Consider the following 72,089-nt stretch of genomic DNA (forward strand, 5'->3'; position numbering starts at 1 on the left):
GTGTGTTAATTGGTTTTCCACACCCATTTTTCTTAATACCAGATGTCAAAGGACTTATAAAGAAAAGCGATTTATTTACTGCATGCTGGCCTCTGCTTCACCTTGGTCTGGTCCCGATGTGAAGCACCAGCTTTTTCTATTACAACAATCCTTTGGAACTAAGCCTATTGGGAACTAATAAGGATCCCAACAAGAACTAGCTCAGTCTCTTTCAACAGCAGCACCTTCATCAGGCCTTACCTCTCAATGACCCGCCACAGTTCCATGCTGTCACAATGAGGACAAATCTCTCAGCACATGAGTCCTCTCCTAGAAAGCTTGTGGGGCGGTCGGGGGAGGGGATGACAAACCCCATCCAAACAATAGTCAGATAGTGCAAAGATAACGCTGTACTACAAGACTAGAAGATTACAAAGAATTCCTTATTCTTGCTTGAATAACTTTAGGTTGTGAGTTTACCAATTCAGCTTGGCCTCAGATGCATCGTAAAATTGTTCCATCTGCCTTCCACCCTTCTTAACCCACCATACTCATTGTGTACTTTTGGGGAGGGTGTAATTTTTTTTTTTCATGGCAGTGAATGAAGTGCAGGAGAAGATGATCACAGCAAATGTACAGTTCTGGCCTCTCTCACTCCTCATTAGCTAAAGCCAGCAAATCACACGGCCACGCCTCAAATCAATGAGGCAGTTCTACGTATTCTAGAGAGAATAAAGTGCATGTTTGCTAAGCCATGCCAGCTATCAGTAATCTCTGGATATGCAGGTCCAGATGAGCTCTCCAGATGCCCTCCTTTCTTTCAGGATCTACATCCCCTCAGAAAAATTCCAGTATAAATTTCCATGTCACTAGACTACTGAGTTACAAAGAGTAAAAAACTAATTCTGGATAACTTATTTTTAAAATCTAAAACTTTTAAAAGATTATTGAATTGTTATCAGATGTAACAGGCAGACTGAAGTAGGCTGAGATTCTGACGTCAGTAGAGACGCTGAGACTTTGACCTCAGTAGAGAACTCGGGAGACTCTGATGTTACTAGCCGTGTATAAATCCCAGCCTAACACAGATCTAGGAATGCATCAAGACATGGTGCTCAGTGCCTCAGGGTTTAATCCTACACTGTCCACTACGGAAGCTGGTATGATGTTGTCAATTTGATAGGACTGAGAGACACCGATGAGATTAGTGAGACACACCTCTAGCTTTGACAATAAGGGAGTGCTCAAACATGATAAGATCAGGAACATTTTTATGTAATCAGTGGTGGATTAAAATGTTGAGTCGACTATTAGGAGACAACAGAATTGTGCACTGTTGGGGAGAACTAACTGAAGAAAGCAGGTCACTGGGCTTGTGTTTCAGGCTGTAAATCTTGATCCTGGCCCCTTCCTGCTCCTGTCTGCTTCCTGTTCCTGTCTGCTTCCTGTTCCTGTCTGCTTCCTGCTCCTGTCTGCTTCTTGTTTCTGTCTGCTTCCTGTTCCTGTCTGCTTCCTGCTCACCATAAGGTAAGAAGACTATACTACATATTCCGACCTCTGGCCCAAAGCAAAGATTTCAGGAACCTTGAACTGACTGATGCAAAATAAACTCTTCTTGTCTTGTTTTTCCAGGTATGTTGTTGTGATAGAACCCTAACACAAGGTCATTTTCCTCATAAAACTGAACACTAAAATGGAGCTAATTTGAACTGAGAGGTATTCTAGCATGAAATGTAGGCCAGATTTTTAAGTGCAATGAACATATTTGTAAAACAGCCTGTGAATCTCACAAGTCTCATTACAATACAATATTAAAAGATAGTACGTTTTATACTTGGATTAGATAAAATATATTTTATAAATTGTTTAAATTTAAGTTATAAATAAAAGATATGGCCGCATGGTAGAGTGGATGTGTAGCATACATAAAGCGCTAGGTCCAAATGCCTTCCCCTACTAATTTTTTAAATTATATTGTTTATTTTTTAATATTTTATTAATTTATTCATATTATATCTCAATTGTTAGCCCATCCCTTGTATCCTCCCATTCCTTCCTCTCTTCCGCTTTCCCCCTACTCCCCTTCCCTAAATCTGTGTAACAAATGGGACCTCATGAGGCTGAGAAGCTTCTGTAAGGCAGGAGACACTGTCAACAAAACAAAGTGATAGGCTACAGACTGGGAAAAGATCTTCACCAACCCTACATCTGACAAAGGTCTAATATCCAAAATATATAAAGAACTACTAAATTTTTTATTTCCTTTAAGAAAAGAAAGTGTCTCTGCCACTAGAAGCATTGCACACGTCGCTGCTGTGTCACGTGTGCATCAGTGGGAGGCTGAGAGGAGAGAGACTATGTCTCTGCTCAGTGTTCTGACCGATAAACCTCTGAATGATTAGTAGTTTAACAGTCCCTGAAAAAAAGCGATCCTGAGACCACCAGCAGTCTGGCGCAGGGGGCTTGGACAGGGGGCTAGCCTGAGACGACCACCACTCCACCACCACAGAGAGAAGCAGGGCTGGGGCAAGCTGGAAACTAAAAGACCCATGCTGAGGACTGAGGGTCTTGGGGGGTGGAGTAAGCCCAAGACAGGTGACCTTCGAGGAGCAGGAGGGAGCTGAGACAACCGTCAGGTACCACGCAGGCCTAGGGGGCAAATCATGCCCAAGGTGACCCCTGCCTCATCATCATAATGTACAAGCTGGGCATAGCAGTCCTAAAACCACTCCTGAGATGACAGAAGGATGTGGAGACAGTAAAAAGAAGCAAAACTGGAGAGTCCAGGTTAGTGAGGAACAGTCTGATGTGAGTAACTGGTGATACCACCTGAGACAATGATGGGGTCCTGGCCTGTGCTGCCACTGGGGCACACATCTGGTTCTGTGGTCCTGCATCAGCAGGCATCTATTACCATCAAAAGCCAGGTGGACGTTCTTAGTCTGGGGACATGTTGATGTCTGATGGCTGTCACAACTGGCCCCACACCTCAACTAGGCATTATGGGAGAGATGGCCCTAAGAGCAGGAGAGCAGGAGAGCAGGAGAGCAGGAGAGCAGGAGATTTGAGCCAGTCCCTAGCCCCACAGGATATAAGTGTGGGAGGCTTGGCCCTCTCAATCCTCCTCCCAGTTCCTCCTCTGTCATCCCTCACTACCGCTCTGGGGTCATGAGAGCAAGAGACCTAGCGTCCCTGCCCCTCACCAGCTCCAGGAGAACAGGCCTTGAATCTCACCAGGGAAACATAGTAAAATTGACCCTTGTGGCAGGAGAGTGAGCGAGCCAACTCCAAGGGCATAAGCATTGGGAGTAAAGGAGAGATAAACATGTTTTGTTTAGATCACAAGTGAGGAATGACAAAAAGCCTTGTGAGAGAGCAGGTGATGTTTATCCCCTTAGAAGTCAAACCACCATGTGGGGGAGATTGGTTATTAAGCAGCTGAAAAACATCCTTGAACAAATGCTGAGAGGAGGTATAAATGTGAGCCAAAAACAAGAGGCAGGGACCTTGGAGACTTGGCATAGTTTTGGGTGTTCATCACTCCACTTTGAGATGCTCCTAGAGTAAACTGCTTGAGGGAAAGCTTTGGGGTTCGGGCCTCTGGGCCCCAGGCTCCAGCTGAGGTTCCAGGTTCTGGTTGCTCCAGGTTCCAGCAGAAGAAATCTTGCTGACTACGCCAGGAGAATTGTTCCTCGGAACTGATATCCTTATGTTTTCATTATTGTATTCTTTAATCCTCTTTTCCTATTGTTTTGGTTAGTCGGGTTATAAGTGAGGTACTCTCGGTTAATAAGTTTGTAATAAAATATATTTGTTAAGAAAATGGAGCCTACATGGGAGAGCTGGCTCAGTAACTTGTCCACCCTATGGTGGCATGGGCTAGGGAGAGATGTTCCCCCACTCTTACCCATCAATGGCAGACAGGAGAGTTGGGTCTGAGATCATCAGAGCAGTGGGAGGGCTGTCCCTGCCTCTCACCAGCTGCAGCACTCAGGAGAGCAGGCCCTGACCTTCACCCAGGCAGCAGGGCAAAGCTGGCCCTGGTAATAGCAGTTACTGGTAAGCTGGGCCCCAGGGCACGGGAGCAGGAGAGCCAGCAGGCTGACCAGCTGAGATAGCTCTCGGGTCCAGACCAGGGCTTTGAATTGGCCCACCCCAAATCGTCTCCATCTATGGACTGCTGAAGTGCATGAAGGGACTGGTTCTACAGATCCAAAACTCAAGGGTGTTCGTGACAGAGCAAAAGGACATCCAAGAGGAGTCCCAGTGGGGTTCCAGTATCGACAGTGTAGCAGAAGTCAGAGGCCTCATACCAGACCAGTGAGTCATTGCAATGGTCATTTGCAAGCACAGAAGTGTAGACAGAAGGGTATACTTTGGGACCCACTGTGACACAAGATATAGTTTTTCTTGGGGAGGCAGAGAGGTTGTAAGAGAGGAAGGTGGATACAAGGGGGGGGGATATGAGTGGGATTGGGGTACATGCTGTGAAATTTAAAAAGAACCAATAAAAAGTATTTTTTTAAGTAAGAAAATTAAGAGTGTCTTCAGTGCTACCTGTAGAAAGTCTTCAGTGGTATATGTAGTTCACATTACATAGCGCCTGGGCTATTATGTTCATATTGGTTCTGCCCTTCCACCATGTGGGTTCTATGGAAGGCAAAAAGAGCCAAAGGACCAAGCCATGTCAATCCCAATGGGAATAATGTCCTATAGAGAGACCTAAACAGCCATAAAAAGCAAATAATAATAAGGTCAGAGCCTACCTGACATCTTCCAATAGAAACAAAGGCCAATGAAGCTCAGCTCTCTGACTACAGTAGGTAAAGCACAAAAAAGACCTGGGAAACAAGTCAGGGTCATTTTCAAGACTTGAGCTCTTGTTCTGATGAATAAAAGGGAAAGCCACTGAAAGGTTTTGAAAATTCCTCCACGGAACTCTGTCAGGTATAGACTGGAGTTAATCAAGTCTGCAGCAAGAAGCCCGAGCTTGAGGGCAAAGGCTAGTTTGCTCTTGTTTGGGGAGTATTTTGGAAGTACAGCCAATGAGAGTTGATGACAGATTAGAAGTAAACTAAGATACATAATAAAGTAAAATACACTCAAAGGATTGTGTGTGTGTGTGTGTGTGTGTGTGTGTGTGTGTGTAGCAGCCAGAAGATCAAAATAATCACTAAGTAGAAGTCAAGGAGAATGAAAGGTGTGAGATTAAAGATGTGAAGCATAAGGGGAAAAAAAACAAAATTTCAGTAATAAACATGCTAATGAGCAATGAATGAGTCTCATAAATTTAGAACTCAGAAAAAGTTGTATATTGTACATATAAACTGTAAGTATATACAAATATATAAACATATATGTATATACTAGTATATACTTACAGGTGTAAGACGATAGACTACATCATAAAATAACATTTAAAAATGGGGATTAGCTGGCATCACCAATAGATTGAGAACCAATAGACAAAAATTCAAAGATACTTTGTGGAAAAATGACAGATAGGTAGATAGATAGATAGATGACAGAAAATATTACATAGTGCATGTATCACTTTCATAGGGTAAAAAGGAAAATAATTGAGGCAGAAAATATAGTAGGTTGAAATGTTGGGTTTTTTTTTTTTTCAGGAAATTTTTACTTTCTCCTAAAACCTCTCATTTATTTGCAGTAATCAAAAATCAGTTCTGTTTAAACTACATAAATCATTCCAGATTCTTCTATATAAACGAAGGCCGGAAGTATAGTCAGACTGAAACAGAAAATGAAGAACAAGTTTGTTTTGTCTTTCTCATCAGTTAGGAATGCAGTATCATTTCTTTAACTGTTTGCCAATCACTACGCAGACCCGCCCCCTCAAAATCGCTATTGTTGCCTTTAATACTTTATTATGCTGATTGGTATTTTATGTGTTAAATTCCAAAGACCTTTGTCATCTGACTGGGTCATTATCTTTCTTAGGTAAAATCCACAAAGGCAGAACTGATTGGCTCAGCTTGAACTAAATTGTGTGGCTGAGTCCACTGGAAACAGAAATGAGAAATCAGCTGGTTAAAATATGGAGACACTTTATCCCATTGATTGGTGCATTTTCTTTGAAATTATGTTGAATTCCATAATTGTTCATAACACGAGCTTATTTTTTAATTCAAATGAGGGCCAGCAAGATGGATAAGAGAATAGAGGTGCTTGCTGCCAAGCTTGATGACCTGAGTTCAAGCCCCAAAACCCACACGGTAGAAGGAGAACCAATATCAGTAAATTGTACTCTGACCTCCACATGTACACACAATATACAATAAACAAATAGATGTTAAGAGTAAAATAAATATAAGAGCATAAGGAAAAATGAAAAAGCACTTTCAATTCTATTTCTCTCACTTCTGACTACTAATTTTATTTCCCAAGATGAGGGATAAAGAAAACTCTTAATAAAACGGGTCGCAAAGGACTTCTAGTATAAGTCCAAAAAAGACCTGCATTTGACGTTTACATTTAACACATAATATAAGCAATATTAAAAACTTAGTTCTCCCCTTTTCCTCAAGCATTCCTTCTCTTTCAGGTAACTTTCCAAAGTTGTGGCTTTCTGAAAAATGTTTCAGTTGCATAGAAATAATACCACAGGCACCATGAGCTTCACTGCATAAAATGAGTCTGACAAGCATAAAATCACAGTTAAGAGCACATTTCCATTTCTAAGGAAGTCCTGAAATGCTGAGATATATTCTGAAGTGCAAAGTGGACCTGTTGAAATCGTCTGAACTACAAGGACTCCCACTTCTTCACTGAACACCCCGTACGTACACATTCCTTGTGTGTTGTTAGACTTGGAAGTCATCACGGAGGCAATAAGACAAAATCCAAAAGCAAGACTGTTCATGCAGGCTTTTGTCAATTGCTATAGCTATCGAAGTTAGGCATTATCTCCTATATCCCAGACTGCCCTGGAACTCCCTACCCAGCCCAGAATAACCTTGACCTTCTAATCCACCTGCTCCCACTTCTCCCAGTGCTAGTATTGCAAGCTTGCACCACTCTGCCCAGTTTATACAGTGCTCAGGATTGAACCCAAGACCTCACACGTGCCCTGCAAACAGTCTACCAACTGGGCTACACCACTAGCCCATGTTTGTGTATTTAAAAATTCAAATAATCACATAGAGAAAAACAAAAGGTGCCTTAACTTGATGTTACTGAGTCATCACCTACTATCGCCAGAGCCCTAGCCCTTAGCAGAGAAAAGGGCAATTAGCGGTGTGGGCTGAAGTCCTTTGCGTGTTTTCCTAGGTTGGATTTGGCTTCTCACTCATCCTCAGGTTTTCTCTTTGATCTTCAGCTTGCCTCCCCCCGCCCCCATGCTGATGGCTTCTTGTCAGCATGCCTGACATGTTACATCCTCTTATGGCTCTGTACCAGGGCGCATAAAGACATTTTTTTAATGCAGTCCAAATGAGTTAATCTCTTAAGGTTCTCATATTTCACCCATCCTTTTTTAAAAAAGCAGACATTTTATGAGCTGGTGAAGCAATCATTCAGAAACATACATCTCCCTGAAGCCATCATCATTTTTATAATTTGTGCTCTGTAGCAAACAACTGCAGCTAGTCTTCCACGAGGACAATCCTTCAAATGCAATAGCTAACATTAAAGCCGCTTATGGCTATTTCCGATCAGGGGAGCTGTCCAGTGCATGGTGCGCTTGGTCCCTTCCATTTACGGGGATCAGCTGTCCTAATAGTTGACTCAAAAATGAGCTGGGCCCTGTAAATGCAGCAGTGAATGATGGGACTAAGCAAGCATCTGACATTTATAAGGTGTTCCTCCCCAAATGAGAATATATTAAGCACAGTGGCAAATGTGATTTTTTTTTTTTTTTTTTTTTTTTTTTTTGGTCAAAGCAGTGCATCATATTCTTCGGCGATTTTGTGGGGAAGTTTATGCACTGCCTGTTGAAAAGACCAGCCCTGGGAAGCGGGGCAGTAGCAAAGGCAACTGCTGACCATACACAAGGCCCTGGGTTCCAGACCAACATACACACACACACAAAATATTTTAAAGAAATTGACTAAAGAGGCTTCAATCCAAAACTACTTTGTAAATTTGTCTAAATTTTTATAATAAAAAGTATTATGAAAATTAAAAAAAAAGAATCTTCACAGGGGTAAAAACTCCCTAAACTGTGCCCTTGATGGGTTTCTGGTCATGTTTTTCTAGAGAAACACTGCATCACAGGAGTTATCTCATTATGGTTATGTCATGGGGGTTTTCTGATTTCTATTTTCTTTCTAAAACTGGCAATAACGATATCTATTTTTGCTAGTTTTGTTGATATTAACTGAATGTTTGTGCTGCCCCAAACTCGTCCGATGAATCCAAACCCCAATTCAACTAAGAACAATGAGGTCGTGAGTGTATAACTCCTACATGGGATTAGTGTCTCTTAAGGGACTAAGAGACCAAGATGGTCGCCATCTACCAAGTCAGAACACAGAGAGAGAACACCACCTTGTAAACCAAGGAGCAGTTCTTCACAGAATGCCCCGTCTGCCAGAGCCTTGATGCTGTACTTCCAGCCTCTAAAGCCATGTATAAAGTAGGTTTCTGTTGTGTAAGCCACCCGGATTCGGTATATTGCTACAGCAGCCTGGCCAAAAGTTATATAATGCAATCAGCAGTGTTTTGCCACGCGTAAACCCCACCATTGATTCAGTTTCCATCCTGTGGCAGCCACTTCATTTCCATGCGAAACTTCAAATGCCTGCCACGCTGCTTGGTTTGTCTGACTTCCAATTCGTTTGAAAGATGTTTTATCTTCTATTCTTTTGAGGAAGAGTTCTGAAACCTAGTCTATGGAGTTCCCTGAGGAAACCCATTGAAATTACACACCAGTCATGCATAGAAATAACTGGCTCAATAATGCATCCATAATTGGCTTCCTGGAACCATCTCTCACATAAGTGACCTTCATTCAGATGTTTATCCATGAGGGAAAAACAATCAGAGATGTTACATAAAGTGTTCCTCACAGTGCCCAATATAACAATTCATGACAGGTTCCTGCTCTGCATCTCTTTGGGTAATGCTGTCTACTTTACTGACGAATCAGTGTCCACTTCTGAACAATAACTCATTCTGGACAAAATGATGCCCTACACAGAATAACCACATGTGGCTACTGAAGACTTGAAACATATATTCGAAACTGCAAAAGGGTGCTAGTATAGGCTGCAAACATATTTTAAAACATAGGATAAAAATGTAAGGCCCCTCACAAATAATTACTGTGCTGATTGGTTGAGATAACGCATTGATATAATGAATTATTGTCTTTGTTTTGTGTGGTATTGGGATTGGAAGGCAAGGACTCATGCTTCCTTTACCACATATAGTATATTGATGAAATAAAACATATTATTAACTGTAGTTCTACTGACTTCTTTTTATTTGTAATGTGGCTCTACCCCAAAATATGAAACTTCTTTAATTGTTGTATTCTTGCAGTGGACTACACTAGACACTGTAAAGGAGGACTCAGCTTATGAACAAAAATGAGAAATAGGAAAAACACAACAGAGAAAGAATATTCAGTTAAGTGTTTAAGATTGAATTATGTCACATAAAATTTAGGCTGAAGTGCAAAAGAGAGAGATTCTATGTATTATATGTATAGGTTCAAGTATATAAGGGTGAAACACATGTGTACATGTGGTTGTGCATATATGTGTAGGCCAGAGACTGATGTCACCTGTCTGCTTCAAATGCTCTATATATTCTTTTTGAGACAGAGCCTCTCACTGGCACTAGAAGTCATTGATTTTAGCTAGACTGGGTGGCCAAAAAGCTCCAGAGATCTTCCTGTTTCCTCTTCTTCATGGGTGGAATTATAGGTGTGCCCACTTTTTATGTGGGCTGGGAGCATCAAAATTTGGGTCCACATGCTTGCTCAGTAAAAGCATTCAACTGAACCATCTCCCCACACCCAAGGAAACTTTTATTAACAAACAATTAAATGATGCTTCAAAACCGGTTCTGGGAAATCAAGCGTAAAGGCCGCACAGCTAGGTGTACAGTCTTTGCATAGTTTGAAAACAACTGCCATCATTAGGTTGCTGTCCCCACAGTGTTTGGAATCGCGGGCACAGAACACCTCCATTAGATGTATGGGCAAAGTGACAACTGCATCCATTCTGAACTGAAGCTTCAGAAGGTCTGAGCTTCTTGGAAACTTTTTGGGCTACCATGTGAAGAAGCCGGGGCTACCATGGTAGTTAACACTGGCCCTAATGGTCACACTGACTTCTTCCTTCTGATAGTGTGGCTCCCGACACTGAAAATATGACGGTGCTTTAACTACCTGTGTTATGCTTGTGGTAGACTGCACTGCCCTGGACACCATGAGAAACAATCAATCAAACAGTTAGCCAAAACAGAGAAACACAGCTTCCTTCCTGGCCAGCTGCTGACTGCAAACACACTCAAGAGCCTAGAGCTGCTTAGGTAAACCCATTTCCCATAGCTGTTCCCACAGAACTAGAACCTAATCAAGCTACAAAGTTCTGCAGTTACATAAGTCAGACATGAATCTAAAGGATAGCCCTGAGGAATTGAAAGGTGGGTAAGCAGGTAAAGTGCTTACAGTCTCGAGGACCTGAGTTTGAATCCCCACACCCACATAAAGTCTGTGATTTCAAGGAGGAAAATGAGATAGGAGGAAGCCCAAGAGCCGTATGCTGACCTATGTAATGGCAAACAAAGAGATCCTGTCTTTGAGGGTCTCTCCACTCACCACCACACTGTATTCTCTGATTTCTATGTGCATGTTATCACACACACACACACACTCACACACACACACACATGCACACACCCACACCACATCATACACACTCGCCTATATACATACTTATATATGACATACATATGAATACAGAGACAGACAGAAAAGGAGAGAGAGACAGAGACAGAGAGGGACAGAGACACATCATACAAAATGATTTACAGGTTTGTTTTTTTTTTAAACATTGAGAGGACTGCAAGAGGATTCAAGATGGCGGCGCCAATCACACACCACTTCTGATCTGCAGGACAACCAGGACTGCACAGCAACCTAAAGACCAAACTGAGGTCTACAAAACACCAGAGCTGCTGATTCCTAGGTGAGAGGGATCCACATTGTGTGGAGCACAGGTGGGTCCAACCTCTGGCCACCCAGAGAACCCACAGAAAAGTCCATAGGGACAACCCCATTAGCTGACGTCTTGAGAATGACTGTGAGACACCTGTGCAGCTTTGGGCTCTCTCTGCTCCTCTGCCACTTACCGGATCTGAGACAAAGAGCCGACAGGCAGAGCTGAGTCCTGCCACCGACCACAATCCACATTAGGTGCCATCCATCCTGTGAGCGCCTTCAGTTCAGATCGCTCTCCGCCTGCCAGCTGTTTGCCAAAAGCTTACCAACCTAGTCCTTCTGGGTCACAGAGCAGATAGGCAGAGCCCTGCCATCTCAGAAAGGCCTGTAGAGTACCTGAGTAGCTTTGGACTGTGATCTCGCTCAGCCCCTCAGCCGCTTATCAGCCCATCTGTGACACAGAGCACACAGGCAGAACTGAGTCCAAGCACCAGCTATAATCTGCATTAGCTGCCATCCTGCGAGCAGCTTCCAGCTGGGACCTCTCTCCTCCCATCTGAAGCCTACCGGCCTGAGGCAGCCAGGACACAGAAGCAGACTGACTGAGCAGACCTGCGCAGCCCACACTCCACATTAGCTGCCATTCCTTGAGCAGCTTTGGGCTCGGATCTCTCTCTGCCTACCAGGTGCTTACAGGCATAGCACATCTGGGACACAGAGCAGATAGGCAGAACCCTGTCTTCTTGAGAAGGCCTGTGGAGCACCCCAACAGCTTTGGGCTCGGATGCCCCTTAGCCTACCAGCTGCTTACCAGCCTGGCTCATCTGGAACACAGAGCAGATAAGCAGAGCTGAGTGTGGCGTGGCTCACAACTCACGTTTGTTGCCATCTCAAAAAGGTCTGTGCCGCACTGCTGCAGCTTTCTTTCAGCTTGGCTCTCTTTCAGCACCCCAGGTGCTTACTGGCCTAGCCAGTCAAGGCTACTGTCAATTTTGCAGTCCTCTTGATGTTTAAAAAAAATTTATTTTTTTGAAAATCATTTTGTGTTTGTGTCTCTGTCCCTCTCTGTATCTGTCCTTGGCAAGTAGGGCTTAAAGGTTAGATGTAACTTTGTTTTATAAATATCTTAAGCACAGTAATTCAAACTTCAATCACAACTTTAGCCTCCAATAGGGTCATTCCTCTATAGGGGTAGTGTTGACCTGCTAGAAAGCATGCTATGTTTATTTAAGTATACAGTGCTGAAGTGGGGTTGGGGGTGAACAAAATCATTTGCATGGAGAATCTATACTTTTTATAGCCCTGCTTTGAAGTTTGGGCAAAAGTGGAGGTGGGAGCTCAGAGAAGCCTATCAAAAGTTTTATTAAGTAAAAAAAATCATTGTCACTTGGCACCTTATTCTGGGAGGGCTTAACACATAGCAAAACTTAAATAATATAATTTAATCAAGCCAGAAAACTGTCCTAGTGGAAACGCCACTACTCTTCCTTCTGGACACCAAAATTATTATCCTACCAATGGTGGCTATGTCATTGTCCCTGTAGGGGACATGATGTCCCTGTAGGCTATGTAGTTCGAATCACAAATGACAGCTCTTCCAGAAAAGATCCTATGTAATCCCTGCCTTTTTAAAACTGCTACCCTCAATACAGTGTCTGATTCACAGAGCATGAATGACATTTTCAGGATCTAGCTTTTTTCCCCCTTTTCTTTCTTTTTGTTTAAATGTTATTTAATCACTTTCCAACCTGATCCCAGCCTCCTCCTGCCTCGTGTCCCTCCTCCCATTCTATCTTCTCCTTTTCAGAGAAGGAGAGGCCCCTAAAAGGCACCAACCCACTTTGGCACCTCAATTCACAACAGGACTAAGTGAGTCCACTTCCACCCTACCGTGTCAAGGCAGGCAACAGAGTCAGAGACAGTCCTAACTCCAGTTGTTAGGGGGCCTACATGATGACCATGCTGCACATCTGCTACATATGTGTATGGGGTCTAGGTCCAGCCCATGCAAGCTCTTTGGTTGGTGGATCAGTCTCTATGAGCCTCCATGGGCCCAGGTTAGTTGACTCTGTAGATCTTGTGGTACCCTTGACACTTCTGACTCCCTCAATCCTTCCTCTTACTCTTCCATAAAATTCCCAGATCATGACCTATTGTTTGGTTGTGGGTCTCTGCATCTGTTTCCAACAGCTGCTGGATGAAGCCTCTTAGGGCATTTGTATTAGGTTCCTGTCTGCAAGCATAGTAAAGTATCATTAACAGGGTCAGGGGTAGGCTCTCTCTCCCATGGCTTGGTCTCAAGTTGGGCCAGTCATTGGTTTGTTATTTCCTCAATCTCTACTCCAGATTTATCCTTACACTTCTTGTAGGTAAAACAAATTTTAGGTTAAAGACTTTATGGGTGGGTTGATGTCAACCTTTCCTCTACTGGAAGTCCCACTCAGTAGTCCCTGTAGTCCAGTGGCTACAGGAGCTAGCAAGTTTAGGGTCCATGTCACCTGATGTTAGGACTCTCAGCTAGGGCCACTCCCATAGACTCCCAGTGACCTTTCTTGTCCTAGAGATGCTCTAGGGAGGGTGAGAACAGGAGGATAAGAGCAAGGGCATAATAATTGGGATGTAATGTGAATAAATTATAATAAATAAAAAGTTTCTAAAAACTTAAACATGTTTACCTGACCTTGATCTTAAGTTGGTAAGTGGCATCTATCACAAAAAAATCATCTGTTTCATTTTGATTTTTTAATTTTATGGAGTACAGGTTTTTGGAGTAAAACCTAATGGTTCTTTGCATTTTCTCCATATACTTTGTTATGTTCCCCCTTTTCATTTCGGATTTTGTTTATTTGGATGCTGGCTTTCTGCCTTTTGGTTAGTTTAGCTAAGCATTTGTCTATCTTGTAGATTGTCTCAAAGAACAAGCTTTTGGTTTTGTTGAATATGTGTATTGTTCTCTTTGTTTCTAATTTATTAATTTTGGCTCTCGGTTTGATTGTTTCCTGCTGTCTACTTCTCTTGGGTGAGTTTACTTCTTTTTGTTCTAGAGCTTTAAGGTATGATTTTAAATTGCTAGTATGGGATCTCTCCAGTTTCTTTATAAAGGCATTTAGTATATGAACTTTCCTCTTAGCACTGTTTTCATTGTGTCCCGTAAGTTTGGGTATGTTGTGCCTTCATTTTCATTGAATTCTAGAAAAAGTCTTTAATTTCCTTATTTCCTCCATGAGTCAGTCTTCATTGAATAGAAAGTTGTTCAGTTTCCATGAGTTTGTAGGCTTCCTGTTGCTTCTGTTGTTTTAACCCATGTTGGTTTAATAAAATACAAAGTGTTATTTCAATTTTCTTGTATCTGTTGACCGATTATATGGTCAGCTGAGAAGGTGTATTCTTCGGTGTTTGAATGGGATGTTCTGTAGATATCTGTTAGACACATCTGATTCATAATATCCACTGGTTTCTGTTGTCTCTTTCACATCTAGTTAACTACACCTAGTGATCATATACTACAAACCCAAAGCAGCTATCACAAGCTATGAGAGAATGTCATAATCATAGCATATATTTCATTAACATTCTTAAACAATGATGAAAATCAAGGGATACTTGGACATAAATGTACTTAAGATAAATTTCAAATTGCAAAGCAACTAAGAGTGGACCCATAGCTGTTTCCAGGTGTGTGTATACATCAACCCACCTGTTAATCTCCCAGAGGTCAGGATACTGTTCAGTATTCCTGCTTTAGTATATGCAGGCTGACTTTGAACTACCCATAAGGATGGCCCTGAACTCTTGATCCTATCATCTCTATTTCCCAAGTGCTAGGTTACAGACAAACACCACCATACTCAGTTTAATTGGGACCTGGAGACTGAACCCAGGGATTCAAGGGCTCTCAGCTAACCACTGAACCTTGTCACTGCTTTTTCTTGAGTTCTCTAGGTCAACTATTTCTCTCGATAAACTTTTAATTAAGTCTAATTTGGTAAATAAAATAAGTGAGCCTCATAGTAAGTGGCATGTTCTTAAAAGTCTAGGACTCAGCCTGAGTGTGTAAGTATTGATCATTTAAACTTGAGCCGTCATGAGCTAGCCTGTTAAACTCTGTTCTCATTCTAAACACAAGCTCACATGCTTATCTGACACACAAATGTGATGACCTGGGTTAAACATTCAGAACCCAAAGTGGAAGGAGAGAACCAACTCCTGAACATTTTCTTCTCCCTGCCACATGCATACCATGGCACATGTGCACTTGCACAATGAGGAATGGGGGAAGGGAGGGAGAAAGACACGCTGAAATCAGACATTGTTGTATTCTTTCCATTTGCCCCCAATACTGTTGTCTCTAAGCTACAATCTTTTCATCACAATGAAACCTTCAATTTTATATCTAACTCAAAGTGCACAACAATAGTGGAATCTAAAATATGTCTGGATTTCAATTTCTGGCTTGAGAATTCCACACCCAGATGGTGTGTGTGTGTGGGTTTGTGTGTGTAGCATGGGCTATAAAAGTAAGCCTCTGGTAAAGTATTACAAAACTTCTTCTAACTTCAGACACCAAACTTGGCACTTTCATCCCTTGATTTTTACAGTAAGAACTGTGTGCATTACTAATGACTGGATTTGGTCTACAAGTGGGGGGCGGGGGCAGTATCTTGGTAGTTACCTTCGTGTCTTCATGCAGAAATGCCCACACAGGAATTATCAACAGACTAGCAAAGTTCCTGGTGTGTTCTTAAACATCTGGATGACGGATCAGCACACAGCTTACCCTTAATGTCAGCACATCCCTTTAATGCAAACGTTTGTAACCCAAACTTCTGAAGGGGGATGCTTGCCTAAGATTAAGAAAAGCCATAATTTTAAGAGTGATAGTTTCTTTGGCATTAGGGATTCTAAATGAACCACACTTGAAAAGGATTAGGCATTTAGAAAGTGGATTGACAAAACTGAAATAAGCCCACCACAGTTCAATTTGAGTGGAAATTAAAAAAAAAAAATCCTAAAACAAATAGTTAACATTTTTTCACTTATTATAAAAAGAAAAGAAGTTTAAATGCATACTTTAACCTCAAACACATTTGTTAAGCTGGCCCTGGGTTTAAGATTGGAGATCTGCTCTTCAGCCTTTATCAGCCAATTTGAATGAGTAACGTGTGATGCATTCACTCCCACATCCCGTCAAAAAGTTTAGTGAGTACTGAAGAAGCCTACCTGTTTCTTCTCTTCTTAGGGCCGTGGTTTTCCTGGGCACACGGGTACCTGGAAGAAAGTTGTTCTTCTCAGTGTGGCATTAGGGTAAGCCAAACTTGGCAGCTTCTGAGTTGTCGCCTAAAAAGATAGCTGCTATATATTTTTTACATGCTACTCCCGGCCTCTGCCTCTTACTCATTGTTATTTGCAAGGCTCACAAAATGAGCCTCACATCTTCGACATGGCAGAGAGAAAACTAGAGGTACCATTCCTGTCTGAGGACTTTATGGATCAGGCCTCCCACACCCAGACAATGCAAGAAAAAAAAAAAAAAAAAAAACCTAAAATCCTATCTGGCTGAGTCACTGTTATTTGGCGTTTTATATTAAATGTGGTGGAAATCCCAATGGTACAAGAGCAAATTTTAAGGCATTAACTAAGTGCTAAAGTAAATGCAAATGAGAAACATAGTTCCTACAGACAGTTTGCTTAAAATTGAGCAATGTAAAGAGTGCTGGTGTAGATAATGAATTTTGCCACTTAGGTTTTAGGTTTGGGGTTTTTTTTTTTTCCGTGTTGAGGTGAGAGAGAGAGGAGAAATGAGAGAGAGAGAGAGAGAGAGAGAGAGAGAGAGAGAGAGAGAGAGAGAATGAGACCATGCCTGGTGTATGTACTGTGTGGGTGCATGCACAGTGTGTGAGGTTGCACGTGTTTGCATGTGCATATTATGAAAGACAGAGGTTGACATACAGCCTCTTTCTTTGAGTGATCTCCACCTTTATTTTGTGAGCTAAGGCTCTCTGAATATGCACCTGAAGCTCATTGATTCACGTAAACCAGCTGACCAGTGCCTATCTCTGCCCATCTCGGCCCTGTGATAACACGTGTGAGCCTTTGTACCCAGCTTGTTATATCAGGTCTGGGGTCTGAACTCAGGTTCTCATGCTTGTACAGCACACACGCAGTCATCTCCCCAGCCCAGAACCTCTGTTCACATCAGCTCACTTCCCCTGGCAACAACTATCACCTTTCTCTGGGAAAACTCTTCTGCTATGTCAAGAGATCAAATTTTACCCCATTTCTGAGCCTACACAAAGAAGTAGTAGCTCTTGTAATTGACTCAGGAATCAGATCACGAGTTCAGAACCCGACTGTTGCAATGTGTGTCACTCTAACATGTCACATGATAAAGTATAATTCAGTGCTTCTTTAGAAACATCTGTTATGCTTTTTTCATTCAGCTGGCCCCACCTACCGTTGCACTGATGGTGGACACTTCATGTTCAATCCCTCATCTCCTGCGAATAGCCTTGAGGAGGTATTTCTCAAGATGTGACAGCACACAAGACATCAAGCTAGCCCACAGAATCGCATTTCTAATGTTTCCATTAATATCTCGTTAGGATAAAATAACACATTCAAACCATTATAGTGAATGGTAAGATTACAAGGACTAGAGAGGGAATGAAAAGGAAAAAATGCAACACAATTTAGTTTGCAGACATTTTGGGTTTCAGTGGCTTTTATAGACATGGAACCATAAGGCTCTGAGTCTGGGCCTGCAGGTGTCCGTCTTCCTATAGGGGAAAATAGTATTTAAAGACAAGTGAGGAGGGTTTCTTACTTAGAGTTACTATTGCTGTGATGAAATGCCATGACAAAAAGCAAGCTCGCTAGGAAAGGGTTTATTTGACTTACAGTTCCACATCACCATTCATCCTCAAAGGAAGTCACGGCAGGAACTCAAATGAGTCAAGAACCCAAATGCAGGAGCTGATGCAGAGGCCATGGAGGGGTGCTGCTTACTGGGCTGCTCCTGAGGGCTTGCTCAGCCTGCTTTCCTATGGAACTCAAGACCACCTGCCTAGGGGTGGAGCCACCCATCAACGCCTAATCAACAAAATGCTCTCCAGGCTTGCTAACAGCCTGACGTTATGGAGGCATTTTCGCAATCAAGGTTCTTCTCAGAAGACTGTCTTCTGTCAAATGACATAAAACCAGACAGGATAGATGTCCATTTATGGATGGACATGTTGAGTATATTGGTTTCTTTACTTTAAAAGAGAGACCCTATTAGAAAGAAAAAATACTACAAACAATAGTACATTAGTGAAGATGAGGGGGGTATAAAAGCAAGAACATGAAAGAACTGTCGTCATGCTAGTAGGAAGAATTGGAGATGACTTCCTACTGTCACACATATACAACAAATCTGCAGGAAAGAAAGTCGTGTCGTCTCCGGTGGGCATTGTTGAAATATTTCCATATCCCTTTTTCTTGCTTTTTTGTAACAGAAGCCAGGAAAAAATAACAACCCCCAATTACCCCTATTTTTCTCAAACTTGTTACCAATAAGGATTATAGATAAATAAAAATCTGCGGTGATCTCTTAGGAACTATCTTGCTTCCTAGGGGAAGGGAAAGATGTGGCCTCCCTCAGGCCTTTCCCACAGCCTTCATTTCTATTTTCTTTTCTGGAGGTGTCTAACTGCAGAGGAAAGTGGGACACATGCTCTTGACTACAATGACACTGAGCAGTTGGCTCTGCTGATCTTGTCCGGAGACACACACAACCCCTTACATGATTCAGATACCATTTTTGTTCATTTAGGTTTTCGTTCCTTGTACATCAAATGATCCATAGCTATTCTAAACTGAAATTCACAGGAATGCCTATTTTAGATCAAGCCTAATGATGAGATCATCTTTGTTTATAATACAGTTTTGCCCAGTTCATGGAGTCACTAGTTGGAGGGGTTTATTATCTTTGTGTAGTACACACGTGTGCCACAGTGTGGAGGTCAAAGGACAAGTTTGATATATGCTATCCACCCTGCCTGAGGCAAGGTCTCTTGTTCACTCTCCCTGCTCACAGCAGAGGAGCTGACTCATAACTCCCAGGAATTCTCCTGCGTCTGCCTCCCATCTTGCCACAGAATGATTGCATACATGTGTTACCAAGCCTGGCTTCTATGTGGGTTCCAAGAATTCAGACACATTTGAGTGGCAAGGTCTTTAGCCAGGGAGCTATCTTCCCAGCTCAAATTACTAGTTTTGAAAGGACGGTATGTACAGATAGGCATTCAAATCCCTCTGTGTCCGCCCCTTGGATTATGGAGAGCTGAAGGCCAGCCCTTTTGGGGGGGGGGGAATTGTTTTCCTCCCCCTTATATTGTCAGGGAGGGAGGGGAGGCAGTGTGGTTTCTCACTGATTTCTACAGCATTGTTCCTTACCTCAAAATGGGAGGAGATTACCACCAGCCCAGATATTCTCAATCAATTTTTATTGCTTAAACTGTTTAATGAATATAAGAGATTTTTATCAAAAACAATAAACTGGAAATCCACTCGCAAGTGCCTAACTGGTAAACAGATGAAAGTATCCCTGTTAGGAGAAAGGCACAAAGCCAGTTGCTAGAGGAAGATGCCATCTGCATTGGTCTCAGAAAACTCTTTGAACAATAAACTGAGAAACTCGATGAAAGATCTGCAGACATAACAACCAAGGATTCCAGCCAGGATGAAATAAGGGGTACCAGAATAGCTCATAAAGGAAAACTGGCCACAGCATACAAAACACCTATTTTTAAGTGCTGGAACATGCATCATACAGCATGGAGGCTTTAATAGAAAGGAAGGCAAATGGGATGAGGCCCACAGTGCCTAGAGACATTTTCAGACTGCGGGAGGAAAGGCCAAGTTGCAGTGAAGAGAAAAAGATTGAGTCTGGAGATGACGCTGTGGCTGCAATTTGTAACACACAGTGCTAGAAAGGGAGACCGATACATAAAAAGTGGTTCACATTTCTCTGTAAGTCTTTGGCTGAAAATGAAGCTGAGAATGTATAGGGTAAGACCCCAAGAGGCTTGGGAAAAGTTATCCAACCGAGAAAGAGCGACTACTGGGGAATCTAAGTCAAGCATTCTCTAGAACTCAGAGGAATGTGAGTTGTTTTGAGTTTTACTCAACTCAGATAAAGAGTCTTTCTTGACCATCTGTGACATATAATAGAGAGCCCCAAAGCCATTTTTAGGGACAGAACAATGAACAACTATATGCATTTGCAAACTGAGTTTACAAACAAGTTTGGAGACAATCAGGCTGAACACCACTAAAATAATCTCTCAAAACAAAGTTCTAACTTCTCCAAAACTTCATATATTCCAAGTAGCAATTTCATAAAACTGCCATAGCCAGTTAAGGCCTAAGGCCATAGCCATTTATTATTTAATGGACAGGTTGGTGTGGTGGTTTGAATAAGAATGTCCCCCACAGATTTATAGATTTGAATGCTTGGTCACCAGGATGTGGCACTACTTGAAATGATAAGCAGTGGCCTTGTTGGAGGAAGTGTATTACTGGGGGTTGGCTTTGAGGTTTTCAAAAGCCCAAGCCAGAACCACTGGTCCTCTTCCTGCTGCCTGCAGATCCATATACAAAACTTTCAGCTATGGCTGATAATGGACTAAACCTTGGAAAGTGTAAGCAAGCCCCAAGTGATTTCTTTTATAAGCATTGTTATGGTCATGGTTCCTCTTCAAGGCAAGAAAACACTGACGAAGACAGTAGGTAGAAACTCAGTACAGTGTGTGTCACTTGAATGCTTTGTTTGGTCTACTAAGGCTAAAACTAGGACTTCAGCAGGATCCTGGATGAGTTTCTCAAGTTTTTCAGGTTGTTGGCTGAAAGTAGCTCCTCATGGATGAGGATTAGGATCCCTTTCCTTGCTGTTCCTGAAGATGGTGACTTACACCTCCGGGATTCTCCCAGCTCTCTTGGCTTAACCTTCTGACACATCTCTGATGTGAGTTAAAGACTTTTGCTTTTATCATCCTGAGTGACATAACCCAGACCCAGAAAGACACACATTGTATGTACTCACTTATAAGTGGATATTAGCCATAAAGTATAGGATAACCAGGCTACAATCTACAGGGATTAGGTATGGGGAGGGTGGGGATGAGGAGTTGAGGAGAGGACTAAGAGAGAGAACAGAAATCAGTGGGGGAGTCATCCCTGAGATAGGGGAGGCTCCCAGGAGTCTATGCAGGGTGACACTAGCTGAGACCCCCAGCAGCAGGGGATGCTGAGACTGAATTTGATACCTTCTGTAGCCAGGTGGGACTTCCAGTGGAGGGAGGGGGACACCAACCAACCCATAAAACCTTCAACCCCAAATTTGTCTTGCCTACCAGAAGTATAGAGATAAGGATGGAACAGAGACTGAAGGAATGGCCAACCAATGACTGGCCCAACTTGAGACCCACCCCATGGAGGAGAGCCAACCCCTGACACTATTAATGATACTCTGCTATGCTTGCAGACAGGAGCCTGGCAGAACTGCCTTCTGAGAGGCTTCATGCAGCAGCTGATGGTAACAGAAGCAGAGACCCACAGGCAGACAATAGGTCGAGCCCCGGAGTTCTGTGGGAGACTAGGAGGAAGGATCAATGACACCACAAGTGTAGACCTACAAGAGTCAACTAACCTGGGCCCATGGGGACTCACAGAGACTGAACCACTAATCAAAGAACTAATGGGCTGGACCTAGATCCCTTGTAACAGGCATACAGCTTGGTCATCATGTGGGTCCCCAAACAACTGAAGTAGGGCCTGTCTCTGATTCTTTTGCCTGACTTTGTATCCCTTTCCCCTAACTGGGCTGCCTTGTCTGGCCTCAGTGGAAGAGGATGGTCTTAGTTCTACTGTGACTTTATCTGCCAGGGTGGGTTGACAGCTTTTGGGGGGGCCTCTCCTTCTCTGAGACAGGGCAATAGGGGGAGGGATCAGGCTGTGAAGTGATTAAATAAGTAAATAAGATTTTTCTTTTTAATGGTTTATATGATTAGATTCACTTATAATGTTTTACTGTACCTAGGACTCCAAATAAACTTAAAAGGTCAGCTGAAATTTTGGTACATTTCCCCTTGCATTACTAAACTCTTGTGTTCTTTTTTTTTTTTTTTTTTTTTTTTTTTCATGTGCACTGGTGTGAGGGTGTCAGAATGTCTGAAACAAGAATTACAAACAGTTGTGAGCTGCCATCTGGGTGGTGGGAATTGAACCCGGGTCCTTTGGAAGAGCAGACAGTGCTCTTATCCACTGAGCCATCTCTCCAGCCCAATTCTCATGTTCTTAACACCTTCGAATCTGAACATTCAAATTCTGTCTCTGTCTGAAGATGTCTTTATTTTCAAAGCTGGACTGTGCAAACACAGAGTTTTAGGAGCCTAGCTCTGTCTCCACCTCTAAAAGCCTTTATTCCAGGTACCTCAGGTGTGTAAGGTTTCTGGTGAGAAGCCGGCAGCAGTTCTCAACTCCTCCTTAAAGGTGTCTCTTTTCTCACCCTGCTTAGTGGTTTTTGTCTTTTCCTTGTTCTTGCGCATTTGACTATGTGTTGGTTAGGGTTCTTTTCTCTAGCTTCGAGTTGGTTTAACTTCTTGGATATGGTTGCTATTTTTCATCAAATCTAGAAGTTTCCTTGCCCCAGGACTGCAGTCACACAGGTTTGCTAGGTTGGATGCTTTCATGCCTGAAATCACTGAGGCTCTGGTTTTGCTCATCTCTGTTTCCTCTCTGCACGTCTTTTCTTTCTGAGCACAGATCCTCTCTACCGTGTCTAATCTGTTTTTAAACCTACTCGATGATGATTTCACTTCAGAGATATTCTTTTCAACACCAGAAACCTCCCTTTCATTTTCAAACAAACAAACAAACAATGGTTGTATTTGTGATTTTTGTATCAATATGACAAAAGCACCTGACGGAAACAACTAGGGCAGCAAAGATCTGTTGGTCTCATGACTTCAGGAAGATTTCAGTCCATCCCGTGGTAGGGGAGGCATGGGGAGATGTAGCCCTTGGCAGCTGATGTAAGCTAAGTGGCAGCGGGTGTTTACATACTGGTAGAGTAGGAAGCCTCACTGGAGTCCAGGCTGATAATTTTTAAAAGTACGCTCCCAGTAATCCATTTCTACCAGCTGGGTTCCACCTCCAGAAGTTTGCAGGGTCCCTAAAACAGTACCACCCACAGAGGAAGAGCACACACACCTTAGACCATGAAGCTATGGGGGAGCACACCATAGATTTAAGCCAAAACAGGTTATCAATTAATTGAGAGTATATTAAGAAGCCTCAGCATATGAAATGACATAAGCACCAAGGAAAGCATTTTGGTGATTTCTTTTTTTAAATGAAATATATACCAGAACGGGGAATACGGTTTACTGGCATGGTGCTTACATAACTCACATGGACTTGAGTCTCACATTTGCACATACCCTGACACAAAATGAGCTGATGTTCACCATACAATCTTGCAGTTCCACCCTAGGTATTTACTCAAGAGAATAGATAGATAGATAGATAGATAGATAGATAGATAGATAGATACAGACAGATACAATAGGCCCACTGATCTTGAAAACTATGAACCAAGGTGACACTATGTAACCACCTCAAAAAAAAAAAGTGGGTAGCCATGTTAACTAAGTGAAGTAGATGCATCTGTAACACTTACTCCATGTGACATTATTACAAACACAGAATTTCTGCTCCTATCTGGAATTCCCCACATCAATACCTACATCTGGACAAGACCTCCAATCTGTGGACTTCTAGAGTGTGAGTAAAGGGTGGGCCACGTAAGTAAGTACAGATGCCCCAAATCTGGGTAAAGCCAGACATGGCAGTCTGCAATCCCAGCACTTTTACTGCAATTTGGTATTTGAAGACAAGGTGAGCACCAAAAAACCCATTACCCAGCTTGCCTGGACTACACACCGATGAACAACAAAGTGGCCCTTTCTCAAACAAGGAAATTAAGCACAGACATCTGAACTTGTCCTCTGACCTCCACGTTTATGCCAGGGCACAGATATGGACGTGCCTCACACTTGTACACATCATAACCACCGCATACACAAGCATGCACATGCACACATACACTTTTTAAAAATTACTTTTAATGAACAAATGAGTAGGATTCAGATGCAAGATGCTTTAGCAATTGATGCATCTCAAATTTTAATGTGCATAGGGGATCTGGGACTTTAAAAAATATTTTATTGTTATTATTAATATAAGGGGACACGTGTCATGGTAAGTGAACGTGGGCTCAGGCGACAAGTTTGTGGAGTCAGTCCTGTCCTTCGACTGAGAATGGAACTCAAGTTGCCAGGCTTGTCATAACAAACGCTTATGGGCTGACTCAGCTCAAGTCCAAGGACCTGGGGCTCTGGTTCAGCTGTGGGTACTAATTTAGGGAACTTGGGCTAGCATCAGAGATTGTGCACTTGAGACTGTGCTACATGGAGCCGGTGTCACAGAGTCACCTACCACACTTCAATAGCATGGACACAAGATGACTTTCCTGAGACATTGACTAATGGTTTTACTTCTTCAGGCTTGAGCTCAAGCTCTTTTTTTTTTTTTTTTTTTGTCTCTAGGGAACTAAGATAAGGGGTTAGTCACCACTAAGCTCCGAGATGAGCAATGAGTTTCCTGTTTCTCTTCTGTGGGCTGTCGAGAAAGATTACTACAGAAAACGTAACTGAAAGTATTACATAGGCCTGTGGCCTAGGCTAGGCTTAAGGAGTTAAGCTGATGATGCAAGTAAACTTAAATACTAATGAGAGGAAAAAGTTTGTGAAAGGGGTGGGCATGAAAACAAGAGGCGGGGCCTCGGGAAAGTCCTCCGGGGATGCACATGGGATGTACCACATTGTGGGGAGGAGCGCCTCATCTAGACATACATCTGACGGAAAAGAAGCTGTTTCTAGGGTTTATACCTAAATCGAGATACCTGAATTATCAACTTTTATCTCACTCTGTAAGTCACCCAACAAGCGACCGGAGTTCAGGGATAGTAAGTGAATCAGGCTCCTGGTTTCCAAGCAGTCCCGCAAGCGTGTGTGCACGTTTTTTCCTACCCCCACTCCCGGCGCTCCCCGTGGGCTCACTTCTGCAACCCGCGAGTGGCTGGAGTTTGCAGGGGCTGGAGGGAGGCGGGCCGGACGGGTCCATGTGCGCCACGCGGAGGGGCGCAAGACGCGCGCTGCGGGGGCGCGGGGGGGGGCGCGCGGGGGCGCGAGGCGGGCGCGGGGGGGCCGAGGGCGGCTGCACTCCTCGCGGCAGGGCAAGCACGTGGGGCCCCGGGACTGTGGGCTGGCCGTGCTGCTCTCCCCGTGGGCGGCTCGGGGTGGCGCAGGCGGCCGGGGCGGGGCGGAGCGCGGTGCCGTCTGCGCTGCTGCGGCGGCGGAAACAATAGTGCGGATCCCGGCGCGCGGAGCCGGACGGTAAAGCTTCTCTCGGAGCCGCTTCGGTGCGCAGGGCCGGTACCCGGACGGACGGACGGACGACAGACGAGAGAGGCCCCACGCCACTCCGGCAGCCCACGACCCTCGAGTGGCGCCCCCGCCCCCGGGACTCTCCAGTCCGTGGCTGCGGGGTCTCCGACGTGAGCCAACCCTTCCCGGGTGTCCGCGTCCCCACGTGCGTCTTCCCACGGCGGAGCTGGGGAGCAGGGTAGCCTAGTTAGCGGAACGCCTCCAGGCGCTCGCCCATAAGTTGGCAAAGCCGCGTCCCAGCGGCTCCATCTGGCCACTGGGACCGGCCTGAAGTTGGTTGACAGACCGGGGTGCCTGTGCGGGAGCGATTTGGGCGACGGGTGGTGTCACTTATGGGCAGCCTTTTTTTTCTATCCCTGTGCTTTTTCAGAGTAAAACTGGGATACTGAACTCCAAGCATGGCGATGCTTGCCTGATGGGGCTGTTGCAAACGCCACCTTTTTCGTTTTCTGTCGGTACTGCAGGCCATTAGCAAGTTTTTGTCTTTCCGTTGTGTAACTTGTCTTTTGTCTTTCCTTATAGGGGCACTATGAACGAAGAGGAGCAGTTTGTAAACATTGATTTGACTGATGACAACATTTGCAGTGTTTGTAAACTGGGAACAGACAAAGACACACTCTCCTTCTGCCACATTTGCTTTGAGCTAAATCTCGAGGGTAAGGACGCCGTGGTGGGTTTTAACTGCATGCCGTGAACTTTGTACAACTTAACGCTGACACGTGTGAAGGAAAAACTGAAATTCATTGAATACCGAGAGATTGTGCTAAGTGATGATCTGCTCAAGTTTTCTGGAAATGAGGCCAGAGTTAACATAGTTATGAACCGAGGGAATTATTTGTCTTTAAAACACTTAGATTGTTAAACACATTTTCACTAATATGAAATGAAGTGCGGGTATTGTCTGGTAAACATTAGATTTTTAGCACACGCGTGTCTCTCTTGCATTAAGAATCCAATGATCATTTATGTAGGCAGATGTAATTTTATTCTTTTCGGCCCAAACTCTTAGTCCCTATCTTCCCCATCCTGTAATGATTTTTAATTAACTTTTAATTTTTAAGTTATTTTTATATAAATGTTAAGTAACTTCTTTTACTTTTAGTAGTTTTTAAAAGCCAAAGGGGCTTTTAAAATGTTCTCGATAGCAGTATCACTCAGGGAATATGGAATTAAAATAAGCCTTTTGCTGAAGGCCAGGTTAGTGCCCAGCTAACTGGGCCCTGGATACTGGTCTCTTGATCCTAAGAAACATGGAATGTAATCTTCACACTGAACAGAAATCTTAAAATTCCTGCCAAAACAAAATTTCGCTTGTAACATGAATGTTGAGGTTGGAATGTGTCAGTGGAGAAAGACCTTTCTAGATATTTGATAATAGCTAGCTAGTTGAGGTCTTAGTTTCAAAACAGCATTTCATTTTGTCGTGGCCTAGGTATTTACAGATTTTCATGATGTTTTTTTCTGTTAAGATGTGCAAAATGCCCTTGTTGCTAAACACAAGCACACATGTACTGTTGACATTCCTGTTAGGACTTGTTACTCAGAAAGGTTGTGGCTTCCAAATACTGTGCTGTGGAGCATCATAGAATTTCTGTGGATCAAGTCGAATGCCTGTTCCTTTGGCTTTAGTAAATGTGGTGCTCACAAATAGTTTTAACAGGGTGACTTAGAAGTATGATTCTTGTGTAGAGTTTATGTTACCATGTTCCTCATGCCACCGTGAAAGGGATGCTCTTATGGGCTTTGGAAACACAGGTTTTCCTGTGTATTCTGACACCTTGTAGAAGTTTTCATTTTAGAAGGGCAGAGACGTCAGAAATGATCAACTTCAGCCTCTGTGTTTTCTGAGGAAGAAACCGAGGTCTGGCTGGTGGGCTGCTCCAGGTTGCTGTAGTGGTGTCAGCAAGCTGTTGTTTGCTGGGAGCGCATCTGTGCCAAGCATTGTACTAAGCTTCTTACTAGATTATCTCTGTTCAAAATAGCTCTGGGGATGCCTGCTATTAGTACTCGCTTTGAAAGTGATGGAATGGAACCTTGGCGACCTAAGAAATGCACTTGGAAGTCACCTAGCTAGTAATTGATAGTCCTGGGCTTTGAAGCTTGGCCAGCTGGTCCTTGTGGATGTGACCTTACTTTCACTGATCTACTGTCAATAGGTAGTTAATTATGAGATGGATGCTAGAAATCCCTCCTGCAGAATCCTAATTGTTTTTGGCTCAGCCAGCTTCCCCTAACTGGTGCTTCCTGATAAATAAAATCATCACGCCATAATAAAATTTTTATTGCACAGACCTCAGTTTTCATAACTGCTTTTCTAGCCCTTCCGAATATGCCTTTGAACTAATTGTAAACATTTTTGCTCTTCGTGTGTAAGCATGACATCAATCTTGTGTTTTTGAAATAAGCTGTCTATTAGTCAAAAGACAAAAAACTGTTCTCAGTGTGGATTTGAACTACTTCATCTTCTGTGTACATTAAAGTTAGAGATAAAGTCTTCTCGGTTTTATCTATACTGTTGGTTCCTTGTTGACAAATACATTTCCATTTTTACTGCACTGATGGGCTGTTTGTTATAAATATGTGTTTAGTATTATCATATTGTTGGAGGAAAATGAGGAAAGACTTCTACAAATGCCAGTCTTTATATCAGTACCCAGGGTTTTGTTTTGGTTTGTTTGTTTGTTTGTCTTTTGTTGTTGTTTGTTTTTAATCAGTGGAGTACTGGCAAGCTGGCGTAATGCAGGTACAGGCTCTTGCTGCCTGCCAAACCTCAGGATCTCAGATTCTATTTGTAGATCCCACATGGTGGAAGAAAAGCAGCAGCTCCCTCAAGTTGTCCTCTGACATCCATGTGTGAGTTGTGTGGCACACACATACACACACACACACACACATGCATGCACATGCACACACGACTGCACACACACCCCACGTTTTTAAAAATCAGTGGGGAAAAGGGATATAACTGCGTATCAGAAAAAGCATAGGGTATATTCCTCATCTTTGTTAGTGTCTTGAATTATTGTAGTTTTCTTTCTACAACTGGAGTGCAAGAGGGCACTCGAATAAGGCATTTTCCTCTGCTAGTTTAGAATAGTCTTCTTAGTAGTGTGCTAACGTTGCTGTTGCTTAGTTTCTTAACTAAGAAAATCTTTAAATTATCTCTCAATCATGTCTGTCTGTCTCTGTCTCTGTCTCTGTCTCTCTCCCTCTCTCTCTCTCTCTCTCTCTTTCTTTCTTCAAATAGCCCTTGCCCTCGTAAGATGAAAGTGTCTTGAAGACTACAGCAACAGGCTAGTTTTTAGTTTGCACATTCGTAAATAAAAACGGCATTTTATACACTTTGGATTGTTTATATCACATGAACACTGTTCTAATAATGGGCCTCTTGTTTAAAAGCTGTGCGCTTGCATGTATTTCTACAACAAAGACAAAGAAGGATGAAAGGGAACTGGCAACAGACAGTCTGATCTTACGGGAGGGACTCTGTATTATAGGCATGGCTCTGAGTTGTCTTTTTTCTATGGTTTCATAGTAGCTAAAAGCAAAGGGGGCACTAACTAACATTTATGTTTCTAAGGCATGATCCAATTCTTCAAAACCCTAAAGAAGCAATTCAAGGTCTCCATTCATTAATGGTTGGTTCCCAGGGCTGACTTTCTCAGTCCCTAATCCACCAACAGGACAATTTATACACTTGTAAGATAAGGAGACATGTGCCCAAGCCAATGGCTACGGCTAAGACACTCTTAAGATTTTGTCCACAGTGTTAACGATCAAGTAACACTGATAAGCATCTAATACATTGTAGTAAACTCTCTAACCTTCTTAATAGCCACGTCACCACCATTCCCTAAGCAGAAGCCAGGTCTTAGGAGCCTTACACAGAAACGACTGTAATGTACCAAAGGCAGTAACGGTCCTGGGGGTGGATCCAGGCAGGCAGTCGTGACTCTGCGCTCCACTTCCCGGTTAAGTGACTTAAGTTTTCTTTCCTGTAGGGTACAACTTTTAGACAACTGAAGCAGTTCGGTTGCAGTCTAAGCTGCCTTTGCTAGCTGGTGGGTTAGCGTAAGTTTGGCTCCTCTGTGCAGTCTGTCACCTGCTTTCTCCAATGTCTTGTTATTTCATGCAAACAGGGGTAAATTCATGTCCTGAGTCTTTCCAGCAAGAAAAAAATCTGTAAGGGTTTTCTTTTGGAAAAGCATAGGTGAGCCCAGTACCCACTTTTCCTATTCCTCCGTGCTGGGTTTTCAACTATAACTTTGTTCCTCATTGGTTGGTGTGAAATCCTTGCTTCCGCCTGAGAGCAGGAAGTAGTTGTTTATTGTCCAGGGTCTTCTGTTCTTCCTCCACATCCTGCTGTAAATGCTAGCATCTTTCCAGTCGGACAGACTTACTGCTTGGAGGCAGGAGGCAGGAGGCAGCAAACGAAGTCTGGCATCAGCTTCTTTCTCTTGTTCCCATACCATGGTGGCAAAACCATGTGTTAGGATGAACTAAAAACTGGGTCTGGAGAAGTTGCTGTTTGTACAGAGGGCCTAGTTTTGGTTCCCTGAACCCACAAGGTAGCTCACAAACCTCTGTACCTCCAATTCTAGAGGATCTGATGCGATCTTCTGGCCTCTGTGGACACCAGGTACACACACAGAACACATACATATTTGCAGGCAAAAACTCACAAAAATAAATATATCCTATTGAGATGTAATATGAATAAATTAATAAAAAAATAAATATATCTTTAAACGATAAAAAATAGAAATGCCATTTTTAATTTATCTAAGTGTATAGCCTAATGCAGTTTTTGTACTTTTAGTGATCTTTCCCCCTTTAGCTGCTTTTGTTATCACTGAAAATGACTGAGTACATTTTAAATGGCTTTGTTAGTAGAATCTCAGAAATAAAAGATGAGAGTGAAAGTGGATACCAGTGGTGATGAGCTAAAATTACTGACTGTTCCCAAAGAGAAGCAGCTGAAACTAGACTTGCTCCTGTTAAAGGCTTGCCTTAACGAAATCCCATGTGGGCGGAGCTGGTTCGGATTCTTCACCTTGACCTCGTTATAGTAGCCTAGTTTCATTAAACTTTTCTTCTTAACTTGCTAACCTCAGTTACTTAAAAAGTCTGGTTTAAGTATAGAGTTTGGGTCACCGACAATGTTGGTTATGAAGGCTTGCTCGTTGGGACTTGGTTTGGTTATAAGTAACAGGAAGTTGAAATACAATACTGAAATCAAATGGGGTGGGTAGTTAAAAATGTCATATAAAAAGCAGTTGGGGGCCAGGGAGGCGGTGCCATCAGTAAAGCACTTGCTTTGTAAGCATGAGGAACATTTGAACCCTAGCGTCCAAGTGACAGTCAGTCTTGGTGGCGTGTTCCTTCGTCATAGTGCTGGAGAGGCAGAGGTGAGCATCCTAGGTCTCGGTGGCCAGCCAGTGCGGCTAGTCAGTGAGGTCACATCCAGTGAAAGGCCCTGTCTCTAAAAATGAGGTGGATAGTGACTGAGGAAAGCCCCTGCCTTTGACCCCTAGCTTGCACCTGCATGTATGTGTACCCCAACATGTACATACACAAGCCCAAAAAGAAGTGGAGTTAAGAAGTCTAGAGTTAGTTTCTCTACTCCAAGAGCAGAAAGACACAAACCTTGGTTTATTTCCGTTTCATTTTCCTTAATGCATAGTTTCCATGTTTAGGCGTATATCACAAGCCAGAGGAGGCTGAGGTTACTCCAGCCGTTGTTTACATATTCCCAGATAGAAAGGAAAGGACTGTGTCAACATTGCCTCCTGTGGAAAAGGAGCTTTCCCTTAGCTCCAGCAACCAGTTTCCTGCCCTTACACACATTGTGTCTGAGAGTTGTGGCTCCTCATAAAATCGATGTTTTACAAAGGTACAGGGTGTATTGAGTAGGCAGCTAACAAAGTGGGCCACACAAATGCTTTCCTCCCCAATATTAAAGGTCTCACTATATTGAAGGCAATATACTGTTTCTGTGATGGTTGAGACCAATTAGTGAGCAGATGAATCTTCTAGCCTTCAGGCTGAACTGCACAGGAGGTCATTGAACAATGGGTTGCATTGTAAGGACCAGCGTGTAACTATACTTCAAGTGCTCTTGTCAAAAAGCTGTAAGGATTTTCAGTTTTCTTACCTACCTCAGTCCACAAAAACATCACAATTAATCTAACTCCCCCAGAGGAGTGCCCCAGATATTTTTTTTCTTTAATTGGATAAGAATGAGTGAAGTTAAACCTAAGTGATTTGGTACGTTTTAGGCTTGGGACTCTTCCTTGGCTTCTCTAGGCCTCTGTTTAGGAGAGACCAGTGGTGTGGCTCCCCTTTCCCTGGGTATTTCCCAGCAGCTGAGACCATCAGCCACCACTCCACCACTGTTCTGGAAAGGAGCACCTGGGCCAGGCCTTGGATTTTTTGACCTTGCTGCTTTCAGTTGGATCATCACCTCAGGGTACCAAAGGCAACACTGCTATGTTGACAGCCATTTGTCACCTGCAAGACAGCCTTATTTTTCCTCCTGGTATCGTGCCAGGGTATATGTTAAAAAGCTCGACTGTCATTATTGTACTTGATCCAGAGATGCCTGGCCATGGAGCTCAGATCTGTTAATTTATTCAGAGGATTAGAATGGAGCTGCACAGTCACTGGTGCTTAGCTAGGTGACAAGGAACACAGGTTCTTACTCTGTACCTTTAACATCCCAAAATTCCACATCCCAAAACTCCACATAGTTCAGAGGCAGACCAGCAGATGGGAATCCCCACTACTGTGAGACTAAGAAGTTCCCCATCTGCATCAGTCAGTGAGTGTATGTAGAGGTTAATACTCATCTACATATGCAACAGGAAATGACTAACACTTCCTCTCGCTAACTGTAGCAAAAGAGTGGGGAACTTGGAAACACTTCACCTTATGAACTCTTAAGTGTAATCTAGCAGTTGTAGAAAACATACAGATTTCCGCCCCCCATCTTGGCCAAATAGAAATAATTTTCTCTCCCTTTGCATGTGACAAAATGAAGGGACTGAAGTAAGTAAAGTTGTTCTCCAGTCACATAGATAGAAAAGGACACCAAAGAGCTCACAGCCAGGTCTGATGCCAGAGCTGTTGCACCTGCAGCCACTGGGTAAAGGATGCGTCTTGACTTCCTTACATTTACATCGGTTGAACTGCAGATCAAACCCTCAGATAGCAGTACCCTCCCTGTGGTAGAAACATTTCTATGGTAGTGTCATTCTCTCTGTAATAGTGGCATCTTCTCTGTGGTAGAGATATCCTTTCTGTGATAGTGGCACTGTCTCTATGATAGTGGTGCCCTTTAAGATAGTGGCACCCTCTCTCTGATATGGGCACCCTCTCCGATAGTGGCATCCTCTTTATGATAATGGTACCCACTCAACAATAGTGTCAATCCACTTTGGGTTTTTCCCATTGTCCTACAGGATGCTTTGTAGTGGCTGTATTTGTTTTATTCAATAAAACAATATTGCCATGATCTGCTCAAGCCCTCTAGTCTCACCCCTGATCTTTTGTGACCTTGTACATACTGATATCTAGCAGATTTATTTTTCTCCCTCTCCTCAAATTGTCTATATTTGCAGCTAAGTTTAGACATCTTCACTTTGTAATCCACAAGCACCCGAGACTGCATGTCTAAAGGTAAATTATTCCGCGCCATATGTCATTCTGGAATGAATGGATAAAATAACTAAATTCCTCCCTCATGTCTGCAACCAAAGCTGTTGCTGTTGGAGATGAAGTTATGGAGATGGTAAAGATTTATACAGCTTGATGGCTTATGCAGGAGGGAATCTTCACAAAATGACTGTACCTGTCAAAGCCCTTTAAAAAGTTAAATTCCTGAGCTGGGCATTGTGGCTCCCGTGGAACACAGGAATCCTAGACAAGAGGATTGTGGTGTGCTTGAGACCAGCTTAAGATGCGGATTCAGAGCCCTTGTCTCACAAACAAAACAGCTCCTTCAGATGAGCAGCCTGTTTGCCCCACCCACCCAGTACCACCTTCCATTAATTTTATTCTTTTCTCTTGTTTCGGGGAAGGATTTTCCTACGTAGATTTGGCAGGCCTGTAACTCACTAGGCAGACCAGTCTGGCCCTGAACACACAGAGAGAGGTTTGCCTGCCTCTGCTTCCCACCAACTGGGATTAGAGGCTTGCATGTCACTGCCCCTGCCTCAGTGTCATCCTTTGACTTTGCCCTCTTCTTCAGGGGAGTCTGCCCACTTTACTGCTGTAGGACCTTGTTTGGCTGTTGTGCCAGGGGGAAGTGATCTAAGTTCGGTGGCCAGGGTGCATTGTCTGAAGTAGTCTCTACTCTCCTCTTGTGGGACATCTCAGCAGAAGGTCTAGGTCCACATCATAGATGGTTCTTGGTGGATGTTTCAGTCTCTGTATTGTAGAGTAATTATTTAAAGGGTGATTTCTAGTCTATACTTACATAATCATAGCCTGTGAAGAAAACAAGGGCAGGTCCGTCTTTTTGCCATAAGAGATGGTGAGCTAGGCATGGAATGGAGCCGAAGTACTGCTTTCTGTGCCATGCTTCCCAGCAGAGGATGGTGCCCTCATGTGCAAAGCCAAGTCAGCTGTGGGCCAGAGGCAATCCTGTCACCCCCACTTCCTCTGCATGTTGTTGCTTCTCCTCTCTGGGGGCGTTTTACCTCACTGGTTTTACCTCAGAAACCATTGTTGCCTACCCTCTCCCTCACTGCTACACCCACACTGAGGCTCCTCCCTCGGTGCCCCTGAAAGGAGTCTTTACAAGGCAAGTCCGATGGTGTGTTTGTTTATTTACAACTCATCAGTGAGTGAGCCCTTGCCAGTTGCTTCAGGTCAAGCTCTCGGCTCCTGGACAGAGCATGCCAGGCACTACATGATTAGCTACTTTTGAAAATAGCATTTTCTAGCTCACTTCAGAGGATTTCTTACATTCTTATCATACCCCACTCCCCCTCCTGTTTTTGTTTGTTTGTCTATTTGTTTGTTTGTTTTTGAGTATTGTCACTAAACCCAGGGCCTGATGTGTGGTAGGCAAGTGCTCTATCGCTGAGCTATATCCCTTGTTTTTTGTTTTTTGTTTTCTTTAAGCAAGGTCTCATTAATTTTCCAAGCCGAATTATAACGTGCTGTAACCGAAGCTGACTATGAACTTGCTATACTCCTAAAACAGTCTCTTACGATGCTGGTATTACACCCTGTACTCCCAAGCCCAGCATGCTAAGAGCCTTCTTAAAGGCTCTCCTTTGCTTCTGACTCCTCAACCAAAGTAACTCCAGACTACACTCCCTTCTTCTTGTCTGGGTTTTATGCCTTTGGTTGCCTCGTGCCCTGTGTCCTAAACACCATTTGTTCCTCCTCCTTGAGACACAGATTGCACGAGAAAGAATTATGAATACGATCATTATGTGAGAGAGCCGTTAGGGCCTGAGAAGAAATGATGGATAGAGGAGCGTGAGTAAGTGACGGGAGGTGTGGTGTGTGATGCACATGCTGCTGTGTAAGACTTAGGTTGAAGGAGTCTGTTTTCTCCTAAGCATAGCTGTTACTGGGTTCCTGGTGCCTCTTCTCTGTTAACACAGTAGCTTTGTGGTCTGCGGGTGCTGCGGAGCTTCCGTCATGCCCGCCTCCTTCTGCAGCCGCTCTTGTGCTGGGTGGGTTGGTTGTCTTAAGCCGAAAGCTGTGGCCAGTGTACGCTTTGCTCACTTAGCATGTTTTCCCTTTTAAATTTTGGTTCTCCACCAAGGGTGGACAGGTAAATAAAACTCTGGTTTGACTTTTGGGGGGTTGGGGGTTCATCCTTGAGGGTTAAATATTCCGCTAGAATTGTTAGCAGAGAAAGAATCCACAAGGTTTTAATATAATGTGCTTTGAGAATGTGTGTGTTACTTTCGATGTCTCGGTCTTTTTTTGTTTGTTTGTTTGTTTTTTAAACTCCTTTAATTGAAACATCCAGAGCACCTCAGCCTAGTTTGTCCTCAACTAAGGAATACTGGTGTTCATCTGCAAGCTAAACTGTGTTTCTTTTCAGAAATGTTTGTGTGATGTTTTGGATCTTTCCTACTTAAAATATAAACAGCTTTGTTTTTCGCAAACAAAGTAGTCAAAATACCAGAATCAAAAAAGAGCAGAGGGGTTCAGTGTTTCTACTGCCTAAGTCTCTGGGGTGACGGCATGTAGTGAGGGGCATTGTACTTACAAAAGAGTAGTGCAGACAGCATTACTGAACAGTCTATTCATGGAACACATTAGGAGCCGCCTTGCTGTCAGTGGGCAACTCAACCCCATCACCTTGTTGAACGTACCTGTATCCCACTGAGGACTGCTTGGCTAATTTCCAGCTTTCCTGTGCCGAGACGTGCTGACACAGCTCTTTTACTTGCCTGGTAAAATCCCTGTTGCAGTGTAGCTCAAATTCCCAGGGGAAGATTTGGACAGTAGGGTTTTCAGTGCTTGTTTTAATGTCTTCCCACACTACTAAATTGGCACCATGTACTCTGTCATTTCAAAACCATTTTTGTTTTGTTGTGCAAAAGTTTAGTTTCCTTTAGTTTTCTAACCTGTTTGTTTAGCTCAAAGTTATTTTTACCCTAGAATTATGATGATGTAGTTATGACAATTAGCCATGTAGAGATGTTTATCTGACCTAAAATGTAAGTCAGTATGTTGCCGCTCCATTGTTATCAATAGGTTCCTGTGTTTATCTCCATTGAAAAATGCTATTAAAAAATATTTACAGGACTGTGAGTGAAGTAAAGAGAAGCTAAATTTTTACTGCTAGAATGTCACATTTATGTGATTCATATTGGGCTAAAACACAGGTTATAGCTTTAACTTCTGCCAGTATAATTAAAGGATGTTATAAAATTCTTAAAAATAATTAACTAGAAATCAAGGTTCAGTGGTTCAAACATAAGCAAAGAAATGGAGTTGTAGAACTGATGTTTTATAAGTCAGCATCTGGGGTCCTTTGTTCCTCTGACCTGTAAGAAAAATCAGTTTGTCAGTCCGAACCTTAACTGGGGTGATGGTGACAGAGGAGGTGAGAGATAGTTTGAGCGCTGACTACAGTTCTTGGTTTCAGGTCCACTACTGGGTCTGGCTGGCATGTCCCCATTCATGTGGTTGCTACCATGGAAGCATTTTTCAGGCTGTCTTCAAAGAACATTCATCTTTATAACGTGGCCATTGAGACACTGGCACTCTTCCGAAGAGTTGGTGCCCCTGTATGCCACATCAGTGGGGATTTTAAATGGCTAAGTTGATTATATCCGTAGTGATGCTATTTGTATTGTAGATTTATTTTGTTTTATATGATAATCTCAGATATAGAAAAAAAAGTAGCATAAATGATATAACAATGAATTAAGTGTATTTAGTAGCAAATTTTAACATGGAAGATTATTTGGCTTAAAACATCATATGGTGTAATTTTATTTAAATTTAAATTATACTTTAAATTATCAAAATCTGGTGTGTTTTAATATAACTTGAAAAGCAGACCTAGGCTTTTTTATTACATGTGATCACAAATCTGGAGTCCTCTAGTACAGTAAGGCTTTAGAAGAGATGGTGTTGGCGCCCATTCATGTTCTTTTTCTAATTCCCTTTTCTTAATCAGTTTCCTGTAGATGAGCTGTCCTGACCAGTGTGGCTAAATTTCAGAAAAATTAAAATAAAATCAAATTCAAAATTGAGTTCCCATGTGACACTCACCTCATTTCTAATATTAAGTGTCTCTGTGGCTGATGGTTACCGTATTTAATAGCTTAGCTAGACCATATCCACCATCACAGAAAGTTGTGTCGGACAGTACTGGTTAAAAAAAAAAACAAAAACAAATATCCAAACTAGAGAGTAGAATCAAGTATGGTTTCTGCACCCTTTTAGTAATAAACAGTTGTTATGTAGGTGTGTTTTCCTAACTTTCCAACTACTCGGAATGAGGTATTTTTGTTTGGTTTGGGTTTTGAAATCATTTGTAATTTATACACACTATCAGTGCATGAGCCTACTTTTCTTTTTGCTTCCATGTTACGTGATGTTGAGATTTATATTTTAACATAACTTCTGTGCCCTCTAAGCCTACTGAGATTCTCCCTCATACCTCAGTGTATTACAGCAAGCTGATTTGGTTACCTGCTTAAGCTTAGCACACCAAAGCTTTAGCCTGACCTAACCAGACCTAACTTGGAATCTGCTCCCTTTCTAAGGTCCTTTCTGAGAAAGCAGCTCTCACATAGGAGAAAGTGGCTGAGCCTGTCTGTATGCTGGCTCAGTGTGATGGCCAGTAAGTCCATCTGCTACCCAATGCAGAGATGACCAGTTACATTGCTTTCAAATGGTATGTCAGGACCTGGAATATGGCAGGTTTTCTTTAGTCATTTAAGGTGATCACTTCAGTCAGCTAAACCAGAAGATGCTCCAGCACACAACAAGAAAATTTGCTCAGCCATGTTCATAGCAGCCTTATTCATAATAGCTAGAACATGGAAACAGCCTAAGTGTCCCTCAGTAGAAGAATGGATAAAGAAACTGTAGTACATTTACACTATGGAATACTACTTAGCTATTAAAAACGAGGAATTCCCAAAAATTGTGGACAAATGGATTGAACTAGAAATGATCATAATGAGTGAGTTAACCCAGAAGCAGAAAGACTCAAATGGTATATACTCAATTATATCTGGACACTAGCCCAAGGGGCATGTCCCATGAAAGTCTTCACTTACCAAGAAAGTGGGACAGAGGGGAGGACATCCTACTGGGACTCTAGATGAGAGAAGCATGGGAGAATGGCAAAGTAGAAGGATCCAGAGGGTCCTAGAAACCTACAAGAAGAACATTATGACAGGCAGATTTGGGCCCAGGGGTCCCGCTCAAACTATGACACCAGCCAAGGACAATACAGGCCGTAAACTTCAAACCCCTACCCAGATCTAGCCAATGGACAGGACATTCTCCACAATTGAGTGGATAGTGGGGACTGACTTTCACACAAACTCTGGTGCCTCATATTTGACGTCCCCTGGATGGGGAGGCCTGGTGGCACTCAGAGGAAGGATAGCAGGCTACCATGAAGAGACTTGATTCCCTATGAGCATATACAGGGGGAGGAAGTCCCCCTCAGTCACAGTCATAGGGGAGGGGAGTAAGGGGAAAATGGGAGGGAGGGAGGGAGGAATCGGAGAATACAAGGGATGGGATAACCATTGAGATGTAATATGAATAAAGTAATAAAATAAAATTTTTTAAAAAGTCAAAAAAAATCTGAGAGGTGAAGAAATAGGACTGTCCTTTGTCACATCATCCCTGCAGGCCCAGTGAACAACCACTAAAGCTTTCTAAGGAGGAAGCCATGCTGTGGAATTTAGGAGGGACCTATTCAGACCCGCACCTTCTGTCCTTTTGATACATCACAGAACAGACAACCTGAACATCCTTCCACTTAGGGCAGTGCTTGGCAATGAAATGGTAGCATCTTTTTGAACCGTACTTGCCTAGAATTTGCTCAACAAACACATTGTAATATGGTCAACTTGGGTGTGTGTCAGAGCATTGGTCTAACCAGGCAATCCTGACAAGTATCACTGCAGTCGTGACATACACTGACGTGACCTGACTTGGCTCCAGAGCCCTTGAGATCACAGATATGTGTGAGTCCAGTCATGTAATGGTATGAGCTGTTTTGATTTGAAGAACATACTTATTCTTTGTTCTCCTGATAGTGCCCCCCACATATAATCCCGAGAGACTTGATTTAACAGCAACCAAGAAATCAAGAATTATATGTGAGTGTAATTTTTTTCTCTTTTAAGATATTTGGAGTCCAAACAAAACTTGTGTGATATGGACCCACTGGTTATGTTGCCTTTACCAACAGGGCCTCTCTTCTGTTTCTGTTTATCAAAAATGATTATGTTCCTCATAAACAAAGAAGTGGGCTTTTGTTCATTTTAATCTTCTCTGATGCAACTGTATGCACATTCACTCATTTTTTTATAAGTATAAATTGCTTAAACAAGCATGGTATTGCTTAATATGTACAAGTACTTCTCTCTTAGCAACCAAGGTGAATTCATCAAAACAAAACACTTTAAATTCTGGAAAACTATCTAATCTGCGCACAATATGAGGCTTCATAAAAACATCTGGAAGCAGTATTACTTACTGTATGAGTTGCTGCACAAGTGATTGTCTTATTTGAAGGTGATATGCTTAAATTATTTTACTGGATGTTTATAACCTGGAACTTGAGTCATAACTAAACTCTCCTGCCTGATTAAGAAAAAAAAAAAAATCCCACAGTCCTGCCAGTAGGAAAACCCACAAAATCAAAGCAGCGTCAGTCCACAATTAAATGTATACATGGTATCAGATAATGTGATTAAAGAATTCATGAAGTAAAGCTGTGTGACATCAGCAGGGACAGTGTGCGGGAATGTGCTTCTTGACAGGACCACCTAGTAAACCTGCAGGGAAAGGCTGCTTGGTTGATTTAACTACTAATTAATCATAAATATGGTCTATAAACGATGGGAGGATGGGAAGGGAAGTACAACTTTTTACATTTTGGCAATTATGGCTTTTTTAAAAAATGGTGGTTTTTTTTTTTTTTTTTTTTTTTGAGTATCATCTCTGCTAGAAAGAAGCTTTGTAGTCCCACAGTAAGCAGATTAAACCAAACCCAGAAATACCCTCAATTTTAAGAGTAACAATGGCACTTACAGGTAAATATTTACATCTGAGAAGTTTTTTGCCCCTCTGTGGGCTTTGATAGGCATTTTTATTTTAAGGAGAGAACTAAAGAATATAATTGTGAGGACAACCTGCCAGATGGGTTACCAGGAGTTTTCAGACCATACAAGAAGGGTTTGTGTTCTGGCTTGTGTTCTTGCTGTGATAAAACACCTTGCCAACGGTGTAAAGTTGATAGCTGAAACCGTGACAGTCCATTCCTTGTCAGCTTTGAAATGTAACCTTTCCTTTCTTGTTGTCCCTAAGATCTCGTGTTAATATCACTATATAAAATATCATACAGTCTTAAAAGTTCCACTGTCTTTTAAAAATTCTGTCACTTAAAAGTTTAGTTTCTCTTTAAAAATCTCAAAGTCTCTTAAGTTTGAGCTCCTTGGAAATCCAAAGTAGGTTAAATATTTTTTTTTTACCTCCAAGAGGGAAGAACCAGTGTATCAAAGCAATCACATTTAAATAAAACCCAAGTCCTGCAGTGTAATTCCAAAATCTAGTAGCTCGGTGCCTGACATCCCGGGCTCACTGGCGCCTGCATCTCTCTCACTTTGCCATCCACGGCACACACGCTTCTCTCTGCAGGCTCAGCACCGCTCCACTCCATGCCTGCTGCCGTCCTAGGAAGATGGCCACTAGTCCTGTCACCTCAGAACCCTGGGTCGCCACTGTAACCGAGGCTGTTCCTTCACCAGTGACCTCAGCGGTGACAGTGTCATGCCTTATAGAAATGATTACTTTTCCAATGCTAATTTGAAATGATAAATGGGAGAAAACATAATCACTTAAAAGTTTGTATGACAGGCATATTGCTATTATAAATTAAGACATGATTTTATATTAAAAATTAATTATATGGCCGGGGGTGGTGGCGCACACCTTTAATCCCAGCACGTGGGAGGCAGAGGCAGGTGGATCGATGTGAGTTCGAAGCCAACCTGGTCTACAAAGTGAATCCAGGACAGCCAAGGCTACACAGAGAAACCCTGTCTCGAAAAAAAAGCCAAAAAATAAAAATAAAAATAAATTATATGAAGTAGTCATGACATACTGTTTTGCTTTTTGTTTGCTATTGCATGGGAACGTTAAAGTGTGTTTACAAGTGTCTTCAAATTGAATTAAAAAATTTAGTGAAGTTAGCTTTTATTAACTTTTATTATAATTTAACCAAAAATGTTAAAGGATCAGATCTCACTGGATAAGCAGTCATTTATATGAATGAGCCCTTGTTGTATACTTAAGTAACTTGCTATTTAAAATATACAGTGAAGTAAACTTTATGGTTTTCTTGACAGACTGATAACATAGTAATCTGTGTATTAGTGCCACTCACCACTTCCTTAGACTGTCAGCCGTCTGGTCATATGTACAGGAATGACTTAACTGAAAGATGCCCTTAATTACCCTATGAGTAAGCTGCCCACACTGCCTACTACCCTTTAAGAAAGACTGCTGGGCGTGGTGGCGCACACCTTTAATCCCAGCACTCGGGAGGCGGGTGGATCGCTGTGAGTTCGAGGCCAGCCTGGACTACAAAAGCGAGTCTAGGGCAGCCAAGGCTACACAGAGAAACTCTGTCTCGAAAAACCAAAAGAAAAAAAAGAGAGAGAGAGAGAGAGAGAGAGAGAGAGAGAGAGAGAGAGAGAGAGAAAGACTGAAAAAGCTGCAGTTAGGTAGTCTCTGCATGACAGTTGGTAAATAAGGCTTTTATTGTTATTGTTGCTGCTCCTGCAGTTTGAAAATTCTTTCCCTTGTACATTTATAACATAAATAACTTTCCCTGGTGCATTTAATTACTTTTTATTGAGTGCCAGACACTGAGATGGGGGATGCCTATGAGTAAGCCAGATAATGGCCCCTTTCTACGCAGAACTTACCTGGCAAGAAATAAAAGCCAGTGATGACACAGTTGTAAAGTCTTGTGTAATAAACCCACCTAGGTGTGTTGGTTAGAGAAGGCTTCTTAGAGGAAGCGAGATAGAAGCTAGAAGATGTGGCTAATGCCCAGGTTTGCCCTGGGTAAAGCAGAGTTTGAGATGTTTATGGATGATGATGAGGAAGAGGAAGAGGAGAAAAAACCCTTAGGATGCATAGCAGAACATCCGGGGAAGGAGCTCTCAGGAAGGATGCTCCAGTGTCTTCTGTGACCAGTCAGTGGCTCCCACACTCAGACAGACAGTGGGGTTTGAGTGTTGAGAGTAGAAGCAAAGGAGTTTCGTTTTGACGTAGTGAGTTCTAGGAGCCCGTGGGACTATCTTAGAGCAAAACTTGCAGGTTATACACACAGCATGGATACAGGACATGGAACTGATTGGCATGGGATTTTGAGCAAGCTGGCCAAGTCCCAGTATTAGTTGGTGTTAAACTTTCATCTTTTAGTTTATACCACTGAAATATAAATTTTCCATTATCTTACTATTCACCAGACTTTCCTATTTCAATAAATTATAGTGTAAGCTTCTGGAGTTAAGAGAGAATAAGGAGTGCCACTTTTCATGTTCCTTGAAATGTGTTTTTTGGGGGGATTTTTTTTCAAACCTGGCACCTCAGTAGGTCTCCTTCCTCCATTTTCACACTGATTTAGACTGAATCACCCTGGCAGGCATTCATTTAAAACTGCACATGCCTCACTTACCTTCAGTATAGAAGGAACCCTGCTTGACTTTAATAATATGTCTTGAATTATAAAAAAAATATATAACTATTTTCAAACACATTTTGAATTTGAAAGTGTACCTGTATTTTCAAAAGCTTCACTAAAACGAAACAAAACAAAAAACTGGGAGCTGTAATAAGGTGGTCAAAATATTTTCATTATTTTGATTGTGCCATGAATACCTATGAGTTAAATTTATACCAGCTAATGTACATAGTGCTATATGAGTAATAATTATGCATAATTCATTTCTCCTAGAAGATGAAATTATCTTGATAAGCTTTAATAAGTGTGAAATTAAACTGAAAAGCATAGATGTTTTGATTGTCTTACAGATAAATTGCAACATTTCATTACATTTCTGACGCTTTTATATATTTTATGTTTATATATATAATATACATATATATACATTTTATATCTTCCAAGTAAGAACATAACTAGTTAGGGACCGTCAGACATTACAAGATATTGCTATTGCTCTTGGTTACCTCAAAAACTTGATGGTAAGACTCCTGCTAAAGATGACACATACTAGAGTCATAGAACATAGGAACATCAGTCTGGTACCAACCTGGATTTTTCACTTTTACTGCCTGTCATGGTAGTGCAAGAAGGTACTATGCATGCTAGTAGCGGAAAAAAGTATTAAACACTCTTATCCAGCTGTGAATAACGGCTGCCCTGGCAAGATATGCCCACTGGTACAATAGTGGCAGGAATGTTATAGGAGTAACCAACCATTTTCTGGTTTGATTTAAGGCCAGTTCTTCAAGACAAAACTCATGGCTGGTACCAAAACTCATATACTTGGCAGCCAAGAACTCGTGCTGGGTAAACCATAGCCCTGTGGCTAGGTAGATTATAGGTCATGGAGAACCTTCTGCTGTTTGCTAAATGAACATAGTATTAAACTACCCATAAGTACTTGCCTTTCTACCTATAGATCAGTAGAATTGTTACCCATCATCAGAGAGGTTTATTTTTGCAATAGATCGCAACTAATTTAGAGACCCAAAACCTGTCAGAATGCAGAGAATAGGAGACTGAGGACATCTCAGGCCTAAATGAGACATCTACATCATACTCCACGGGGCATTTCAGAAGATGAGTGGAAAGATTGTTAGGGCTAGAGGTAGTGGAGCCCTGTAGTGCGGTGGTGGTGGTGGGGTGTGTGTGTGTGTGTGTGTGTGTGTATGAATTTTTTGTTTTGTTTTGCTTTTAATTCTTTTTATTTATTTATTTATTTATTTGCTTTTTTTTTTTTTTTTTTTTTTTTTTTTTGCTTTTAATTCTTGGACATGAGAGTTTTAAGCATGAACTCACAGCAGCTATGACTGCGTGCACAAGATTAAACCGAAGTTTCAAGCCGTGATGGGAGAGGGAGTCACAAGTCATGAAATCTCATTCATAGCTGAACTGTTGGCAGTTGATGATTGCTGGGAGAGTCCATTTTCTTCATAGAAAGAAAGGCATTGCCCATGCACACACTAGAAGGACTAAGTGGACTTGGTGGGAGTTTTTTAAAAAAGAAAAATGGGTTGGAGATGAATAGTAGTGGAGAGATAGGGGAGGAGTTGGAGAAGAGGGACTGGGGCGTGAGTGTGGACATGATGTCTTTTTTTTTTTTTTTTAAAGAATATCACTAACCTATACTTTTGTTGGCAAAAAGCAGTTTCTGAGGACGTGTGTCTGAGGTTCATATCATCGTGTGTGGATACACATGTGTGCAGAATCCTTGTTGTGTGGAAGGCTGAGCTTGATATTGGGTATCTCCTGAGATCACTGTCAGGTGCGCCCAGAGCTCACTGTGTGCTCTGGGAATCTGAACTCTAGCCTCACACCTGCAAGGCAAGTGTATCCACTGAGGCGGTTCCCCAACCCATGAGCAGTTTTTTAATTGAATGTTTTAAAAGAAAGTCTTCTAAGTATGTACTTGATGAAGAGTCATAGCGGTGTGTGTTGTTATACTCTATGTAGTAAAGTGCCACTGGACAAGGATTCAAATTGAGTCAGTAAATGTTTCAAAAATATTTTCTAGTCACAAAAATATTGCTGTTGAGTTGGAGATGTGGCTCAGTCAAGTATGGGGACCTGATTCCAATCTCTAGAGTGCAGGCAGAGATAGGCAGAGAGATCAATGGAGAGGCTTATTGGGCAGACCCTCACCAAAGCGCTGAGCTTCAAGTTCGGTAAGGACTCTGTCTCAAAAAAGGTGGAGAGCAATCCAGGAGCGACATGCTTTGTTGACCTTGGGCCTCCACATGTACATACACCAGCCTGTGTGAACACCCATACACACTTAGGTACACAAGTCCAGAAAGTGAGTGAAAATATTTTGAATAGAAAGCCTGTGGAGACACAGATTAGGGGCTGCATTTTGTATTATCAGTTTCAAATTTGCAAATGAGTTCTATGAAGAATTTTGTAAGATCTGTTTGTACTTAAAGTAATGTTTATTTTATTCTCATTCTCTCTTCTTTTCATTTTAGGAGTACCAAAGTCTAACCTTTTACATACCAAGTCATTGAGAGGCCATAAGGACTGCTTTGAAAAATATCATTCAATTGCAAACCAGGATTGTTCGCGATCCAAGCTTTCCAAAAGTACTTACGAAGGGGTTAAGACAATTCTGAGTAAGAAGATAAACTGGATTATACAGTATGCCCAAAATAAAAACCTGGATTTGGATTCTGAGTGTTCCAAAAGTTCCCAACATCACCTGTTTAATTTCAGGCATAAGTCAGATAAGAAGTTACTCCCACAGTTTGACTCTCAGGTGCCAAAGTACTCTGCAAAGGGGACAGCTGGAAACACCGGTGCCATCTCAAGCTACACGCAAAGGATTTTGGAACAGAGGGAAAATGCAGACTTTGGGCTTGCTATATTGGAAGGCTCGGGTGCATTGTGGCCTCACAGTCACAACCAGGCACAGAAAGCAGAAGAGACAAGCTCTGCTTTAGAGACAAATGTCCAGACCCGGAATCCACATTATAGCAGGGAAGAATGTAAGTAGCGAAAGGGAAAAAGAAAGGCGAGGAAAGGCTGCATGGTTTGCCCTTCGCTTTAAGGGCTTGGGCGGTCGTTGGTTTTGGTTGATTTGGTCTCTCTCTCTCTCTCCTCTCCTCTCTCCCCCTCCACCCCCTCCCCCCCATCCCCTCTCCGCCCTCCCTTTCTCCGTGTGTGTGTGTGTGTGTGTGTGTGTGTGTGTGTGTGTGTGTGAGAGTGTGAGATGTGTGGAGAATTTTCATGTAGCTTATAGATTTGGTGAACATAATATTTAAGTGATGGATTCACCTCAGCAAAAGTGAGACGTCTTAAAAACTTCTCTAGAATGCTCCTGAATATGTATAACACACTGAATTTCATTGGCATCATCTTTTATTTTATTTAGAGACCATATGGTATGGATTCAGCAAACTAAACTGAAAGTTGAGGGTTCATACTGTTTCCATAACTGGAGCTGCTGGCCAGTATACATTGCCATGTTGCTGACCACCTGCATGACTAATTGGCCAGGGGTTCAATTTAAAAAACAAATAGCTTGACAGTTTAGCAAAGGCTAGAAAGTAACATGGACATTTATTTTAAAATTTAAAATGACTTCTTTTGTCTGAACCTTCTCTACAAAATCTCACTAAGGTGATTTTAATTGGCTTACATTATTTTAGATCCAGAGGGGACCATGGCTGTCTTTAGACACATTCTAGATTCTTCGTGTAAAGATTGCTTTACTAGATAGACATTTCTCAGTACTTAAAGGTACTGTTCTAAAACCCTATGTGAGGACTTAATGCTTACTCAGACTCAGTATGAATGGGCAGTGACTACTACTTCTGAGAACTGAAACAGGAGATACCAGAATCCAACAGACCCATTGCCTACTTTTTTTTTTTCAAACTCTTTGATTCCTGTGGGGGATGGAAGTCTTACTGGTAATGACGTATAAAAATGTGTTTCCTTTGAGAGTGTTGTGGTTAGCGTTTGGTACACTTTAAGAACCAATGAAGGAAACCTGGGTTCCTGTTGAACGTTGTGTTGGGACCTAGCTGCACATTCCTTACCTAAGAATCTGACGGACAGCTTACTTTCCTAGCTTGTCTGTGCTAACGGTGAATCTGTTTTCATGTTTCAGTGAATTCAATGACCCTTGATGAAGTAGAACAACTGAGTACAAAGCTCCAACAGCAAATCCAGGGTAAAGAATCGCTCTCACTGCTTTTCGTTATGTGTGAAAATGTTGGTGCAGACCGTCCCCTGGGGTCGGACAGTGCAGCATTTAGGTTTGGAAATTAAATGTTCAGACCTATTGAGGTTTCTGAGGTAAACAGTAAGAGAAGTTTTCCTTGGGACTCTCAGGAAAAATAATAAGTAGAATGGAAACTGCAGCTAACCTCTGCCCCTTGCCATTGTTGACTTGATCTCAGGCCACTCAGGGTGCCAGGCACCCTTCAGGCAGCAGGATTAGCCCTGGTCAGCTGTATAGACTGTGAACAGTGTGAACACATGAAAGGTAGTGAGATAAGCATAGTGACCACTACCTGCCGGTCATCAACTTCCACTGTTACTAAACGTAGCTTCTCCGTATCACTTGTTTCCATTTCTTTTGTCCCACCTCAACCCACATGCAAGCATCATTTTGAGATGCCTGATGATGTCCATAAATACATCGTGATTTTCTTTATAAAAAAAAAAAAAGAGTTCCCATTTAGTATCTTTTCTTCCAGCTTACTCCTAGTTGGGTGAAGTAATTCGTTGCACTTTGGAGGCCTTCAAGTTGCTCACGGGGATTATGCATCCCGTCAGTAGCAGACTTAGTACAAAACTTTAAGCGCACTAGCCTCTGAGAAACATCCCTGATAAGGCCAGGTCACGTTGGTTAAGTGCTTCCTCTGTTCTTTACACGTAGGACCACACTTAACTCTTGGCACTGCTTCTGTGAGCTGTTTGTCATTATTATTATTATGCTTATCCATAAACGGACATTCAAGGAGAAGGTCGAGGTGACTTGTCTGAAACATGTACATATATAATAGTAGGTATATGTTAAATTTATTACTGGCACACCAGAAGTCCCAATTGTTGATGTGTCAGGGTCTCTCAGCACTCGGGAGGGAAAGGACCAATAGTAGGGAGCTCGGATTTTTGAAAAATCCAGGTAATCTGTGCAAGCATCTTATAGGAGCTCTAGACCTGGATATTAGTGAACACTTATCTGATAAGTCATTATATATTGACTGAACCTATTTATAGGTTACAGTGGAGAAGTGGCTCAAATGGTGGCCACTGTTCCTGCTGGACTCCTTAGTCTTTCTTAAGCTGGTCTTGAAGAACAGACAGCATCGCAGTTAGGAAGGGATAGGGTGATCCACACTGATAGGCTTCAAAGCAAACAGCTGCTCTCCTTGGAGTCGAATTAGTTTCTTGTTAAAATGTACCTGTTGTGCCTGCGTTCACTTAGAGGAGTCTTAGCGTTAGCTTTCTGTGCACTAAAAATGAAACTGCCTTTTACATCCTCGCAGAAGTTTTTGAAGAGTTAGCACACCAAGTGCAAGAAAAAGATTCCTTGGCATCAGAGCTCCATGTCCGCCATGTCGCCATCGGGCAGCTTCTCAAGAACTGTTCCAAGTTACCATGCCTCCAAGTGGGACGGACCGGGACGAGGCCACACCTGCCCATGAACAACTGAGCTAAATGCAGTGTTTATGCCTTATCCTCGGCTGGTCTGCTACGCATGTGCACCTAGAACCCGTTTGAAGAAAGTTATGGTCCATTTTTATGGTGGTTGTACTTGCAAAATATAAGATAATATTTATTATCTTTATCTAATAAAGCAGATCACTCTAGACTAGGGTTAATCATTTGACTTCATTTGGGGACTTTTTCTTAAATTACTAAATCTCCTCCTTAACTTTTACCATGTATGACTACTTAAAATATACTGTTACAGTGTGTTTTTATTGAGCATTTTTTATTGTAACTCAGCTGTCAACAGAAGCCTAGTAAGGTCTTATGTCAATCTAAACTAGTAGAGATAATTTTTAAGACGGAAGTAGAATTAATAATATCACCTTATTTATGAGCAATATTTTAATATAAAATTTTATATATAAAATTGCTATTTTGGGTACTTTTCATTGTCTTTATAAACGTGTATTTGCACTTCTGTGTGTGAATATGTTAACCCATGTGAAGATCACTGCATTTGGGGATACAGTGTTTTTATAACTGTTATCTTTCTTTCCAAAGATAAATGTGTTTTGGATAGTATTCAGAGAAGCAGTCTACCTAAGCTAGCTCTTCTAACAACTAAGAGCATATGCAAGTGGAAGTAATCACTCTTTAAAGCAAACATCCAAGTAAATAAAGCACATTACTGTTTTCTAATGAAAGCAATTCTGAATTATCTTAGGAAATACTATGCTAGTTTTGTGTGCCAGTCTCCATAAAAGTAGAAGTCTCATCTCTTATGAGAGCCTTTGATGTGTTAGGATAACTCCTGTCTTCAAACTATATCTGTCCTATATTGGAGGGGAAAATAAAATTATTATGTGTGCCACTCACATGGAATTCCAATAGTCTGTTGGCTGTCCAAATTCTGGTATCAACATCACTGAAACTAGACAAGAAAGAAACAAGGAAGAAGGAAAAAGCATTTCAAGGTACTTTTCTAAGTTTTAAAATCTAAAGGGATAGAAGATTACAGAACAAAAGAAAATCAATATTCAATTCAATCAAATAAGCCCATTTTAAAATGGATAATATTATATAAGCTAATTCAGTTCCAGAATCTTAACTAATAAGTTTTCTCAAGAAGTTAGATAAGTCATAATGATAAAAGAAAAGCCATAACCAACCTAAAATTAAGGTGGGCTCTAAATTGCTTTTAGCTAGTGTTTTGTGTGGTAGATGCTTTTTTTCTTTTTACTTGCAGAAATCTAAGGAAAGCAAGCCCATTGACTTGTCAGCCTCACTCCTAAAAAATGATTTCTGCCTTGAAGTTGGCAATCTGTAGCTGAGCAAGGGTCACACTCTAATACTGAGCACAAATAATATTTGACTAAGTAAAGAAATGCTTTGCCTGATGCTAAGATGTACTAAATTGGCCTGGGTTTGTGCATTAGTCGATATCCCATTGTTTTTGCTTTTTCCTGAATAAAATAACTTTGAAGCTTTTTGAAGGGAATTCTTGCAGGGGGGGGGACGTTTTAGTTTCTCTTAGTTCTTTGAGTCATCAAAAATGAATTTAAAATAAGAAGAGTGGAATTGAATGCATTGCCTTGCTGTTGATAAGCTTTCAGTTGAATGTGCACAATATGGATGGGTCCACATGTACAAGCTGGGTAAAGATGAGTCCTGAATATGCCAGTGAGTGTTTCAGTACTTGGTTGTTATGGCTACATTCTCAAGTGTGACTATACTTATGCTTGGCATAACTCATGAAGAATGGTAGCAGCCAGTGTCTTTCACATATTTGGGCTTCTGTATAGACGATGTAAAGGCATTCAGGGCAGCCATGGGAGTGTAAGATCCTCAGCACTTGGGATGTACAGTACTCTGTGTATTTCTATCACAGGACACATAGGGTGCAGTCCTAAACACCAGTGTTATCCAAAGAAAATGCTTGCTTATCTCTTTAAAGAGTCTTCTGGCAAACACTTAGTTTACTAATGAGTTTGGAATAACTGAAATTTTACCACGTACTAAGGTTTTAGCTGGGACCTCTGATTCATTTCATTTAGATATTTCACCCTAAGCATCAAAGGAGTGGTGCTCCTAGGTCTGTCTCTGGTGCTGGTAGTGACAGTAATGCTTTGTATAATTTACCCACCAATTACTTGTTTGGGGTTTTTGTTGTTGTTTGTTTGTTTGTTTTGAGACAGGGTCCTGCTACATAGCTTTAGCTAGCCTGGAATTTGTGGCAGTTCTCCTGCCTCAGAAGGAGATCTAGTGCTGGGTCTCAGCTGTATACCCGGCACCTTGCTTCATATGCTCGCCTGACTGAATTGCAATTATTGTATGTGCAAAAATAAGGACGGGAACGGAGAGGAGCTCCACTTGAGGGACATATGAACCATCACGAACACTGGCTTCCATACTGGGTTCTTTCTAAAGCATTGTCGGTAGTTTTGAGAAAGTTCAGAAGAAACACTCACACATGATTTCATGTTTTACAAATAACAGAAGGCAGACTGGTAGTGAGCCCATACCATTTCAGAGCACCTATGAGTTTGGAGTGAAGTAAAATTTTGTCATACTAGATTTCATAGTTAAACAAGATGGATATTTTTTAAATCGGAAGTCAAAAATGTGATTTTTAACATGAGTTTTCTCTTTCAAGTTTGGTGTTTTTATGTGGCTAGCATGCATCAGGCCTTGGGTTTAGTTCCTGTCACCACAGTAAATATACAAAGGGTTTGGTTTTGGTGTTATGTTGCCCAGACTGGCCTCACACTTCGTGCCCATCTTAGCATTTCAGCCTTCTGATTGTGGGGCATTGACATACACCGCCATGCCTGGCTTAAGTCGTTTTATATTGTCCAACCTTGCAGCATTTCTCCAGAGATAATCGTCTTACCCTGCTATTATTTTCTAAATTAATTCTTTGGAAAAGGCATTCACCCGAGACACCATGCTGGTGACCTAGGTGGCCGATTTGTTGCATTTGTGATTCCTATACGCAGTGTTGGAGTAAAGGGAAGTCCTTCAGTTCCCAAACTACCTGCTTGTTTCACCGTGAAGTGCCCATTTTTATAAAATTTAAAGATGATTTCTCAGAGCGTGTTCATGTTGGCAAGTGATTTCAGAACTACGGTTAGAGTCTATTCCATTGCCACCTTATCGGTAGCTTATGCTTTCTGGGTCTTGTGCTGTGCCGCATCTGCTGTTGAAAATGGCTTTTTACCTTTTTGGTTGGTTTATACAGTCGTCATCTTGGTATTTTCTCTGTTGAGGCCTGTCCGTTTTCTGTTAAATTTTAAATTACTTCTTTTGATCTGCTTGTGTTAATGCTCACCAGTTTGGGTTTTATTTTGTTTGTGCTCCAAACTTAAGTAGGAATTTTAAAGATCTCTGTTGCTTTTTAAAAGGTTCATATTTGTGAGTAAGAGAAGTAATTAATGTACATGAAATACTTTAATAGTAGTGTATATTGTTCCTTTCCAAGTTTTTTGTTTGTTTGGTTGGTTTGGTTTATTTTGGGGGGATTGTTGTGGCTTGTTTGTTTGTTTTACTTTTTGGTCAGTTCATTTACTGACAAATGTAATTATTGTTCATGCTAAACAAGATGTGTGAATGCTTTAAAGCTTCCTAAGTATAAAATTTTTATATACCCTCTGTTAAGATACAACATTAAATCAGAGACCCAATTTGATTTTGTTTGATTCATTTTTACCTTGAATAGAATTTTTTTGAGGAAATTCGATTTTTTTTTAATCACCAAAGGACAGAGCCCTAAATAAATATCCTTGCCAACTTAAGCTTTGTGGTGAGGGGTACCGAACAGTTAATCTGTTGGACTGATAGGATTCTGTGGGAAAGGGGGAGGTCACTCTGGGCCAGGAAGAGAGTGACTTTGCCTTGCATTTCAGTGTTTTCATTTCTTTCTCCTACATCAGTCCTTACCTGAACAAGCTCAGGCTGCATCTACCTTCATGTGAACCAGATCGCGTGGGTCTGAAACATGAAGATTTTTAACATTTCATTTGTAAATCATATTTTCACTATTACTTTTAGTTTGTAGGAGTCTCTGTTATAAATATTTAGTACTTTCCCCACAATTTCAAGTTTACCAATATGAAGCAAAAATGTTATGCAGTGTACAAGCTGCCTTTGCTTCCTGAGTTTAACCTTGGTGTCTTTTTGTTTTTATTTTTGTTTTTATTTTCTTTTCCTACTGCCTCCAAAAGAGGTGGCTTAAAGTGTTCAGTAGTGATGTGTGTGTGTGTGTGTGTGTGTGTGTGTGTGTGTGTGTGTGTGTGTGTGTGAGAGAGAGAGAGAGGGGGGGGGGAGAAATGTTGCTTTAAACCTGCGTAGCATATGCAACAGTTGTGCTGACATTTAGAAAATGAAAATGAAACTGCTGTGGTAAAACCTAAGTTTGTTTCGAGAAAGTTTATTGAGTCATTATCTGGGTTATATGCAATTTATATATTTGTATTCTGCTTTGAAACTGTAATTAGATCAGCTTGTCTACTATTTTTAACTTTACAATAATAAAACAAGTATTTTGCTATCTGCTGGCTTCAGTTGCTTTTTTCCCCCCATTTACTTGTTTTTTGGAGGTGGGAGGTGTACCAGGCCACATTTGGCTGGTAGATGTCAGAACCTTCAAGAGTTAGTCCTGCCCTCCCAGGTGGGTACCAGGGATCAAGCTCAGGCACTCGGATGTGACAAGCAAACACCATTCTTATCCATCTCTTGGGCCCCAGTCAGTGTTAAGATGACTTGCCTGCCTGCCTGCCTGCCTTCCTTCCTTCCTTCCTTCCTTCCTTCCTTCCTTCCTTCCTTCCTTTTTATTAAATAGCTGGCCTACAGTGAAAGTTTTGTATAACTTTATTTGCTGTATATCCAGTTAGTTGTTCACGAACACTTTGAGGGTATTTTCCAAGTTGAGCAACTAAGAATAGAACTTTAGGGAGCTGGAGAGATGCTCAGTTAAGAGTACTGATTGTTCTTCCAGAGGACACGGGTTCAATTCCCACCATCCCCATGACTGCTAATAACTATCTGTAACTAGTTCCAGGGTATCCAGTGCCCTCTTTTGGCCTCCATGGGCCCCAGACACGCAGATGGTGTACAGATAAACAAGCAAGCAAAAATTAATAAAAAAATTAAACATGAATATATTTCAGTTGGCTTTTAAAAGAATATTTAAAGGAATAAGAAAACAGTGTAGACAAGATAATTGTGGCTAGCATAATGAATCAGTATTAAATTAGTCTTTACTCATCATAATTTAATTTTTATTAGGGCTGAAGAGATGGCCTATGGTTAAGAGCACTTACTGTTCTTGCGGAGAATCTATCTTACTGGCCATCCTACACAAGTGGAGGTGAGAGGACAGTGTTTTGGAATCAGTTTAGAGGACTATGTTGTAAAGTCAGTCCTTTTACCTTTACCCACTGAGCCATTCACTGGCCCTTTCATGAATGATTTTTAAATTTTTATGATGTTTTCATTGTAATAATTTGATTTTAGGAAACAAAGGCATTCATTTAAAAGATCAGAAGTAGATTATATGGTAAGTAATATCTGAGAATAGAAACAGTGAATGTGTTGGAAAAATGTTAATCTCCCTGGAAAGTCTTGGAAGCCTAATGATCCTAAACCCAATGTGTTGGTGCACGCCTGAGTCTAGCTAGCTCATGGGGGGATGAAGGAGCAGGAACTCAAGGCCATCCGTGAGCTATATAGCAAGGTGGGAGCCATACTGCTACATAAAACTTCCAAAAAAATAATAAACCCATTAATGAATAATTAGTAGTCTTGAGTCATAGTACTTCACCAGGGAAATACAACCAGAAGTGGGGTTTCTAAAAATTGCAAAGATACCATCTAAGGGGAGGCCCATGCTGAGAGCGTCAGTGTTAGCAATAGGGACAAGATCCATTATCTGTGTAATAGTGTAAGATGTTAGCTTCCTTTCCTAGTGTTATGGATGATCTTACAATGATTAAGCTTAGCCTAAAGCAACTGGTCAGCTTTCTTTTGCCTGCAACAGAGCTCTGCTACACCTGCCCCTTGTCTGTCTGGCACTTCGCTACTTAGAAATCTTATGAAATTATTTTTATGAGTAAACTGCTCTGCTTGCAGACAGGAACCTATTAGAGTTGTCCCCCGAGAGGGTCCACCTAGCAGCGCTTCGAAACACGAGGTGAGACTCACAACCAAACACTGGGCAAAGCATAGGGGGTCTAGTGGAAAAGTGAGGGACTTAAAGGTAACTAGAGATCCACAAGAAGACCAAAAGAGCCAACTACCCAGGGCCCAGAGGAGCTTGTGGAGTCTGAAGCACCAAGCAAGGACAATGCATGGACTGAACCGGGGTCCTCTACATAGATGTAGCTGATGGGCAGTTCAGGCTTCATGTGGGTCTACTAGTAAGGGGAACAGCAACTGTCTCTGACATGGACTCTGTTGCCTACTTTTTGATCACTTCCCCTTGATAGGACTGCCTTGCCGGGCCACAGATAAAGAGGAAGAACTCAGTCCTGATGTGACCCGATGAACTGGGGTGGGTGTGTAGGAGGGGCTCCCTTTTTCTGAAGAATGAGGAAGGTGATGGAGGAGGGAGGAAGGGACTGAGAGGAGACGATGGAGGAGGCTACAACAGAGATGTAAAGTTAAAAAAATAAATATTTCTTTAAAAAAAAAAAAAAGAGCAAACTGCTAAGAACCAGTGAATTTGTGTAAACTATGGCTCAGGACTACATGGCTACTTGTTGATTCGAGTAAAGGAGACCAGAAATTTCTAAGAAAATTAAATCTCTTGAACAATGCAAATGCCATTTTGACCATTCAAGGTGCTCTTGGCTAACAGGAGGACTTTAGAGTACTCGCCACTGTCTGCCACTTTCTTAGTTAGGTTTTCTATTGCTACGATGAGACACTATGACCAAAAGCAACTTGCTAAGTGTTGATTTTAACTTACTTCACTTATGGAAGTCAGGAACCTGGGGGTGGGAACCAATACAGAGGACATGGAGGGGGCTGCTTACTTCCTTGCTCAGCTTGCTTTCTTATAATACCCAGGTGCACTAGCCCAGGATGGTACCACCCCAATGGTCTGGGCCCTCCCTCATCAATCACTAATTTTATAAATGCACTACTTGTCAATCTTATGGTTGGAGTTACTTCTTTCCAAATGACTAGCTAGTGTCGAGATGACAAAACTAAACAACTCAGCCACTAACAACTAATGGCATTCAGTTTCTACCTAGTGAGCTCATGCAAGGTCTGGTCCAGTAAAACTAAGAATGGTCACAAAGGGATTGACCTGTGTTCTCCTTGATAGTTTGTCAAGTGTCTGTGGGATGGATGGATGACAAATTAACAAGTTTCAGAGGCAGTACAAGGACCGAATGTCTTCTAAAAGTGTTTAGGTATACCACAAAATGCCTGAGCCACTCTTCCAGGGACTGATTAATACATGGATTAGTTACATTTCTTATTGCTATGATAAATTACTTTTCCTTACAAGACTAACTCAAGGAAGGAAGGATTTATTTCACCTACAGTTTGAGAAGATGAGTCCACCATGGCAAAGAAATCATAGTAGCAAGAGGTTATTGCAATTAACTTATCTGTATGGCCTAGGAAGCCAATACCTGATACAACGAGACTATAGTATATTTTAAAGCTGCAAGCCCTATGCTGGGCAGAATCTAAACAACTATCAATCTACTAGTAAACTAAACTACTCTAATCCTATGGCCTCCAAACCTACATCTATCCCAATCACTTGCCAATCTGATCCTCTTCTGGCAGCTTCTCTCCCTGTCAACTGTCCAGCCACCATCTCTTCCAACCTCCTGCCTTCCACTTCCTGTCCTTCTGCCCAGCTGATTGGCTAAACAGCACTTTCTTGACAACTACTACATCCACTCAAGGCATTCCTCCATAGGAGGTTGAGGAACCTCGTCACACTGAATCCACAGTCAAGAAGCAGAGTGTGATGGACTTTTGTACTCAGCCAGGTTTCTCGTTATGTGGTTCAGGACTTAAGCCTAAGGAATGGTGCTACCCTCCTTTAGGGTGTGTCACCTGCCTCAGTTAACTTGCTTTAGGTAAACCCTCACAGCTGCGCACAGGAGGCTGCATATTCTGTCCAGCTGACAAAATTAGCCACCATACTAGCATTCTTTCCACATGTCTTCACTCCAGCTCCATGACTATCCTGGGCCTCTGGTAACTGGTACTTGCTCTGCCTCGTTTCTCCTCTAAGTTCGTGATTCTCTTTATTTTCAGTTTTTTTTTTTTTTCAAACTGGGGGCTCATCCACAGAGTTTCTCAATCAATTGGTTGGGGGATGAAGCTGGATATTTTTTATTCACCTACCAAAAATCCAAGGTGACCCTGATGCTGCACAAGTGCTTCATGTACTTTTAGAAGCTTTCCACTGGCCCAGAGTTCTCTCCCCAAAAGAATACAATAACACTGCTTCTCAGCTCAAAGATCTTTGAGAAGATTACCATTGCCTGCCGAATGAAAGCTGACACCCTACAGCTCACTCATCATTTAAAGCCTTCATCTGGCATCCACAAGTTTTCCGTTTCAATGATTTCATCAAAGGATTAGGTCAAGATGCTGGAGGTGCAGTTTGGCGGTAGGGTACTTGCTTAGCATGCACAGGACCCTGGGTTCAATCCCCAATGCTGTGTGTGTGTGTGTGTGTGTGTGTGTGTGTGTGTGTGTGTGTGTGTGTGTGTGGAGGGGGGGGTGTTTTGGCAGGCTTGATGCAGAGAGAAGGTGGACAAAAAGTTACATACTCAAAGCTGACCCTCAATGCTGTACTTCCTCCAACAAGGCTCCACAACTTCCCCCACACACTGCCCTAGAGATAGAGTGTAGGGGAGATTGCTCATTCAAACTGCCACAGAAAGGTATTTTTATAATTTAAGTAAATTAAACTGATTAAATTGAGCCCTACTGGAACAAATCTGAAATTTGACACATCTGCCTCTCAAGGAGAAAATTCACAAAACTCTTATACAATAGACAAAATTTCAAGTGTGGGATTAAAAAAAAAAAAAACCAAAGAATGACTTTTAAAGCTACTGCAAATGTCATATGGGAAAAATGAGAATTCTGTATTTTGGTTTATTTTTTTCAGATTGATTTATTTTCATTTAAGTGTTTGCTTGTATGTACCACATTGTGCCTAGTGCCCATGAAGACCAGAAGAGAACACTGGAACCCTTGGAACTTGGACAGTTGTGAGTGGCCATGTATGGGCTGTAAATTGAACTCAAGGCCTCTCCAAGAGCAGCAACACTTTTAACCTCTGAGTCATCTCTCCAGCTCATTTTCTTTTTTCATGCATATGTGTTTGTGTGCCTTTGTTCATGCATGCGTTCATATACATGTGGGTGCATGTGGAAGCCAGACAGTGGCCTTGGGTGTTTTCCTCAGGTGATGTGTACCTTCTCACCTTGTATTTTGAGACAGCATCTCTCACAGCCTGAGGCTCACTGCTTAGCTAGACTCAGCAGCTAGCCTCAAGAATCTACCCATCCCCACCCGACAGTACTGAGATTACAGGCTCATGACACCATACCTAGTAAAAACTAGGGAGCTTGGTGTTCAAAAATCACCACAGTCCACACTTTAACAACTGAGCCATTTTGCAAGCCCAATTTTTTCTTTTTATTGGTTTTCTTTCTCCCTATCTTCTTCTCTCCTCTCCTCTCCTCTCCTCACCTCTCTCTCCCCTTCTCCCTCCCTCTCTCTCCCTCCTTCCCTCTCTCTCTCTCTCCCTTCACTCTCCCTCTCTCCCTCCCCTGCCTCCTCTCTCTCATACCAAGGACAAGGGTCTAAGACTGTTCTAAAGGGTTGATATGCTCGTTGGTATCATTCTTCACAGGAAGGAATTTGGGGAATCTCTGGCCTAGAATAAAGTAGTTCTATAAGAAAAGTCAGCATAGAGAATGTGGAAGAAAGCCAAGACACAGCTAGCACTGTGGACCCAGCAGGCATAAGGAGTCTCATATCTGTAACTTCAAAGCAAAGAACAGAAACTGGTAAGAAAGGCTCTTGGTAGGCACAACTGAACTGAACAGTGGTGAGGGTGTAAAAGGAAATTCGTCCATGCAAGAGCACTGAGGATTGCTACTTGACATTCAGAGGCTCATTTCTAAGCCTCCTTTGGCACTACTAGGCAACCATCTGCCTCTCTTAGATTTTGTCTAACCTGTAAAAAGTAGAAGTGAATTTAATCCTTAAGGAGCCAATGACCGATGGCTATGATGAATATTAAGAACATTTCAAGTAGCAACCGTTCCAGCTCCCACTTGCACTTCAGAGTGAGAGCCCACGAAGAAGTGTGATTTCAGTCACGGAGAAGCTGGAGCCTTTATAAGGAAGTAAACAGAAGGTGGCCAGATTAACCAGGTCACAAGCAGGTCATAATTGTTGGAAAGCAATTAAGCTGGGGGACAGAAAAGTCTATAAACTTTAATACCTTGTGATTCTTTCACATTTCTCTATCAAACAAAACTAATAAAGAAGACTATTTTCATAAGACTAACAGTGGGATGATCATACAGGAAGTTGAGTCACCAAGAGCACAGTCCCTAACGGCCGGTTTACTTTGATCTCTGTAATGCAAAGGCTCATGGGAAACTTTGGGAAAACATCCCTCATTTGAGTCACAGAACAAAGTTAGTTGGATTTTATCTTTGTTTATGTGCTATTTTTTGAATCTTTATTTTATGATTATTAATTTTACTAATTTTATTGGATTAAGAGATGACTGAGAAACCTGTAAAGCACATTGCTGGGGGTATCTATGAACGTCTTCCTAGAATGGGCCACTGGCACAGCAGCGAAGGTGAAGACCAGCCCTACACATGGGCAGGGCCACTCCTGGAGGGCTGTTTTCATGTGAAGCAGCATGGCAGCAACGGCCAATAGAAACTTACCAGGAGGAGGAGGTGGGATAGAAATGGCCAATAGAAACTTACCAGGAGGATGAAGCGTGACAGAAAGGCACATTAAAGCTCAGCTTATGTGGACAGGTCAGAATCTGAACTAACTCATGAGTCCTGGATGCGAGACAAGTACTAACGGTCCCCAAGGCTGACAGGGTAAATTACTAAATGTCTGGCTCTCTCACTGTGGATGTATTCTTGTTCCTTTCAGCCCTGGTTAGGCGGCTCTGAAACTAGGAAAGGCAGCATCTGGGCCTCCTGCTAAGTTTCTGTTGGCTGTGGCTTCACACAGAAACAGAAAATGGATGGAGGAGGTGTGTGTGCCTACCAAAGATTGAAAAGCTTTCTGCACTTACAAAAAAAAAAAGTGTGCAGGGGAGCAGCTCAGCAGCTGAGCTAGTGATTTGAAAATCCCATGCTCTGCCTCTTTTTCGTCTCCACAGTGTGGGAGCAAAATATGAGGCAGTAGTCCCACAACCTTCAGGAGAGCATTGCATTTCATCCAAGCATGGAGGGAAAAATCCCTGTCCCAGATTGATCTCTTCTGCACACTGATTTCTTCTCAGAAGATAAAATAAGCCAACATGTGGAGTATACCTAGCAGAGCCAACAACTACATATAAAGAAGGGCTTTCCTGAGCCTCAAAAGCTCAGAATTCATTTGATCTTGTGTTATTTTTTTTTTCTAGCAGAGACCTTCACTTAAAATGATGATAAAACAGTTGTTGGCAGGGCAGAAGACACTATGACAAACAGGTACATGGTGGACAGATGGGAGAGAAAGAGAAGCAGAGTATTTGTGCACTTTGTAGAAAGGCAGACTAGAGAAGAGAGGGCAGTGAGGAACAGTCTGCTGTGAGTAGCCTGCACTACCACCTGAGGCCACAGTGATACCTCAGCCAGTGCTGCTGCCATGTTACCACCATGCAGATGTCCCTGGTCTGGGCTGCTGCCTGGGGCCATGTTAATGTACAAGGGCCCCACTCTTCTTCAGCTGTGCGGTGGCATGGCTGTGAGTGAGATGCAAGGTGTCCCCTGCCATCCCCCACCCCCGTCCTCCCTCATTACAGGCAGGAGAGCTGGCCCCATCCCTTGCTGGCTACACCACTTGAGAGAGCACCCATCCTCTGCTCAAGGTAGAGTTGGCCCTGGTGGCATGGGCATGGGAGAACTGTCGCTGTCCCTTGCCAGATGTGGCACTTAGGTGAGCTGGCCCTGGCCCTCTCCAGAATAGTGCTAGAGAACTGGCCCTGGTGGTGTGGGCACAGGAGAGCTGGCCCCAGTGGCATGAGTGTGGAGGAGCCAGTCCTGTTTCTTGCTAGCTGCCCATGTAGGAGAATTCACCCCACCCCTCACCTAGACAAAGTGTGAGAGCTGGTGGGCTGACTAAATTAGCTACGACCCAGGCCCAGACCCAGGGCTTTGAGTTGGCCCACCCTAACATCTACCCATCTATGAGCTGCTGGAGCACATGAAGAGGCCAGCCCTGCAAAACCAAAGCTGCAGGATCTCCTTGACCCAGGGCAACAACCTGGTGCTGAGAGGAGTTCTAGTGAGGATCCAGAAGTGATAGTGTAGTAGAAACCAGAGGCCTCGAACCAGACCAGTGACTCATTGCAATGAACCTTTGCAAGTAAAGCTGTCTGAACAAAAGTTTATACTGTGGGACACACTGTGACACACCACAACTTCCACTAGAGGATTTTTTCTTATTTTCTTTATTTATTTTATTCATTTCTATTTATTTTCTTGTTTTGTTTTCTTTTATCAGGTGGGGGGGGTGTTGAAAGAACAGTGGGCAGACATGGAGGAATAGGAGAATAAGTGGGACTGGGGTGCCCTATGTGAAATTCACAAAGAATCGAGAAAAAGTTTTTTGTTTGTTTGTTTTAAAGACAGGGTTTCTCTGTGTAGCCTTGGCTGTTCTGGACTCACTTTGTAGACCAGGCTGGCCTCAAACTCACAGTGATCCGCCTGCCTCTGCCCTCTGTGGTGGGATTAAAGGCGAGTGCCACCACGCCCAGAAGAAATAAATACATGGTTGTTAGGAAGTCATCAAGGTTTAAAAACGAGTTATCATAAACCCCTTCAAGAATAGCACAGCGTGAGCCGGGCGTGGTGGCGCACGCCTTTAATCCCAGCACTCGGGAGGCAGAGGCAGGCGGATCGCTGTGAGTTCGAGGCTAGCCTGGTCTACAAAGTGAGTCCAGGACAGGCAAGGCTACACAAAGAAACCCTGTCTCAAAAAACCAAAAAAAAAAAAAAAAAAAAAAAAAAAAAAAAAAAAGAATAGCACAGCGTATGTGAAAGCAGAACTGGTACTGATTCATCTCCAGAGCATGCACTAGCCAGCCAGTCTTCCTCAAATCCTCCTCAATGGCTCTCCTTGCAGGCTCCAGAACTGCTACCAAGATCCAACGAGGCAGCTCTGAGAGGCCTGAAGGGGGTGGGAGATGTTGCCAAAGCACCAAATGTCCTCAGTTGCTTAGAGTTCTGCATCTTGTTAGTCACAGACAAGGATCAAAGCCCCAATAATAATATTATTATATCATCTCTTTCTCTCCTTTTGAACCGTGAGAGCCATTTCTGATGGACTTTCTCTGCACTCTGAAGGACCACAGACAAGCCAACAGAGAATGGCTAGCTGGGAAATGCATAAGCAAGGCAAGCGTTTTAGTGAATCAAGAGATACCTTAAATATTTTTAATTTGGAAGACAACCAAGATAGAGTGAGAAGACTTCACATGAGTATAGAATGAATACGTGCTGTTCTTACATCAAAAATCCAGTGCGATAAAAATTCATTACTGTGAAACTTCAGCATTTATAACCACTGTAGCTATTGCTTGGGCATGGTGTGGGTAGCCTGTTGCTCCTGACTGGCTCTTCAAAAAGTAGAGAAGATATAGTACCATAATGCAATGTTTGAAGAAGACTCGTGTGTGGTGTGTTTGAAATTTCCTAGAACAGAACCTAATTGGAATGATGAGTACAAATGCCTGTGTGCCTCATTATACAAGTATTTTTCATGTAAGAGATCAGACATTTCTTTATTGCATACAAGAACCAATGAAAAAGCTAAAGTAGCTGAGCAAATAGGAAGCTCAAGGAGAAGCCAGACACCACTCTCATATGTTAATGAATTGGAAGTGGGAGCCCACTTAGACAATTAAACAGGATCTGAAACTCTTAGGGTATTTAGCCTTCTTCTTAGCCTCTGCTGCGTATCCTGTTGTGTAAAAGAACAGGAAAATAAAAACAAGCACTTCTGCTAAGCAAGAGTTCTCATTTGTAAGTGGTCTGTGGTTTGGTCGCATGGCTGGGTGTTCTGATCAGTCACCCCAACACGGAAAGTGCTAAAAATAGTATCAGAAGAAGACCTCAAGGAAACCATGGATGGTCATGGGGCTCCTTTCTTTCTTAATAGCTATTCTGTTCTAGAACTATTATTTACTTTAAGTGAAGTAGGTGTCCACAGGGGCTTGGATAGGTGGCTGCCTGCCAGGGCTGGAGCAAACAGCTGGGGGTACCTTGACACGGACTGCCAGCTGTAGAGTGAGATAAGGAAGGTACCCATGAGGGCAACAGCGAAAGCTGGGTGCTTATCAGTAGGGAGGCTGTGCCCCAGTAAACATACAGAAGAAAGAGGCTTAGGAGCCAAATGAAGATAGACCACATAGAAGAACTGGTCAATAAGGACATATATTAAGGATAACTGAAACCTGGCATCTCAGTCCTTAAGGAGAACTAAAAATACAGCTATGGGTCTAAAATGAAAATAATGTCTAAACAGATGAGACATAATGGAAAGGGCTGCATATATGCATCACCTGTGTGTGCTTTTCCACTGAGCGTCAGGGAAACCGACTCCAAACGAAACCGACGAGTACCACCTAGATCCCAAATCATGCCTTATTTTTTTACTTTTTATTTTATTTTGGCTTTTGCTGTAATTGTTTGTGCTTGGGCTTATTTTCTGTGTGTTCATGTTTAGGGAGTGTATGTGGGCATGTCACTCATGAACATGTGTGTGTGTTCATATATATGTGTAGGCCTAGTAGTCAATACTTTGCCAATCACTACCCCACCTTAAATTGTTGAGACAAGGTCTCTCCTGAACCTGGAACTCACCAACTTGCTAGACTCAATGACCAGCATATCCCTGGAATCTTCCTGTCTCTGCTTCCCCAGTGCTGGGATCACAGAAGCACTGGCACCACACTGATTTTACATGGGTGCTAGGGATGCAAACTCTAGACTTCATGATTGCATAGCAAGCACTTTGCAAGTGAGATATGGCCCCAGGCTGTTTTGCTTTTTTGAGAGAGGGTTACATGTAGATCTCACACTTGCTATGTAGGTGAGAATTGCCCCAAACTTGCTAACCTTCTGCCTCCATCTCCTCAGTGCTGGGGTTATCAACTCTTGGTTTCTTAAAACTACACACAGAAACAGAGCTTCTTGGCACCTGGCACACACAGGTGAATCTGGAACATCTTTTTTCTGGTTGAATTTGTAGTACGCTGATATTTGTGACTATTGTTACTACCAGCGAGCTATCAGGTCTAAAGTCTCCCAGTGATTTGAAGAGAGTCTGTGAGCAGCCACCCACTTTACATGTTTCGATAAGGTTTCAAATTCTGCATATACCATTAGTGACCTGGAAAAAACCTACAACACAAAAGGGCACTAACACTTATATGAAAGGCCATGCTGGGGAAGGGCTGCAGGAGTGACTGCTAAGAGGCGTGAGTCCTTCGGGAGCATTCCTCATGTGAGAATTCTGCATTGAATTGCCAGCACGGTAATGATGAGAAAAAGAGGAGGAGGGGGTGAATATTTAGTTGACAGGATACATTCAAAATCAGAAAAGAATTCAACACTCTGTACCACAGGGTCGAATTTGTGACATTTTCCTTTGGGATACTTCCTCCAACCACTTCTCTGAAAGCAACTCTCTTAAATTCTTATTCTATTGCTATAACAAGTTCTGATATAGGATAGCTTATGCAGAAGTTTAATAGATCACAATTCTGGGAGGCTGAGCAGTCTAGGAGCATGGCTCTGGCCTCCGCTGGGGCCCTCTTGGCATCCATAACAATTATGGAACTGTTTCAAGTCGTGCTACAAACTAGATCACATATTCAAACTCATGAGCCTGTGGGAGACACAGTACATTCACAGCACAGCATCTGTTAGGGCAGAGCAGAGATACAGACTCATGGCTCTTTTCTCTTCTTCATCATAAAGATTTCCATGAATCCAATGTATTCAACCAAATCAAATCTAGTGACTTCACATAGACTTCATCTTCAAAGACCATTAATATATATATTCGGGATGTTGTCTGCACTATCTGAACTTTTAGAGGGCATGTTCAAACCATAGCAGTATCCTATACAACAATTTCTCTATATCCCTAAACAAACTCTACGGATGTTTCTTAAATACTTTTTCCTTGTAATGCCCATATTAAAGTGTCTAATTTTCTGGGGGGAAAAATCCCTACATTTCTGTGACCCTATAATACTGTATTTATAAGTCTGTTTTGGAAAACATTTGTTTAGGGTTAACCTCACCTAAAGACTGAAAATATCTTGTACACAAGAATACTTCCTGTTTTATATCCTCACTCTTTACATAGGAATGGAAGTAGATGCCATCAAATTTATATTGAAAGACTTGAATTTATGAATACATGCTTTCCAATTTTTTGATTAACTATTCATTTTAGGTACAGTGGTGACTCATTTAAAAATATTTTAAATTTAGAAATAATCTTGCTTATCCAGTTTGCTAACATTACAAATTGGCTGCACTTCTACTTCCAGGTCACTGATCAAACGTCAAAAAGAAGACAGCTTGTCACTGCACCTTCAGTGAATCACTCGCCTGAGGGGAAAGTCCTACATTTACATTTTGGCCTTTAGGCCCATTTTGGTTTTAAGAACAGGGTAAAGGTCTTGAAATTAATAAACCTCAGGCTAAGTGAAGTCAGTGATTCCACCTGGTCAGTCACTTACAAAAGCACACACCATCTGAGGGACAGTTGACCTCATGCTGCTATTATGACCATTATTGCTACTAAGGAGTTGTCAGATATAAATTCTCTCAGTAATTTGGATGCAGAGTCTTCAGTAAGCGATCTTCCTGATATACATTTTTTTCGAAGTTTTCAACTTCTGGCTGCATCACTGGTGGCCTGAAAATGCTCCTAAGAAGAGGGTCCATGTTGGCTTGTATTTTGTAAACCTGTCACAAGATAAAATCATCTGGGAAGATGGAAACTCAACTAAGAAAATGCCCTACAGATTGTCCTACAGGCAAGTCTATGGGGACATGTTCTTGATTGATAAATGTGGGAGGGCCGGCCCCCCATGCCATCCCTAGGCAAGTAGTCCTTGGAGTAACCCAGCCTTCCGGGGTTCGACTAACGCTCGGGAGGAGAATTCTCCTGTATAAGGACAAGGACAGAACACAAGACACAAAGAAGGAGAGCAAGTCTTTGATCAAGCTCTCAAACTTTATTGTTCAGGTAGAAGGTTTTTAACTACGTTATGCAACAGCCAACAATGTTTGGAGAGGAGGCCAGGCACTCTAGATAACAGAGTGGAAGTGAGGTTATCTGAAGGTGCTTTACACATATGAGGAAGTCCTCTACCACTAAGATATACTCCTTGAGCAGACATTTAGATTCTTAATCACTTGCTTCAATATTCAGCAATAGTATTGGTTTATAAAACATACTACTCCCCAAGCTTCTAATATATAGATTATAAACAATTGATATAAATTGTATTTATCAATTGTTTAAGATTTTAAACATCAAATTACATTATAACATTATATATTACAAATTACAATAACATTCCTACTAGAATATCTCTTATGCAAGAAATTATACATTATAGTCAAGGGAAATTAAATGGGCCAGATCATAATTATTTTTTAATTTAAAAAGTAGGAGCTAATTTAAAGTTCTATATTCTCAGTTACCAGTCAATACCTGTACCTAGATCATTAAAACCCCCATTTGTTAATGGGCACTTAAAGCACACATCAATGATTCTGTTCTCCCCCTTTGACTCCCAGTAAAGTGAAAATGTTTCTTCTGAGAACAGAACACAAGAACTGTTGAACTCACTGTGGATATAACACTTGTGTTATTGAAAAGTGTTCTCTTCTGGAAAGCTCTGGAAACACCATTCAATTTGATCATACATCTTGTAATATTGTATGACTTGGCATGAACAATTGACCTAAGTGGACATTCTGATAGAAACCTAAGAGCAGTTGAGGGAGGCAGTGCACCAGGCTCTCGAGTGTTGTACAGGTCCAGCCTGTATCTAGAATCCTGACCTCAGCAAACACAATTCCCTTTGTAATTTCACAGCTCCACTTCCCCGACTCAGCTTTGAGATTTCATTCTCCACCCAAAATGAGAATGTAGTGAGTGTAGCCATTTCCTTGCCTGCAGGTTTTATGAGGATAGTCAACTAGAGTATTTTGTGCCATTAAACCATAGCCGGCAGTAAATTACACGGTGAAAACTGCAGCAAGCTCTGCTGAGCGGGTGATTTTTTTTTTTTAAGCAAATGGCTACATCTTATTCTGAATTAGCAAAGAGTGGAAGATCTCTTAAGGATTTGTCACTATCATTCATCTTTATTTTGCTTTTAGTTCACAATTGAAGCAATGTTTGAGAGAAAGAGTTTCTACTTGGGGAAAGAAGAACCTGGAAAAAAGAGTGCTCTCGCAGCTCTAACAGTTACCCGCAAACACTGTTTCTCTAACTCGGGATTTTGTTTTTTAAATGATGAACAAGCATGTAGGGGAAAGACGAAAACTCAAAGACTTCCATCTCGGCATCCCTGGAACTGCTAACAATCAGCAGCAGCTCACAGTTCAGACTTTTCTAGAGAAGGGAGTGGAAAAGGAGAAAACCACAGCAATGCCATAGAACAGACACAAGCCAGACAGTTACTGCAAAGACCACGTGAAGCCCAGTGGGATTTCCTTAGCTACCATAGCTGCACAGTTTACCAGCCCCCATCCATCCTCAACACTGGAGAAGACTTAGGCAAGCAAGAGTTCAAGCATCTTTGTCCAAAATAAATATACTCTGTGGATGCTCTGCCTTCCTTCAGTAATGACCCAAGCTGTCATTAGCAGATGCTAACTGTCAGAAGATGTGTTCATCAGAACATGAAGGACTCTTACGTACACTTGAGGAAGCAGGCATGGTCAAAGTTATGGGCATTTCAGTGGTGGATTTTCTTCTTTTTTTCTGACTAAATACATTGTTTCCTATTTGAGAATTCTCTAAAGCAAGGCTTTTTTGAACATTTGAAAAATAAGGTATAGGGGGACAACTTATGGAGGTGGCAAGCACAGAAATGCTCATATGTCTCGGTGTAGCTCACGCTATAATGCTCCTGTCTCCATCAGACCACCGCCTTCAGAGTTTCTGTGGTACTGACTGCGAACATACACATTCAAACTTGAGGATACCCACAGCATAAGGCTTAAATCTTAGAGAATGCCTGGCTGTAACACGTGCTTAGTCTGGCATGCCCAAAGGATGAGAGCCTATAAATTGTATCCCAAAATGAAAATCGTCACGAAAGTTTTCAATACTGCATGATTGTTGCGTGTATGAGTGTTTATGATGTATATGAGTGTTTGTGTGGATGTATGCATGTGTGCACAGGTATGTGGACACTAGTGGTCAATATTAGGTGTTTTCTTGAAATACTCCCTCATCCTATTTTTTGAGGCAGGGTCTCTCTCTAAACCTGGAGCTTACTGATACAGGTAAGCTGCATGAGCAGTGAGCCCCAGAAACAGAGGCTAGAAAGACTAGATAGATAGATAGATAGATAGATAGATAGATAGATAGACAGACACATACATATATATATACATACATACATGATAGACAGATACATACATATGTACATATATATATGTACATACATACATACATGATAGATAGATGATAGATAGATAGATAGATAGACAGACACATAGATACATAGATAGATAGATACATAGATAGAGAGACAGACAGACAGACAGATATCAATACAAGACTAGGGAGCTTGCTCAGTCAGTAAGGTGCTTTGCCACTCTGACACAGAGACCTAAGTTTGATCTCCCAGAATACACATTTAAAAAGTGGGGTATCTGCCTGCTGAAGGAGGTAGTCATTTCTTCAAGGGTGTGCTTCTTGTAAACTGCCTATACATCATTGTATGGCCTTTCAGCAATGAGCATAGGAGCAGTTCTATTTAAATGCCAGGAGGTTCTCAGAAGGGGGAATAAAAGAAGAGGATAATGGATTGAGGATGGCATGGAGGCACCTGAGAGAAGTTGAAAGGTGTAGGGTGGTAGATGTGATCAAAACATACTGTATATGAATGTAAAATTCTCAAAATGGAAAAAAAATGAAAGAGATAAATGTTTTGCTTTGTTTTGTTTTAAAGCTGGGCATAGCAACAAAGTCCTGTAACCCCAGAGTAGGCAAGGTTCAGTGGCCAGAGAGTTTGTTGGAACTGGAGATCCAAGTACTGTCTCAAAAATAAGGTGGAGAGCAGCTGAGCTTACACCAGGCCAGCATCAACCTCTGACCCCTATAAGCACGCACACACATACACGAACATGTACATTCAAATATGAACATATCAAAAAAGGTAAAGGATACAAACCAGGCATGGTGATACATACCTGCAACAGCAACACTCAAAAGATGGAGGCAGAAGGACCAGTACAAAAATAGCCATAGCTAGTAGTAATTCTGAGGCCTGGCTGTCTCTGAAAAAAGTAAAATAAAAAATAGAAACTAGGGATCTAGTTTATTTGGCAGTGTGCTTGCCTCAAAAGCACAGGCCTGTGGGCTTGATCTTCAGCATGGAGGATGGTAAAAGTGATAATAAATAGAATTTTTCTAAGAAAATATTTTCCCCTGGGAAAAATAATATATGTAGCTCTAAAAGGAAAGAAATGAGGAGGATGGTGGTCCAAAATTCTGAGATTTTTTTTCCTGGGTAGTCTTGTTGCTCCTAGCTGGCCTGGGGCTTCTCAGAGCTCTGCATTACTTTAGAAGATAGAAGGTATTAAAGTTGTTCTTAATCTTTAACCTGTCACAGGCCACACATTCTGAAAGTCAATGCCTCGTCTAGATCAAACTGTCCCCAACTTTTGTTAATTTCCTGCCTCTGCTCCTAGAATATCAGAACTACAGACACACACCATCATACTCGCCTTCTGATCAATCTTTATACTTGTCTTGATTGGGTTAAGAGTTACCTCAGAAGTTAGTGGGAGTGTCTGTGATGACGTCTCCAGAAATGAGAGGCCATGAGGGCTCTGACATAATGAATTCATTCATCCTTTGATGAGTTCATAATATGATGACACTCATGGAAAGTAGTCTATAGTACCTTGAATGAGAAATATTCCCAAAGGTTCATATATTTAAATGCTTGTTCCCAAGTTTATGGCTAGCTGAGAAGTCTGGGTACCTTTTAGGAGGTAGAGCTTTGCTGGATAAAATACATCACTGGGTGGCAGGCTTTGAGTATTTATAGCCTTACTGTACTTCCTGTTCACTCTTGGCTTCCGGAGTGATAAAACACCCAGCTCAGGCTACCTGATGCCATGCCTCCCTTTCCTTTCCAGATTTCCCCTCTGGAACTGCAAACTTTTTTAAGTTTGCTTTCTGGTCATGGTATTTTATCAAAGCAACATAAAGATAACTAATTCATGGCCAGAGGTAAGAGGGCTTAGTTGGAGGAAGGAGGGCACTCTGGGCCTGACTCCGAGGGCTATATCTTATGGTGGTCTCTGTGCTCCTCCATCAGCCTGCTTTCTGTTCACCAAATGAAAACAGCATTTCCACGCAGGTTCTTGTTCAGCCCAAGTGCATAAACTGGAGCTCTAAACCCAAATAAATCATTCTCTCCCTTGTTGTTTCAAGGGTTATTTGCTCACAATAACAGGAAGAGTAACTAATATGTAAGCACACAACCTCCAAAGGCAATCTGTTGCAGGAAACTTTCAGATTCCTAGGTGGGGCCTCAGATGCAGGCGACAGATTTTGGTCCTTATCCATATAAGCAAAAGAAAGGCTGGGAGAGCCAAGGAAAGAGGCTCTTGGCTGCATTTGCACAAATCACAGTGCTCCTCCAGATTCATCAAAGCCCTCCCTGGCATCTACTTTCTCTATAAATGACCAAGAGCACTTCCATAGGCAAGGTCAGAATGACTTCCTAGGCATGCCACCTGGATAGATCCATGGCTGTTCCTCTTAGATGAACCCTAGACAAGTTCTCCAATTGATGTTTTAGAATACTGAGTTTTTTAAACAAGGGACTTCACACTTTTATTTGTACAAAGTGCCACAAATTATGTTCCTGTAATCCCAGATTTTCAAAATCTTAGCAATTAACGCCAAGAAGTCTCCAGGTTTGTAGAGACCCTAATGAAGTGCTTCCATCCCATGCATCACTGTTTCAACAGTGCATTGAAATCTAATCAGTAGCCAACTTGCAAGCGCTACCAAACTTGCTGTGGGAGAGAAGGACCATGATAAAAGGATTCCTCTGCATCTCATCACAAGCTTAAAGAACAACCAACCCTCAAATAACATCAACTATGAAGAGTTAGTCTCTCATCACTCAAATCTACTGATACACAGGTTGAAACTGCTCCTGGAGTCTTTTAAATGCTCTCCTAAGTAGGCTGCATAAGATCTAAATGTATAAGTATGACTAGAGAGTAATTCTATAAGTAACATGCAGTTACTATAGACTACTGCCCAAACACATACAGTCTCAAAACGCTTAACATCCCTGGAGATCTGTTCAAACATGTTCTTGTTTATCTCCATGCCTGGAGATGTAGTTCAATTGGAAGAGTGATTACATAGCATGCACAAAGCCCTGGTTTCAATCTTTGGCTCTACATAAAATCAGAGCATAGTGTATCTATAGGGATAGAGGCAGGGTAGTTACAAGTTCAAGTTAGTGAGTTGCAGACCAGCCTGTGTTTATAATATCTGTTTTAAAGAAAGAGAAGGGGGAGGGAGAAGAGAAAAGGAAAGTAAAGCAAGAAGGAAGGATAAAAGAGAAGAAATACATTGTTCATCCTCAGACTGACAGATTCTATGCTGAGAGTGAGGTCAGCCACCTGAAACAAGCCTTTCAAGGAATTCTATTGCTACTGTGAGCAGTGACTCATGAAATCTGAAGCAATTTTTTTTCTAGATGCAAATACAGTACATTAAAAATCATGACAAATTTTTCACCCCCCAACCTGTTGAAGGTTATATATTTTCCTTATTA

General features: G+C 42.0%; 1 protein-coding gene across 3 annotated transcripts; it reads left to right on the plus strand.

The window, feature by feature from the left end:
- The first annotated feature begins 25,411 nt into the window (after positions 1-25,411).
- LOC311609022 (protein EURL homolog) lies at positions 25,412-53,330 on the plus strand. 3 transcript variants are annotated; one of them, XM_084801701.1, is made up of 5 exons: positions 25,412-25,766; positions 26,179-26,312; positions 45,589-46,104; positions 47,232-47,294; positions 48,619-53,330. In XM_084801701.1, the coding sequence occupies exons 2-5, from the start codon at positions 26,186-26,188 to the stop codon at positions 48,783-48,785; spliced, it is 873 nt and encodes a 290-aa protein (XP_084657827.1). In that variant the 5' UTR covers positions 25,412-25,766; positions 26,179-26,185; the 3' UTR covers positions 48,786-53,330. The 3 variants fall into 3 exon arrangements, with proteins under 3 accessions (XP_084657827.1, XP_084657828.1, XP_084657826.1); XM_084801702.1 differs by having other exon boundaries at positions 25,579-25,801; XM_084801700.1 differs by lacking the exon at positions 25,412-25,766 and adding an exon at positions 25,843-25,946.
- Positions 53,331-72,089: the final 18,759 nt, after the last annotated feature.

The sequence above is a fragment of the Acomys minous genome (assembly GCF_964271855.1).
Source record: "Acomys minous genome assembly, chromosome: 11".
NCBI classification, from domain to species: Eukaryota; Metazoa; Chordata; class Mammalia; order Rodentia; family Muridae; genus Acomys; species Acomys minous.

Coding starts and splice junctions, on each gene's coding strand:
- LOC311609022 (XM_084801701.1), top strand. CDS start 26,186: ATGAACGAAGAGGAGCAGTTTGTAAACATTGATTTGACTGATGACAAC. Junction 46,105..47,231: donor ACATTATAGCAGGGAAGAAT/GTAAGTAGCGAA, acceptor TTCATGTTTCAG/TGAATTCAATGACCCTTGAT. Junction 47,295..48,618: donor GCTCCAACAGCAAATCCAGG/GTAAAGAATCGC, acceptor ACATCCTCGCAG/AAGTTTTTGAAGAGTTAGCA.